Genomic DNA, 72,089 nt, shown 5'->3' with positions numbered 1-72,089 from the left:
AGAACATAAATGTGCGTTTTGTTCTTTAGAGTACTTGAAATTCTATTAAGTTTCCAGAATGATTTCAGTCTAATATGAGCAATTCGGGTCAAATAATACTGACACCCTTTAAATATGGCAGATTACTCAAGAGGCTGGATTTCCCTGAAATGAAGTTTAGCTTGTACTTTATGGGTTATGAGGTAACCTCCTTTAGATTTTAAATTTCTAATGCATTATATGCATTTGTAACGACACTTTATGTCGATGTACATTGTTTTGTATATGTAGTCAGATAGTTAAATTTTATACACTTGCACCATATTTGGGGTTTTCACATAAGCCTCTGAAATTTAGATTTCATGTTTATATTATTTGTATATCATAACATCTCTGGCTTATATCTAAATATTTTGTTATGGTGCTTTAGGATCCTGCTTCTGCACCAGAAAACTCACTTGATAGAACAGTGTGGACTTTTGGTCGAAAGGCTACGATTGAGTTAACACAGTGAGACTATACTTACAATGTTCAGCCTTTCATTTTGAGATCATTCAAAGTGCATGGTTTTCTATTAAAATTTGACAATCATAATCTTTTTGCAGCAACTGGGGTACTGAAAGTGACCCTGAATTCAAAGGATATCATAATGGAAACTCAGATCCTCGTGGCTTTGGTATGTAACTTCCTACCAATGCTTCTTTTCTTTGCTAGCATTGTAGTTTGCTTGTTGCTATATCAAATGAAGTAGACCTACTAATGCAAGAGTATGCATTGGGCAAGGATACAAGAAGTGCATCGTTTTCCACTAAAATAGAGGGAAAACAGAAAAGGAATAGATGTGAGTCTTCTTGTTAAATCTCGTTAGAGGTAATTAGACTGCATAACAGTTAACAGTGAAGAAAAGAATTTATAGAATAAGCCAATTAGTGATGATATTAATGATGTTAAGGATATCATTTTAGAATTTCAGTTTATCTGGCAATTAACATGGGTGGTTTTTCTTTTACTATTTACTATTTTTAAGCCTCGAAGCCACCTTTATCCATTTGAAATATTGATTATATTTGAAGACATCAATACGTAAAAGTATATGAAACTACTTTTTTTAGTCAACTTGTTGTGATCTGTCTAAGTCGTAATTTTTCAGACAATAATAGGTTATAATGTCAGTGTTGTATCAAGTTTGTGTCTGTGTTTCTTAATACTAAATTATAGAGAACAATAGATATCAAAATGCTCCATTCTAGGGTAATTATTGCTCCATTCTGTTGGCTTTCAGCATTTTCCCATAAATTTGCAGAGATCTATCAAGTGCAAATATTATATGTTGTATGATGAGCTTTACACACAAAATACGTGGCTACAACTTACAAGCTACATTTTACCATCTTTTATACCTGAATTTCATTTTTAAATTGAATTCTTCTGATTTATTCTCTCTTTTTTTTCAGGACACATTGGCATAACTGTTGATGACACAATTAAGGCATGTGAAAGATTTGAACGCCTAGGTGTGGAATTTGTTAAAAAACCAGATGATGGTAAGGCACCTCGTCTTAGAATCCTGTCAAAAGATCTAGTTAGAATCCGTATTGAATATGCTTCAATGGTTCTCTGCTTGCTGATTGTCAGCAGTGATTTGAAAATGAAATAATTGGCAAAATGAAATTTTTGTTATTGATTTAGTGAGAAAAGTTCATCAAAGTGACCCGAATATGGTTGTCCTTGGCTAAACAAAGAGCCCCAAAGAAAATCCCTTAGGTTAAAGCTAGATTAATCACTAACGAAAAAGAAAAAGAAAAAAGGAGATAAAAGGACCACCTAATTTGAGCCTAAAGTAAATCAGAAGTTCACTGGGGAGAAGTAGTTTGTGTGTCCTAAGCGTCTTGATTTCTTTTGTGTCTTAAGTAACTAATAATGAACCTTTTAATGTTTAAATAGTTAAGTCCTGAATATTTGTAACCTTCTCCATTTTTGAAATTAACATCTATTGATTTGAATACCTTGGGAGTAAAGTAACTACTTTTGATCATATAAAAGATGCATTGATGAATTCACTTTTTTGTCATTAGATGTTTTTGTGAGACAGTTCTTTTAATATTTTTTATTTACTCTCCAAATGAGATGCAGTAACTTTGACATGTTATAAGTTCTAACACTCTAAATGATAACCTGAAAAATAGTTAGTGGACTACTAATGAAGAATTCTATATTTCTTCTTCATTTCTGTACAAAAATACGACCTGAATTTAAAAGAGAGGGAAAAAATATACAAGGAAATAAACTAACGGTAATAGGGAATATAAGGAAATAATTATACAAAAGAAACACTGGTAAATACAGAGAAGAAATTCTTTTTCCTATATCCAACAATTTACACTTCTTTGAGATTGCTTCCATATTATTGCATGGTTAATACTATTTCTATTGAAACGGAAAATTGTGAAAATTGCTTATGTGTTTTTCTCTTCCAATTGATTGAAGGCAAGATGAAAGGAATTGCATTTATCAAGGATCCTGATGGCTACTGGATTGAAATCTTTGACCTCAAAACTATTGGAAAGCTTACTTCTGACTTTGCTTGAGACCATATGAGCCTATTTCTGGTAAGTTAAGGGCGGTTATTATTTCAAATCAGTGCTTCCATAGATTGACTGGACCAAATTGATTCTAGCTACTGTCACGTCACTTTGTTGAGCTTGTGGGTCCAAGCATCTCCAGACCAAATAGGTTATATAGTACTATGATGTTGGTTTTGTAATTAAATGCATGCATATGGATGTGCAAATAAATGAAATCAACATACAGGAGTGCGCTAGAGTGCTTTGCAGTTCTGTGATACCATCTGAATTGAAATAGGCTTACATACATCTAGATTTTGTCTGTGTAACTCTTGATTTTGTCTCTCTCTTCTATTCCATCTTCAAGTTGGGCATCACGAGGTTCTCGAGACAACTTGATGCCGATGAATTCAGTTGAACTCAACTGATGTTGTTTTGTTTATAATAGTCTCAAAGATTTTTTTTTTCTTAACACAATTGGATATATTTAGGACTGATGAGGGATGATTCAAGTGATTGAATCTTAATTCTTTTGGACATGCCGGTGCACAAATTCGTCTTCCCAGACACGATTTTTTATGGATCAAAACCTTGAATTAGTTACTGTGGAATGTATGAAAAATAAATATTTCATGAATGCATCTCATTTTTATGCAGGCTATCAGTACTTGAAACTGGAATGGAAACTCAGCCCATTAACAATCTCCATCTTCTACTTCATGGAAATATATTTCTTAGGTTAAATTACAAAATTGATCCCTACGATCGAATCTGATACATAATCTCTATGTTTGATAAAACTTTCCATCGAACCATAAGGACTAAATTCTGAGACCAAATTATAACTTTCTATAGACTATAGGGACCAAGTTTACAATTTAACCATAGTAGCATCTTGCCATCGTAGTTCTGTCTTTTCTAGGGGAGTTGTTCATATGAACAATTATTTCCCGTGTTTGTTGTCATGTTTAAGCTGTAAATTTCTTATGTGTTTTTTTTTTTTCCTTTTGAAGGAACCATTCTCTTCCTTATATAAGATCTATGGTCGAAGCATCTGATTTTTGGTTTTTGGTGAATCTTGTTCGGGCGAACGTTGTTCTCACTTTTGCCCTATTGGGAAGAATGAGATTTTTGTGAGACCCTTTGGCTCTATATTGTCCAAGAATTGGTATTTGTTATTGAAAAAAAGGTTCTCAGGCTTTTGGTACCATATAGATTTTGAATAAAGTGTTGGGTTCTATCACGTAGCCATTTACTTTTACTTTTTGACCTTCTTTTCCGGCATTGAATTTAATCGAAATTGCCCAAACAAGTATTGTTTGCAAAAATTCAGCTCTATGCATGAACTGATAGGAAAGACTTAAAATGAATCATTCTTTGAAGGTCTAGATAGAATGAAATGGCTACAAGACCTATAATGTTTATAAGTTTTAAAACATGAGATTAATATGTTACATATTAAAGTTTAAATACTATATTATTATAAATTTTAAAGTAAAAAGATTTTTTTTAAAAAAATATTATGTTTTAATTAAAAAACCTAAACCCTAAACACAACTTTTAATTATAAATGTATACGTTTTGTTATCTACTTTTACAAGTGTTTTTAAAATTTTTGCAAAATTTTGAATAGTATGTTTGGAATATCTTTTCTAGTGTTTTATTTATTTATTTTTTAAAAATTCGTTTTAGAAAAAAAAAAAATGAAGTATTTGATAATCACTAAAAATATATTTTGAGAAAATGAATTTATAAAATAAGCTGGTTTAAGATAAACACTTGAATCAATTTTTAGTAAAATGACTTTTAAGTGTTTAATAGTTAATCTTTTCCTAATTTGTATAATTCTTAAAATTACTATACGTGCCAAAGTCAACTACTTCACTTCTAGTATATTGTCGTGGCTAACACTGTCCTTTGTTAGTCAACTCCGCCACTACCATCGTCGGCTACCAACCCGACCATTGTCATCGGCCAACTCCCGGAAAAACTATTTAAAAAGAAAACTTATTTTGTAACCAAACCTTAAAAATCTAACTTTTTTTTTTTGACAAAAAAGGTTACATGAAAATTGAGAAGTATTTTTAAAAAGTTGAGAAGAAAAACAAATACGTCATGAATAAGCAATTCTAACCTAATTATGGTTTTTCGATTGAAGAATAATAAATATGAAATTGTTATCAAATTGTCTAATTTTTTTTTTAATACAATAATTGTAGTGATTGGGGATCAAGCTTCCCACCTCTAAGATGGAAGGTCATATCAATTATTATTAAACTAAGCTCTCTTTGGTCAAATGGTCTAAATTAGAATAATAAAATTAAGCAATAAATTCTATAGAGTCAGTTCTAACAATTTTATATAAAATTGTAGAAGGAGACTTTTCTTCTCTCTTTAATAATTCAAGGTGGAGGAATATGCATGCAAAAGGACAGAAGTTATTGTGGAATAAAAACTCCAATAATTGGACTGCTTTAGGATTGACAATTAAAGTTTATTTTCCCTTTTTCTTGTTTTCTTTTCTATTTTATACTATAAATAATAAAATGTTTTGACCTTTTCAAGTAACCCACAAAAAAAAAAAAAAATCTTATCCCAAAATACACACGTTCATTTTTCTTATTTAACCTTACTTACATATGAACTTCGAGGTTTATCTCTATTTGGTCTCTAAACTTTCAATTTTAGTTCTTAAGCAAATTTAAAATTTTTAAAAGTTAATAGACTTATTAAATACAAAATTAAATTTTATGTGTATAAACTATCGATTTTGTGTTTAATGGATTTATGAATTTTTTAAAAAACTAAAAGTTTGAAGACTAAATTTATAATTTGAAATAGGCAAAAACGTTATAAAATCATATTTTTTTTTTAAAAAAATGAGACCTATGAGAATTTCTTTATTTCTTAATTATTATCTCCTTTAATTAGTTTTAAATTTTCTCCTTGAACTTTTAAAGTTGAGTTTAGTTGGTTTCTGTAAATTGACAAGAAACTTGGAAAGTGGTATTTTAATAAGTTTTTGAACTTTTAGTGTTCTATATTTATATTTATTATTTTTATAGTTAGTATAAAATTCTAATTATGTAGGCTTCGTCTGAAAATCATTTGGTTTTGGTTTTTTGTCTTTAAAAATTAAGCTTATAGACACCGCTTCCCCTTCCAAATTTCTTCATTTGTTATCTATTTTAAAAAATCAAGTCAAATTTGAAAATTAAAAAAAGTAGCTTTGAAAAAGTTGTTTTTGTTTTTGGAATTTGACTAAGAATTCAACAATTTACTTAAGAAAGATGCAAATCATGGTAAGAAATGAGATAAAAATAGGCTTAATTTTCAAAAATAAAAAATAAAAGATGAAATAATTACCAAACGAGACCATAATTATTAAGATTTGAATCTAATAATTTGACACTTGTGCCATTAAACATTGAAGACTACTTTAAATTAGCTTGTCAAATAACCTTTTAGGGGAAAATACACGAGGTTTAGAGGTGATGTCAAAAGGACAATTTATAGTCATTTTCCAAATTTCAAGGACTAGAATCTAACTTTTAGAACCTTCAAGACTAAATGGACTAGTTACCAATTCATTTGAGTTGGGTTAGATTCTAATTATTGAAAACAATTTAAATAAATGACCTTAGTAACCTGACCTGACCCAACCCAACCCAAATGTTTCATGGTTGGAATTGGGTTGGGTTCATTATTTAATAAGGATTATTTGGATTGTAAGTTATTTGGACTCAAGAAACTTACAATCCAAATAATTGAGTTCGATCAAAAAAATGTTTCAATCTAACTTACGAATACACCAACCTAAACCTCAAAAACAAGATATATTTTGCCTTAATCATTTTTTTTATCGCACAATCTTTAGTTAACATAGTTTGTGTCCCATGTAAGTGTTAAATTAACATGTTTAAAATAAATACTTATAAGATACAAAATTGAAAGTTTATGGACCTAAAAAAAAACTATTTGAAGGAAAATTATTAGGTAAACACTAACTTTGAAATAAAAGAACACGACTTAGGATGTATTTTAAACTTTTTAAAGTACATAAATTAAACAACGATCAAAGTTTAGGAATGTATTTTAAACTTTTAAATTAAATGTTAAAAAATATCTTTGATTCCTAACCTTTTATAGAAGTAACTGTTTTGTAACATTCGAGTTTAGGAGAGATGAATGAATGAACCGAGATCATGAGGATATGAAAGTATGGTTAAGAAAGACTTAAAAGAATTTAAAACTACTATCTATAACAACAATTGCACCTTTCTTTTGATGACTCAATCATAAGAACTTCAAAGTTAAGCATTACTTTTAAATTTGTAACATTTTAGTCCCTAATGAAAATTTAATTTAATAAGTACTAAGTACTTAATACTTTGAAACTTGTAACAATGTGGTCTCTATTATGAAAAATCTCATCAAAATTACTTATTAACTTTTATTACGTAATGACTTTTTTTTTCTAAAAAAAAAAAATTCAGATTAAGTTACTGATCGACATGTGTAAAAACTTTCATTAAAGATTAATAAAAAAAATTAGTAATAAAGACAAAATCATTCCAAAATTGTATAGTACAAGGACTAGATTATTATATTTATTAAAGTTCAATAACTAAATTGTTATAAATTTGAAAATATAAGGATCAAATTGTTACCAATTGAAATTTAAGACTAAATTGTTACTTCCATGAAAATTTAAATATTAAAAGTGGAAGTGTAAGCTCTTTTGGACTATTAGAGATATCATATGGAAGTGTAAGTTCTTCCGAACTATTTCGTGTTCTAGGGAGGAGATTAATCGTTTCTCTTCTTGTTTATCTTTTCCTAAAAAAAAAAAAAATTAAAAAAAATGTTTTTAACCTAAATTTAAAATATGGAAAATTGAACTGTTAAATTTTGATTTTTTTAAGAGAAGTTAGTGGCCATTATTTAAAAAACAAAAATGTTATACAAGGATTTTTTTAAAAGAAAACAAATAAAAGGCTATTAAATTACTAAAATTTCTTTGTCCGTAGGTTCCACACCTTTTGACCTTTTACACCAAATATTCAAATGTTTAATAAAAAACTAATAAAGTTGAAATATTTGGCTATTATAATTGACTTTCATTTTCACAAATTAATTATTTTTCTGTAGTGGTAAGTAAAGGTGGATGAAATTTAAACCAAAAGTAAAGTAGAGAGGGATTATAAATGTAATTAATTAAATGCCTAAATTATATGAGATGGTTTTTTTTTATATTCAATGATAACAAAGGTCAAATGTCTTATTCACATGGGAAGCCTATTGAAGCATATCAAATTTTTTGTTAATTAATATTCATAAATTTTGTAGGCTTTGTTTTATTTCAAAAAATTATGATAATCATTATTATTATATATTATTTAGTTTTTGATGATTAAATTTATAAACACTACCGATAATTTATAGGAGAATTCTAAGTACATTTTTAAAAATTAAGCTAAATTTTAAAAATTAAAAAATAAACAATATTTTACCAAATAAGGTCATAAATTTTTCATTACGATTTTACTACCAAAGCATCAAGATTGTTAATTAATCATATCTCAACTAAATTTAGGCACGTACTATAACTAAGAAGTTGGAGCTCAAATATGATAAAACCACCACAAATAAATTATAATTCATCACTCCTCTCTAAGGGCCTTATAAAAATTATAGATATTTATCGACACAACAAGATTTAGGACCTCTCTCACAAAAAAGATCAATTTCGGATAAATTGGTGTCCGAAAAAGGATAGCATTAAATCAATTTATCATCACATCACTAACCAATAAATTTATTAATTTAATATATAATTAAACAAATTTTAGTTCATGAAATTCGATAGTTTCTATTATTTTAGGGGATCTTTTCAAATATATAAAAATGAATCAAAATATTTATAAATATAACAAAATGTAACTGCCTCTATGTGATAGACACTGATAGACTATTATCATCTATCATGATAGACACTAATAGACTCTAATAAAACGTCACAATCTATCAATTTATTAGAGTCTATCAGTTTTTATCATTTATAAATTGTGACAGTATACCATATTTAAAAATATTTTTAAGCGGATTTTTATTTTAGTCTCTTTTTTTATAAAAAAAAATAGTAAATATAATTTTTATTTTCACTAAATTCGTCATAATAATAGTAGTGGTCTATTGGATATGACACAGCCAAATAGTTTGATATTGCCTATGGGTGGATAGGTAAATATAAATTTTCTCTTTCTTACGTAGTATTCTTTTTATTTTATTTTATTTTTCGTCGGTTGGCTTAGATTCCAAATCAAGTAATTGATGTAACAAAAAGACATAAATGTTAATGATAAAAAGTTAGGAATATAATTATTTGAAAAAAAATTTATTTTGATGTCAAAAAAAAAAAAAAAAAAAAAAAAAAAAAGAAAGAAAGAAAGAAAGAAAAGAAAGAAAGAAAAAAGAAGAAACAAATATATTTTGTTAATCTATTAAGGTCATATGAATTCAAAATATAAATTTGATTTCAAGATTTAAAATATTATATTTTAAATCCTTAAATTTTCACTTAATACCCACTTTAACTATGTGATAATAATTTTAATTAATTAATTTAAAATAGTCATCTTGAAAAAAAATTTTATAGATAGAGAAAAATTTCAAACTATTTACAGAAATAACAAAAAAAAAATATTGATAGACTTCTATCAGCGTCAATCAATGATAAACTTTTATCAGTTTTTATCATCGATATATATGATAAACTTCTATCAACCTGTATCATATAAGATTAAAATTTTGTAATTTTGTGTAAATAGTATCCCTTATTTTTAAACTTTTGAAAATCTGCCTACTCATAATATGAAAACAATTATTTATTTTTAATAATGACGAAAATGTAATGAAAATTAATTCATTTATTTTAATTTAATAATAGATAATTAACACAAATCATTAAAGTTAAACATTAGGGAAAACTCAAGAATAAAAATCTAAAAATCTAAAAGTAATTGAAAATTCAACTGATAACATAAGACTAAAAATGTAAAATGTTGGAAAAGTAGTGTTTTTGGTAACTAAATTTATAATTTAAAAGGTTAAATTTAACATCTAAAATCTAGAAACCAAACAAACACTATACTCAAAATTAAATATGTATCATTTTGTATTAAAACTTTTATGAAAACGTGGAAGTGGACAAATATTTATGAAAATATCAATATATATATATATATTTATTGATATAATGTTGATTTCTATGGATATTAATGGAATTATCATAGAGATAATTAAAACATTAAAAAATTTATCGAAATTAATAAATAAACAATTTACACTTTTTTTTTTAAATACGTTAAAATGCTCCATACTTCATATTATATTGTTGAACATTAGTGGTACATTTTTTCTACTATGTTTTGTTTCATTAATTCTAAACATTAGAAGATATCGGTAGATGATTGAAAATTTAATTAATAGAAATAGATATTAACTAAATTTATAATTAATCCAAGAAGTTTAAAATTCAGAAAAAGGAAAAGTATAGGATTTATCATAATTTTAAATTCTACGTAATCTAAGTTTGGTTTATTTTGATCTCTTAATTTTTTTAAAAAATTCTTTAGCATGATAAAAAATTGTTATTTTTAGAATTTGACTATAAATTCAACTCTTTTATTTTATTTTTTTTTAAAAAGATACAGTAAGAAATTGACGAAAAAAAATATAAACTTAATTTTCAAAAATCCAAAACTAAAATTCAATGCCTCATTTGGAAACCATTTGGTTTTTAGAAATTAAATCTATGTCCTCTTAATTTCTTACATAATTTTGTATCTCTCTCAAGTAAAAAAAGATGAATTATTAACCAAATTTCAAAATTTAAAAAAGTTTTGAAAAATAACATTTTTTGTTTTCAAAACTTAACTAAGTAGATTAAAAAAGATAAAAAATTTAGATGGGTAAAGAATATTTATAAATTAATTTTTAAAAATTAAAATTTAAAAATAAAATAAATACCAAACGGAACTCAAATGAGTACCGAACCAAATCTTAAATAATTGATATGTGAAGTGGTACTTACTACTTAGTAGTCTGACAGAGACTTCAAAGGCATAATGTAATTTGGGAGTCTTTTTGGGAGTGCTTCCCAATGGGGATTTACCTATCACCTCCATAAAATTATAGATGGGCTAATTTGGTCTTTTTCTATCTCTCATTTTTCCCTCACTTTTTTTTTTTTTTATTAATCATCCACCATAATTAGAAAAACAATAATTGAATTCAAAGTTTAAGGTGTTTTTGAATAACCATTTGATTTTAATTTTTGGTTTTTTTGATAATTAAGGCTATATTCTATCCATTTCTTTGAATTGGTTGCCTATTTTTGAGTAAAAAAGTTAGAATGCTTAGCCTTTTTTTTAAAAAAAAAATTAACTTGATTTTTTAAAAATATTAGTAGAAATAGATAACAAAGCAAAAAATTGGTGGTACATATTATGTTTATAAATTTAAATTTTAAAAATTAAAAACAAAAAGTCAAATGGTTATTCAAGGAAGTTAAATATCTCTAAAAATTGTTTTTAATTTCCCTTTTCTTTCTCTATTTAGTCTATCACTTTTAAGAATGTTTATACTCTATAATTTGAGATTTTGAATTTATTTAATGTGAGACTATTATTGATCAAATATTGATGTGACATAAATATATATTAGATGAATTTTAGGTGAGTTTACATGAAATCTAGACACTTGATTAGACTATTGGGCATGCAGTGTCACTATTCTAATTATTGGGCTAAAAATAGAGACTAAATATAGAAAATCCTCAAAGTTTCATCTTAAATTTAAGATTAAAAAACACTTTTAAGTGTTTAGAGTTCAAGTAAAAATTTAATCTTTATGCTTAGTTTTTAGTTCATGTACTTTAAAGGGGTAATAGTTTTTATCCGAACGTTAAATTTTTTAGTTTTTAGTTCATGTACTTTAAAGGGGTAATAGTTTTTATCCGAACATTAAATTTTATTATATGTAACAACATGGTTTTTGTTGTTTATATATACATTGGCATGTACATATATGTAAGAAATTCTATTAGATATTTAATATTTATTTTAACTCGTCATTATGATTTTTAAAATGCAGGAAATAAATCGTTAAATACTAAAATTCAATAACTAAAATTTCGTTAGGTAACCATTTGGTTTTTTATATTTAGTTTTTAAAAATTAAGCACATAAACACCTCTTCTTCATCTAAATTTCTTGCTTTAATATCTACTTTTTACCCATATTATTAAAAGCCAAGTCTAAATTTTAAAGCTAAAAAAAATGTAGCTTTAAAAAACTTGTTTTGACTTTTGGAATTTGGTTAAGATGAGATAAAATAGACTTAATTACAAAAATAGAAAATGAAAAGTTACCAAATGAGGATCTAAATTGTTACAAACTTGAAAGTTAAGTAGAGATGGAAAAATGAAAGTGAATGAACTAAAATTGTTATTTTTTTTCATGAGTTAGAAATTAAAAATATTTTTTTAAATTGATATTATGGTTAAATAAAAGAAAATAGTAGAAAAAGTCCAATTTTTCTTGGGTATTTAAGAGAAAAAAAGAAATGGATTCTCTCGAGGCACGGCCTTCAATTTTATTTTTCTTATAGAGAAACAAACCTAAACTTAATGTATTTTTGGGAGTGATTTTAAAATCGTGAAAATCACTTTTGTCATTTTTAAAATCATTTTAAAGTATGTTTTGGGTCACTCAAAATTAATTTAATATTAAATTATTACCTTTTAAATGTAATTTTCATATCATCAAAATTAATGTGATTTTGAAAATGAAAAAAATGATTTTAACTATTTTAGAATAACTTTCAAACATACTCTTAGTAGGGTATGAAAATTTGAATCTCCGACCATAAGAAAAGCTACATGTCATCTTCTTAAAAAAAAAAATTTAACAATTCCATGACTGCAAATAATATTTGGACACTTGGGTGCATTTGGATAAAAAATATATCGATTTTTTATAGATCCGACACAAACAACAAATTAAAATATTTTAAAAAAGATGTAAGAAGAATTTGTCATGTAACAAATTATGATTGGACAATTTAATGAGATACACAAAAATAGGTATAGCTCGAGATGCAAGTAAGTATTTTTCATAATATTTTAACGTTAATATTTTTTTAAAAAATATGTTTTACACTACATAATATATCTTCAAATTACATGACCTAATATATGTTGTTTCACTTAATTCTTTATCTCTTACTTGTAATTTATATTTTTCATAAGTGTTATCGGTAAGAAAAGGGTCAACAATGATACGGAAATAAGGCTCTTATGTCTACTTTCTCCTAGTCAAAATGAGCATAGTTTAATTGTTATAGTGTTTATACTATCAACCTTGAAGTCGCATAGTTTATTTTATGAGATGTCAAGCACATTATTTTACTTTGAGTAGCTCTTTGTCTTACATATTATTTTATAGATTTTCTTCCTTTTAGAAGTTATTCTCTTGGCAGCTCACATATATGTGTTTTAAACAAGACTAGACGAGAATGCTATAGAAATAAGAGAGAGGATCTCACGTTTAAGGGAAGCCTAGTTAATCACTAAGGAATAGATTGTATGTGAATCACAATAGAAGGTATCTAACAAATATGTTTTTCATTATAATCGCTTAACTCTTTACTAATAAAGTTTCTTTTTATCGGACATACTGCCTCCCAGACAGATTATATTGCACCGAACTAGGTTATCAATTTCCGTGTCTTTCTATTTTTATTTGTTTTTTTTAATTTATTTATTGTCATTAATATCGTTACGACATTGTGTGTAAGTTGTGTTGTTCTATATTAGATTGATATCTATATACTCTTTAATAAGGATATGTATGTCTTATCCAAATTCTTTCACCAAATCTACGGTGGGGGTTATGGAAGAGTAAATGATATTATATTAGATTATATCATAGACTAAAATCAAACCATTGAAAAAACAAAGTATGCAAAAAAAAGGCCAAAAGTTGTCAAATAATTAAAAAAAAAAAAAATCATTTTGCCATTTTTTAAGTCCAACCTAGGGTAGCAAAAAAAAAAAAAAAAACACAAACCCTAATTGTGGAGCTTAATATTATTCCAGGCCAGGCTCTGCAGGTAGAAGTAGTAGAGGGAAGAGGCACATGAATTCAAAAGGTCAAAACCATCCCATCATTTCTTCAAAGTGTAGTGATTTTTGCAGGGCTTGAAATGTCTTTTCAATAGCTCCATAGCTCTACTACTCACCCCTATAACAACAGCATGGCCTTCACATAAATGTAAACCTCTCTCTCTTTCTCTATTTTTTTTTCTTTAAAAAAACATGAAATCTTATCCAAGTAAATTTATATCCATCTCGATATTTCTATCGGTATATCCTATTTTTCATGAGTTTAATATTGACATGAAATGTAAAATGATATTTCTATTGTATCGTAAAAAAATTCGTGAAATATAAAAAAAATAAGCAACAAAATGTTAAATATAATATAAATAATAGACATATCCATATTTGTATCGATATTTCCTCGTTTCCATTGATATTGACATGAATGTGAAATGATATTTCTATTATATCGTAAAAAATCTGTGAAATATAAAAAATAAACAACAAAATGTCATTAATGTAAACATAATTTATATTATAGACATCGTTAACTTGTTTAAATTTGATAAATCTATTTTTTTTATAATTTTTTAGAAATATCCATTAAAATCGATATTTCAATCGAAATTTTTGTAGAATTAAAATTTTTGGTTGACATCAACCTTTTAAATCTTGTTTGATATTACTAAAAAAAAAATAATAAAAAATTACTTTACTTTAAAAATGTAAATTTCCCTCATTGTTTTTGTTTTTATATACTTTATGAAACATATTTTTAACTTCCATATATGCCTGTTTTTTTTATTGCCCTGGTTTTAGGGATTTGACTCTTGCTCTTCATTTCTCCAACTTCACTTTGGCTTCTAGTTCAAAACATATACACCAACTTTCACATAAAGCCAAAAATTAAAATAAAAAAATAGAAAAAATAATCTTGTCAACATTAACTTTATTTATATTGGATTATTTTTAATTTTAGAATGATTATAAATATCAAATTTTGGCTTTATAAGATATGCTAATTAAATGAATTTCAAATCACAATGATATTTTCTTTCCTTTCAGCCATTGGACCATCATTCCTTTATGCTAAGACCTTCTAGTTTTCACAAAAAGACATATACTAGCCTTGAATTTTGGAGCAACTACAGTAAAAAAAAAAAAAAAAAAGTTTGTACCAACAATTTCACATCATTAATTACCTTCATTAACATAGTGCACACAATCAAAAGAAAATTTTACCCAAGTGCTGTCAAAACACGAGAGAAATTAATCCTCCCCCCTTTTACCCCCCTTTCTCATCAGTTAAAGTACATGAATTTTTCTAGTAATGTCTTGTTTTCATCCTCCATGAAAGCAGCTGGTTGATGATTATTCATAACATTATCAGAATAATAATAATAATAATAATTAGGGTTATTATTATTATTATTATTATTATTATTCTGAAACCCCATTATTCCTGAAGAGTTGATTTGAGTGTAGCTTCCATCAGAAGTACTTGAACTGCAACTGGCTTCACTTCCAAACCCTAATAAGCAGCTTTCTTTCATTTGTACTAATGGATAATTATGATTATACATCAAAGAATTACCACTCAATAAGTTGTTGTTGTTGGTTTCTTGTGTTTGGACAAGACAAGGGCTAATAATATTGTTGTTGTTGTTGTTTGTAATTTGGAAGTTTGACCAATTTGATGGGATATTTGATGAAATGAGATTTTCAAAGCTTTTCATTGTTATTGTTGAAGGAGGGGAGAGGTTGTTGTTGTAATAATTGATATCATTCAAGTTATCTGTGTAGTTCAGGGATGAGAGTGGTTGAGATGAAAATGATGAAAATATTTGTTCATGATTACGAGAATAAGATGGTGTGGTGGTGATGGTGGTGGTCATTTGGGCTTTCTTCTCCATTCCTATAAGCTTCCTCTTTAGCTTGCTATTCCAATGGTTCTTTATATCGTTGTCTGTTCTTCCTGGTAATTGTGTCGCAATTATCGACCACCTACAAATTCTCGAGCTAGATCCATAAGAAGAAGAAAGAGAAAACAAAACCCTAAAAAAGTTTCGTTAAAGCTTACTCAATCGTTCACAACAAGTTCGATCACATACATATTATGAATACGAACTCAAGAGGAAATGACGTAAATAAATGTTTGTATCTAAGTTTTTACTCTTATATCATGTTAAATACGGTTAATTTTACGCAATATTTAAGTAAACTTCGGGTAAATTTAATTGTTTATACATTTTTTTTTTAGAAATTACATATTCTTAACATAAGGATAATGAAGAAATGCATGCAAAGAAGCATAAATTAAATAAATAAATAAATAAAAGGAATAAGAATGGAGTTGGTTCTAAAAGGGGTTAAAAGGCCATGTAAGTTGACTAATAAAATATTAATTAAGATTATATAAATGAAAGTACCTGCTTCCAATTGTGGAAAAGAGAGTATAAATTATTCTATCTTCCTCATCAGTGAATCCTCCATGTTTAATGTTAGGCCTCAAATAGTTAAGCCATCTCAACCTGCAACTCTTCCCACATCTCTTCAAACCTTCCAAAAATATCCACACCAAATGAGGAAAAAAAAAACACCCATTTTACAAAGAGAATTTTTTTTTAAAAAAAAAAAAAAAAAAAAAAATCAAAACCTACCTTAGAGAAAGAACCATTCAAGCCAAAGTGAACATAACTCAACTAACTTATATATGAATATATTAGCGACCACGAGATCTATATTACAAATCACTGTATCCTTATTGAACTAAAAAAAACAACAATGAAGAAGAAAGAACAATTCAAAACCCTAAAAACCCATTTGAAAAAAAAAAAACCCTAAAAACGACTGACATAAGAATGTATTAGCGACGACCACGAGGTCTATAGTTCGAATCCTCCTATCACTATTGTACTAAAAAAAACAGCGACTATTGCGATGGGAAAGAACAATTCAAAACCCTAAAAAACCCATTTGAGGGAAGGAAAAAAAACCCAAAAATGGGCAAAAAATTGAGTAATTTTACCAGCTTTTTGAGGGAGAGAGATCCAATTCCCACCAGTGCCATTCTTTTCAATATAATCTTTGAGCTTAGCATCTTCTTCAGGAGACCAAGGACCTTTCTTCACATTACTCTTATCACAACAAGGAGACCTTCCCATTCTTTTTTCTTTTTTTTTTTTCCTTCTCTAGTAGTAATTTTTTTTTCCAAAGAAAACAATAATAAATGAGGGGAATGGGGAAAGTGAGTTATTATTATATAAGAGCATTAAGTTTTATTTCTTTTTGGAGGGGTTGGTATTATTTATAAAGAACTCAAAAGTGAAACAGTAAGTCAAAATGATAGACAAAATGTTGAAAACAGTTTTCTAACTCCTATGGGAAACAAGCTACTCTATAGTCTCTTCACAACTTTTTATCCTTTCTTTATTTTAAAATATATTAGTGTAGATATATATATATATATATATATATATATATATTAATTTGGCAGCCTTAAGTACAGCAAACCCTTACTTTCTCCATTCAGTCTTTTTTTTTTTTTTTCTTTCTCATTTTCAAAAGCATCCAAAGTCTTTCTTCTAAGCATTTAAAAAAATAAGAAGGGAAAGGAAAAGGATAGACATGTAAACAAATGTATAAGCAATGTAAACAGAATTTGACTACCATAACACTGCTACAAAAACTATATTAATTTATGTTTTTTCACAGTCAAGTATCGGTGGTACTTGACATTTTTAAAAACGTCAAGTAATCCAATATCAAGAATAAGAGAAATTTTTTTACCATCTAAAAGTGTCAAGTTATAATTCTCTTGATACGTTATAACTGTCAAGTATATGAGATCTTTTGACTTATTTTAAGTGTTAAGTATCTAAATTCTTGACATTTATTATAAATCAAGTTTTTCGTTACTTGATAGTTTTTACTTGTCAAATGTAATTTCTTTTCGACATCCAAAACTGGCAACTTAAGGAATACTTGACCGTTTTGCTTGTTAAGCTTATTTTTTTTTTAAAAAAAATTGTACTATTAGAAATTACCAGTATAATTTTTTGTTTTGAAGTCCAACAATGATATAGAGGATGATCATTTTATTAACCAAGTAAACAAACAACACATATATTGAAATCTTTAAACTTCTTCAATCATTTGAAACTTTCCACTAACCTAGCTAACAAAAGTGCATATATATCCTTGAACATAATTGTCGTCATATATATATATAATTACAACATCTAATGTTTACAAAATTCATAACAAAGTCCATACATCCAATATCATAACTAAAATCCCAAAAGAACAAACCCAAATATTTACAATTCCAAAAATTACACCAACTATATAGATCTAGGTACCCCATATGATCAACACACGCATTTCCAAAATTATCATATTAACATTCTATCCCTATATCCAATATCAACAATATTTGTTTAACCAATATCTTCAAAAAATTGAATGTCGACCATCCAAAAAATGCAGATCGTCACCATCACATGTGGGAATCCAAAAATTCAGCTAGCTCTACTCGCACCTTGTCTAACTCAAATTGACTGTACAAGTCCCTTGTATCAATCTAAAATAAAGCCCAAATATATTGAAGTCAATACTTATTTTGTCAAATATTATATATTTGAACTATTGAGAATAATGCAAATATGTATTAATTAACAACACACCGAATCAGTGACTACTTTGCCCCCTTTGGTGATAATATCTCTCATGTATCTTATCACATAGTATCCACATTTAGTGGTTCCAACTTGTAAAGGACACTGCAATAATACATAAACTAAAATAATTTATATTGCATACGCATTAGGAATAACATACATATATATAATTTCATTAATGAACAAATATGTTTATATTTACCTTTACAGTTTTCCATAATGTTTAGTTTCGACCTTTTTGAATATTTTTCTCGGATCGAAAGATCGCAATAGCCCTATTGCCAAGTAATACCCACAAAATAGTAAAATAAAGTAAACATTAAAATGACGAAAACATCATAGTATAAGAAGTTAACTTATGTGTCTGTTACGTATCTGATATCTACTTGAGATGATGTTCGTAATGAATCAAGATAATAGAAGATATCATCATATGCGTTAATATAACTAGTAGTGCCAAGTGACCACTAAATAAAATACAAGTTGTATATGTTTACTGTTAGTACAAGAACTTTCAATGAATTGACTAGTAAAACCTTACTTACCTTGGATTAAAAGGATAAAAAATGATTTAGTTTTGTTGTGAAATCATTAAAATACTAATTAAACACTAATTAATTTAAAGAACTAAATAAAAAATTAATTAAATCATTATGGTTTGATAAACCTAATAAATAGTATCCATAGTTTGATAAAATTTTCATAAATAATCATGATTTTCTTTTTTTATTTTTTTTTTAAAAAAAGAAAAACAAAACAACAAAAGAGCTTCATTGAATGGTTCATATCACATGGACTATTTATTAGGGTTCATCAAACCATAAAAACTAAATTCTAATTAATTATAAGTACTATAAAGACTAAATTTTAACTTTCTCTAGAATCTATACTATAGGCACCAAATTTACAATTTAATCATTTTTAAACTTGTGTATTTTACTCAGTTGTGTTCTTCTTTACATGCTCTTAAAATGCTTACAAATGACTAAAAGTGGTTTTTTTAAAACCAAATGAGTTTAAAAGTATGTTTAACATAACATTCTAATGATACTTGGTTGCAAATTAAAACCTTTCTTTAGAAAAATTGGATCGAATTAGCTTTTCAAAGAATAAATACCTGAAAACTTCCAATTCCAAAAAGAAACATAAAATAATTGAGAATCACTTAAAATCTTTTTATGGTAATTTGACTTTTTACCGAGTCACTTTTAATTTAGATGTTGAATCATCCAAACAAACTTTTCATTAAATTAGGACAAGTTTATTACTATGAACGTAGTTTAATTGGCATAGTGTCTGAGATTAGTTCAGGATAATTTAAGCCTTAAAACTACTATTAAACATAATTCCTTTTTACTTAAAACCATTTTATAAAAAGTTTGGTAGTATAAAATATTTTTGAAAAAGTATAGAGGTAAATCAAACTAACCTAATATAGTGTAAAACTTCTTTTGACTAATTAAAAAAGCTTGAAAGAAAATTTGAATTATCACAAGTGGTTTAAGAAATTCTAAGAATAGATTAAAAAAAATAAATATATATATATATTTTAGTTTTAAAATGAGCCAACATGATTATAAATATGGTAAAATATTAAAGTTTTTCTATTTTAATTATAGATAGCTAACTTATTTATAAATATAATCAACTTATTTAACAGTTTTGTTCCTATTAGAAAAATTAACACTTATTTTAATTAAATTGTTAAAGTGGACAGGATTTCTTGAATCTAGAATAAAGTTAATTAAATTATTATTTTTATAAAAATTAACTATAAGATCAAATTATTTTAAATGGTAAAATTTATGATTCAAAAGAAACTTAGAATACAGGAATTAAATATTTGTATAAAATTCTAGAAATAAAGGGTTATAAATAAATTTTTAATGTATCATTCATTATTTTATTTGTAAAAATATGATGAAAAACTTTATTGTCTCGTATTCTAAAATATTAATAAACTGTATTTTCGTCCACAAATTGTCGTACTTATTCATCAGTCTCTCTCAGGTGTTTAATTATTAACTCAAATATTATAGTTTAATCTTTAATTTTTGCATTAAAATTCATTTTTTTTTCTTTCTATTAGCTATTCTTTTGCCACTTAATATAAAATAATATTTGCTTCTAATCTAAACTAACACTTGACCCATACTAAATAATTTTGAACACTTAATTTTTACCATATTAAATATATTCTGATCAAGTAAAGACATTAACAGTTGTATTTAGGTTAGGTTTGTATTGTATTAAAGAACATATTTTTTTTTTTTAAAAAAAGAAAAAAACTGAAAATGATTCTATGCAGAAGAGAACAAATTAGAATAAAGTATAAAAAATCTAAAAATTAAAAGTTTAGGTCCTATTTTGTAGCAATTTTGTTTTTTATTTTTTATTTTTGAAAATTAAACCTATTTCCTCTTATCGCTTACATTGACTTACATATTTCTTAAATTTCATAAACAAAAATAAGTTTTTAAAAGTATGCCCTTTTAATTTTCAAAATATGGCTTAGTATTTTAAACTAGTGGTAAAAGTAAATAACAAATGAAAATATTTGAAGGTGCAAGTAGACTTTATAGGCTTAATATTCTAACATAAAAAAACAAAAAACCAAAAGCTCTGTTTACTAATCATTCGGGCACCATTTTGTTTTTAAATTAAGCCTATACATCTGCATTTCTTACCTTGATTTGCATTTTTCTTAGGTAGAATAGTTGAATTCTTAACCAAATTCTAAAAGAAAAAATAACTTTTTGAAAGCTATTTTTTTTTAGTTATCAAAATTTGGCTTTGTTTTTTAAACCATCGGTGAAAAGCAAATAACAAAGGAAAAATTTTGGAGGTGGAAGTACTATTTATAGGCTTAATTTTCAAAAACAAAATAGTTACCAAACAGAATCTTCGTTTTTTGTTTTTTGTTTTTGAAAGTTAAGCCTATTTTATCTTCATTTCTTATAATGATTTGTATTTTTCTTAAATACAATGATAGAATTCTTAGAAAAATTTCAAAACAAAAATAAAATTTTAAAATGTTTTGTTTTCAAATTTTGGCTTGATTTTTTGAACTATTGGTAAAATGTAGATAAAAAAAAATGAAAATGAAAATTGTGTCTATAGACTTAATTTTTTAAACACAAAAGTTAAAATCTAAATAGTTACCCACCAAGATCCAAATGTTACTAAATGGGACTTTAATTGAACCCAAGTTTCCATTTATAAACATTAGTAATTTTTGAAAAAAATGTTTTTTTTTTGGTTAATTCACAAACTTTATCTAAAATTTAAACAGTACTTCTATAACCCAATGAAGAGGGTGTGTTTGTAGGGGTGTTCAAAAAACCTGATGATCCGAAAAAATCGATCAATCCAATCCAACCCGTGCGGTTTGAGTTGGGTTGGGTTGGGTTCAAATAAATGAAAATTTTATGGATTGGGTTGGTTCATGGGTTCACTTAATATAACCCAAACCAACAGAATCAACCCGAGTTTATTATTAACTTTAAAAAAAATATATTTTTTATTACATATAACACATTATTTATACATATATTGATTTTAATTTTATTTAATTCAAATATTTTTTAATAATTTATTCTTCAACAACTCTTAAAAGTAGTTTCTTTGCATTTTAGAAAGGAAATTTTCACTATATAAATTGAAACCGAGTTGTTAATTTTAATTCAATATATGAAAATAATTATATAAGATTTTTACATATTTACATTGTGCTTCTTTTTAGAATTTTTTTTAAAAAACAAATGACCCAATTAACCCGAAGCAAACCAACCAAAATATTTCATGGTTGGGTTGGGTTGGGTTCAAATAAATGAAAATTTTATAGATTGGGTTGGTTCATGGGTTCACTTAATATAACCCAAACAATCAGAATCAACCCGAGTTTATTATTAACTTTAAAAAAAATATATATTTTTTATTACATATAACACATTATTTATCCATATATTGATTTTAATTTTATTTAATTCAAATATTTTTTAATAATTTATTCTTCAACAACTCTTAAATGTAGTTTCTTTGCATTTTAGAAAGGAAATTTTCACTATATAAATTAAAATTGAGTTGTTAATTTTAATTCAATATATGAAAATAATTGTATAAGATTTTTACATATTTACATTGTCCTTCTTTTTAGAATTTTTTTTAAAAAACAAATGACCCGATTAACCCGAACCAAACCAACCCAAATATTTCATGGTTGGGTTGGGTTCATTTTTTAATAAGGGTTGTTTGGGTTGAAGAAATTTACAACTTGAATAATTGAGTTGGATCTAAAAAGTTTTTCAATCCAATCCAACTCAACCCATGAATACCCTTACACCCTTATGTGTTTGGAATACGGCCTTCTCATTTGAGCACTTTTTTTTTCAATGGTATTTTCAATTAAAAAAAATTATATATTATATTTTTCATCATCAACCATTTTTTCTTCATTTTTTCCCATGAGGATCCCAACAAAAACTTTCTACATAGGTCGTGAACTATTTTAACATAATTCTCAACGAATCCATACAATCAATAAAAAAGTCGAGATAAAAAAAGAAAAAATTATTTTAAATGTCAAACGGTTGAAAATATTTATAGATATAGCAAAATGTCATAGTCTATCAACATCTATTCATGATAGATGATAGTATTTAATACTGATAGATAATGACATTTTGATATATGTATATATTTTTTTATTTTTTTATATTCGAAGAAAATCCATAAAAAATAGCATGCTTTAAAACATTGATTTCATATAAAAATAAAATTTTAAAACATTTCCAAACACACTAGAAATGATAACAAGCCAATAGAACAACTCTCTTTTTGGTTAAAGTGAATATATTTCAGTCGAATTTTGGTATGTACTACCTCTTTGAGATTGAAGATTCAAATCTTCCTACTGCATTTATTGTATATATATAAAAAAAAATTATTTTTCAAAAATAGATTCGTCATCAATCAAATATGCTTCAATATATGTAAATGAGTTTTTCCTTTGTTTTGGAGGTATTATACATGTCAACATGAACATAGTTGAATTGACAAAATATAAACTATCGACCAAGAGGTCAAAAGTTTGAATGCTCTATGTCACATACCGTTGAACTAAAAGAAAAAGTATTTACCACAACATATATTTATTGCTCTATTTTTCTTTTCTTTTCTTTTCTTTTTATTACTGTTTTTGAGAGAAATGAGATTTTAAAATCCTACGAGAGCATGAATATATTTTCTATTGGGTAATTACAATTGGTAGCATTTTTAGGAATAATAATCACATGTATAACATTATTTTAAAAAAATTGCAAATATAGATAGACTTCTATTGTTGATTGACTCTTACCCGTGATAGATCTATCATTGATAGACTCCTACCAATAACATGGTCTATCACTGTTAGACTATTTAAATTTGACCATATTTGCTATTTTTTACATTATGTTATATCTACTAATATTTTGGGTTTAATGTCTATATTTACAAGTGTTCCATTTTCTATTTTCATATGGTCTAAGGTACTAGAGTATTCTATCTTGCTCAATTAACAAGAAATAAATAAAAAAAATAAATAAATTAGGTTTGATGTCATATGACACATGAAAAATATAGGCAATTTTGTCACACATCCAAATACAACAACAGTGACCTAAAATATTACAATAAATAAATAAACAGATAGATAAATTCAAAACCCTATTTTCATAGGGAAACAACACAATAGATAGCATATTAGGGCTGTGCTGGTGCTCCCATCTATATTTGCAAATAATTACCAGATTTGCTTTCTTTAGTACCCTAAAGAAAAGAACTATATACAATTTTGGTAATTTTTTTGGTACATATATTCATCATTTAATTCACATATTTATGATGAATGAATATTCTTTGAGGGAAGGCCTTATGATTATGGCAGTTTCTATTTGTTACTTCATTGTTTCTGCCTTCACTTTACTGTTTACTATTTACTATTTTACTATTTTACTATTTTACTATTTTACTATTTACTATTTACTATCTACTATTTACATACACCACCTAGATCCTTTCTCCATCATTGACCTACATTTTTTTTTCCTTTAAGAAGAATTAATTGCAAAGGGACTATATTATGGCTTTTACTAGCTATGTTGTTTATACTATAGGTTAAATTATACAAATTATTCATATAAAAGTAGGTTTCAATTAGGTTTCTAGACTATTTTAAAAAGATTTCATCATTATGATTGAACTACTTTGAAATTTATTCCAAACATTATTATGGAGTTTTTTTTTTATGGGAACTAACGGGACGATTAACGTGAACAAAAAATTGGAAGTCGTATGGGAGGTCGTTAATGTAAGTTGAGGTGATAGATGATGTGTAAAAATTGAGTATGCAAATGCTAATATCAATATTTTTTGAAATGAAATAAATCGAAACCAAGATGAAAATATCTATAGATATGTTGATATATCTGTAAATCAAAGGGTTCGATATCGATATTAAATATTCAATGATATCTTTGATATCCTTTATAAATGCTCATAAAATATAAAAATAATATCATGAATTTAATCCAATATGAATAGAAATACTAATACAATATCTATAACTTAGTTTGAGTGTAAAAACAACTTAATTTTTAATCTAAACAAATTTTCTAAATTTTTTTTACTTACAGAAATATCTGTTGATATCGATATCTTGTTGATATATATCCATCAATTTCTTAGTAAAATTGAAATCTCAATATCGATATCGACATCGACATTTTAGTCTTTAAATCTTGATCTTCTATATAATTTCACGTAGCTTACTAATGAGTATGCATTAGTTTCTAGATCAATTTTTCTTTATTTTGATGGAAGAGAATTTTCAGAATGACATGATTATTAGTGATATTTTTTTAAAACAAATTTCAAAATTTAAAGATAGAAATAAAACTTTTCAAAATCTAACAACATATAATGGATTCCTATAATAAAGTATAGGGGTATATTCATTATATAACCTTAAAATACATTAATGTCATTCTCCTTAATTATAGTCATTGTTTTTTTCTTTTAAATTTAGGGTAACCTATCCTATTTAATTTAATTTAATTTAATTTAATCATTGTTTTTTTTTTCTCTTTTTTTAACTTGTCAGAGGTTAAATTTATTTTTTCTTCGTGCTTTATCTCATATTTGTTAGGGAAATGTTCATTTTTGATTTTTGATTTTGGTTTGATGAATAATCATTAATATTAAACCTTTAGTTTGATTAGATTCGATTCTAAACCTATTTAAGTTGCGAAATTATTAGCTTCATTAGTTAAGTTTTTTTAAACCTCAACATATTTTCACATTAATACGATATATATTTTCCACTTTTTGAACGTAAGCCTTCATAAATTTGTTATCAATTTCATCCAAAAGTTCGTATACCATTAGAAATAGTGTTCTCACTTATATAACCATTATCATGTTCTTTTAATATGGGATTGTAGTCGCATTCCTAATAATTTTGATCTCCTCAAACAAAAGTACCATTAAACCTTCCCTCAAATAATCATCTATTCATCTAATAACTCTTATATTCATACCAGCTGCTCTTTGGCCGAAGAACATACTACCTACAAGATAGAACTCAATCATGAATCACTCCATGACTATATCTTTTGAGATCCACTCCGCACATTTTTGTTCGGTACACAAAATTTGTATTAGCTAAGTCAAGGGTATATTTGACTTACCACTTTGTTAGCGAAGATAACAGCTCTTCAAATATTTCCATAATGGTGTTATAATATTGTCCACCACTTTGAACATAAGTCTCAATAAATTTAATTGAAGTAATTCATATATTTTTGCGATTGGGTCAATGGGTTTTTTATATGTATATGTGGCTAAATTTGGAGTAAATTTTGTTAATTTAGGCCCATTTGATAATTATTGGGTTTTTTATTATTATTTTTTTTTAAGATTAAACCTATTTCATTCACATCTTTTACAATAATTTGCATTTTTCTTAAGTACAATGATTGAATTCTTAGTCAAGTTCCAAAAAAAAAAAAAAAATAAAAAAAAAATTCAAACACTAACTATTATTATCCACCAACTATAATAACCAACTTAACCTTCAAACGCCACCTAAGAATATTACATTATATATGAAGATGAATGATTGACATAGTAAAAAAGGTAATAATAGTTTTATAAAGGACTAGTTGCATAAATGGAATTCAAGCCCAAAATAATAGAATATGTAGTATAAGAATAAAATAATTACATATATAGAACAAAAAATGGTAAAAGACTAAAAAGCCCATGCCTAGCCATCATTTTGCTTCTTTCTGATTTTCTCAAATTGAAATCTATCACTGATAGCAACTATCAATGATAGTCACTGATAGCTGGTATTAACTGCTATCACTGATAGCTGCTATCAATTGCTATCGCTAATAGTTGCTATCAGTGGTAGCATTCAATTTGAGAAATATTAATACAATCTTGAAATATTAGCTTTTAATTTTCTATCAGTTATCAGTGGCTATCATTGATAAACTTTCATCAATTGGAATCAACCTTGAAATATTAACAGTTCAGGCTATTAATGGCTATCAATGATAAACTTTTATAAGTAGTTATCAACATTGAAAGAAAATTAACAACTTTGAAAGATTGAGTTATACCAGTGATGGAAAACTAGTGGCTATCACTGATAGACTTTCATAAATGACTATCAACTTTAAAAGATTAACACAGTAACTATCACTAATAATCTTCTATCGTAGCTATCACTGATAGTAGCTATCAGTCACTATTAATGATAGACTTTCATCAATTAGAATCAACTTTGAAATATTAACGCTTAAGACTAGCAATGATAGACTTCTTTAACTAGTTATGAACTTTCAAAGAAACTCGATATATAGATTTCACCTAACTTTTATCATTGATATCACTAATATCACTCATGTTGTAGTTATCATTGATTGTTTCTTTCACTGATAACATCACTGATAAGATACTATCAATGATCTCATTGATATCATGCTATCTGTGATAGCTTTCTATCACTGACAACATGCTATCAGTGGTAGCTTCTATCATCGATAACGTACTATTAATGGTAGCTTCTATCACTTACATGCTATCAGTGTTAGCTTCTATTACCGATAATAGGCTATCAGTGGTAACTTCTATAAATGATAGCTACTAACACCTTATTTTCCCTTTCTTTGTCCTTTCCAAACATTCGTATGGTCCCTTTTCTTTTTGATTCCTATCAAGGGCATTTCTGTAAAATAAGTGAACAGCCAAATCAAACTTTTTTTCTTCGTTTGATTTTGTAATTAAATATTACAGTACGCAAATACACAAATATTTCAATTTGTGCTCTTTATTTTGGGTCATCTATGCCCTTTTTTCAAGTTTATTTCTCATAGACATCACACTCTTAAAGTTCTATAAAAAGAAAAAAACTATTGGTCTATCTGATATCGTTCGCATTTCACATTTTTTGAGAAATAAATTTGTTTAATAACTATTTTCATTTCTCATTTCAAACTTTTAAGAAATGTTCCTAAAAATGATATAAATTTGTAGACTAAAGAAAAATAGTTTCTTTCAAATCCATTTTTATTTACTATTTATATTTAATGTTTCGTTATAATAATCAAACTTGTTAATTGGCTTATTGGTGTCGAATCACTTATGAATTGGCTACTTTCAAGTCTTGGGTATGAAATTCAGCATCATAATTCTTATGGAAAAAAAGGAAGAAGCAAAACTCGGATAAAGGAAAGAAAATATTAAAAAAAAAAAGAAAGAGAAGACGAAAAAACTAGAGAAAGTAAAGAAAATAAAAAAAGAAAGAAAGAAAGGAAGCAAAAGTTGGAAAAAGGAAAGAAAAAAAAAAAGAAAAGAAGCAAAAATAAAAGAAAATAAAGAAAATAAAAAAAGAAAGAGAAAAAGAACGTGTGCAATAAGACAGGACAAAAGATGATAAAATTGGATATTAGAAAAAAATTCAAAAATTGACTAGTCTAACATTTCTATATTTTTAAATGTTTTAAAAACGTGATATATTTTTAGATTTTCCACCTTATCTTTTATCCATGGAATTGAAACCAAACTACATCATAGAACTAAATTGATAATTTTGTTTTATTCTTTTAAAATTTGATATTCAATCTTTTTACTAAAAGTTCGACGAAGCCATCATTAGGAATAATTTTTCTGATTTTTATAAATTTCTTTTAACTCTTAATTGTCTTGTCTATCGAGCTAAGTCCACATTAGCTTATTTTGAGTCCAAGATATATATACAATAGCTTGTTTTATTTAGTTTATATAAAAGTTAATATAATATCAAAAATACATTTCACCTTACCTATTTACTTTAGATCAATCTCATGAAGATTGAACCTTCAAAATTAAATTTATAATGTCTTAATCAACTGAACTATGTTTACATTGACAATATCCTAAATTTACCTAATTCCAATAGATTGGTAGACTAAGAGTTTAAGATAAACAAACTCATAAAAAAAATTGATTGGAATTCTTGTTTTATTCAATTGTATGAATCAAATTAATTCTTTTTTATTAAATGCATCACTATCGGTATCGAGAGATGATGAGTGTGTTAAGGAGGTACTAACCTAGTTGAAATGTGTCCTCGTGTATGGCCTTCTGATCCCACATCCTCTAATATCTTATTAAAATAATTGAATGAATCTAATTGTTTCAAAATTATAATTAAGAATCTATTTGAAAGGATTTTACCTAGTTGTAAAAAATGTTGAGGTTGGTGAGGGAAAGGTGGCAGCAAGTTACCAAGTTGCAGCTGTGTTCTTGACTATTTATATATCTTTGCATTATTTATAAAATGCCAACCACTGCCATGCGTTACATTTAAATATGTTGTTATACATTATCTTATAATTCTTCCATATACCACTTCGGCTGAAACTTGATATGAACTAAGATTATGAAGGGTTGTTGACATGTATGGCTTCTTTTAAGATCCAAATATTCAAATCACCATATTCCCACATTTATTGTATTGAAAAAGAAATATTCATTTTTTATACTATTTTCATGTATTTATTTAAGTCAAAAGAGGATATTAATCTGGTTCTACCAGATAAATTTTTACGTTTCATTGTTGTGAGGTGAAAGATCAAACTATCGACTATTGAGAATCGTATGTTGCCCTAAATGACTAAAATGGATGAATTCAAACATAAATTTTTCCTTGAATATTGTGGGGTGGGGTGGAAGAACCGAACCTTAAAATTGATAGTACAAATTTTGCGCTAATTGAGATAGGCTCATTTTTTTTCGATTGGATAAAGTTGGACTAAAAACAACATAAAAAGGAATAATGTAAAGAAAAAAAATTGTCACCATATACATAAATTCATATCAAAATAAAACTCAAAGCAACTATATATATTTGCAAATTTTGGAAAATTGCAATGGATAGCATTTTTAAGGTTAATGATTAAGTGTATAGCAATATTTTTAAAAAAATGCAAATATAGTAAAATTTATCCTTGATAGACTCTATCATGGATAGAGACTCTATTATTGATAGACTCCTATTAGTGATATGATCTATCATTGATAGACTCCTCTTAGCAATATAGTCTATATTGATAGACTCTGAGAGTTGGATTCTAAATTTTGCTGTATTTGCAAATTCTTTTCCATTATTGCATATTTGCTAATACTTTGGGCCTGATGCTATAATTACAATTGTCCCTTGAATTTTTTAATGCTTTTGTTGCAGCGTGAATGAAAATCCTAAGCTTCTCATCTCCACCGCTATCATCTCCATTCATAGAAACGTCAATATAAGCTTTAGCTCAATAATAATTGACTAGTACTCAATCTCTTAAGCTAAAAAGCATGAATACTTTAATTTTGTTAGCATGTGAGTATCCAATACATGTCAAACAATTGAACACTCCGATACTTGTTGGACACGGGTCAAACACTTGTTAGTGCAATATATTAGACAAGACATAGAACACTTATTGAGTAGACTAAAAAGACTCATATATGACAATAATAACAACTTTTTGAGTATGAAATATGTTAAGCTAAGTTTTTTAAGCATATAAATACATCCATTCAAAACACATATATGACATATGTGACAATGGATAGTCTTGTTATTGTTTGCTCTATGCGTTGTTTTTGTTTGTTTTATGTGCTATGTTTATCATATTGTTTCCTTGGATTTTTTAACAATAGCCTCTTTACATTATATCATGAAGAGTAATGTTTCATTTATTAAAAAAAATTCATCAATCTATTTACTTTAAATTTTCTTTTGATGTAAAAATGATATATAGTTCTAAAACTGTATATTTTAATAAATGTGTCCTCATCATGTTGTGTCCTAGATTTTTAAAATATGACATTTTGCTGTATCCGTATCATGTTGTATGTATATCTCGTTTCCATATATGTGCTTCTTAACTCTTAAGGTTAGAGATTCAAATCCCCCTATACTCCTCATTAGTTAGTACTAAATAACTTCAACAACTCAGATATATTTTTACTTTTACTTCTAATTTGATGAGTAGGTCAACAAACAAAGACCAGAACTACCACCAGAAAATCTACTTCATGCAAATTTCAGAGAAAGTGAAGTGTGGTCTGTAGTTTTATTAACATATTCAGAATATAGAACAATACAATAAATTTTAAGAACATAAAATCAAAGCAATAATAATATTTAACACAATACACAATCATACAGACAATCAATTAGTGATGAGTGTGTGAATAAGGCTTTTTAAACAAAGGGAGAGAGATGAGGAAGAATCTCATTTTGGAGAAAGTTTTTCATGTATGTCATCTAAGCCAAGTTTGCCCTGCATCCAACTCTGAAGCATTTGAAGTGAAGCCTTTGGCTGATCCATTGGCACCATATGACCAGCATTATGAACCTGTAGTACAAAACCATCACACATTCTCAAATGATATGATACTAAAAACTCCTCTGCTCTAAGCTACAACTAATTGTTTCTTTTATTTTTCCTTCCTTTGAAAGTAATAAACCTAGTACATGTTAACCCTTTCGAGTTCCACCTCGTAATTTTTTTGTACAACTGCGAGAGTGGGAGATTGAACCTCCAACTTTTAGGGAGAAAGGTCATACCAATTAAAGTTAAACTCACTTCGACTCTTCAGCCTTGTAAATCAAATGAAATATTAGAGTTCATGTGAAAGGAGAAAAAAGGAAAAAAAAAAAATATTGAACTTGCTCATCTAAAAGCTTTAAGTTTCTAAGATCAGTTCTAGTCAAACTAATCGAGGGCAGAGTCAGAAATTTTTAAGGGCGGAGGCAAAATCTTACCCTTTTTAATTTTTATATATTGAGTCCTTTGATTCTAACAACTTGGAGAATTTAGAGGAAAACTCTAAAATCTTTGATCTTGTTTATAATTATTTGATTTTTTAAAATTGTGCTTGTTATCTCACAAATTCTTTAACAAAAAACTAAGTCGGAATCGAACGAGATTTTAATGTTTTTACTTTTATGAATATTAAGAAACTAAGAGGGGAGAATTGTTACATTGGTGACAATGTTCAAATGTTTGCTATTTTATAGTTGGGAGAGAGAGTGACCTTTAGGAAAGAGAGAGGTCCATGGCTTTTGAGAAGCCCAGCTTCTTTGCCATCTACTAGGAATGGAACAATTTTGGATGCTGCAAATGCTTTCTGACCAGACCAATTCATTTCATGAACCCACCTCGAATTCCCTTCAAATTTCAAAACAAAAGTAGAGAAAATCTTTAGAAACGTCTTCTCAGAAAGTAATGGGACTTCAAAAGGAGGATTTTGAACTACGAACATCGAAAACTTACCAAGCCAATTGCATATCAGATCATATTCGCCTGCATACACCAGCACCTTAATCCCGTCATCAATGAGAGCTGGAATGCCAACCTCAAGATTTCTCATCCAATCCATAAGCATAGCACTGTACACCTTACTACTGCATGACACAAAGTCCATATTCCCAACTCCGAGTGCGCTTCTTACTGATTTTTCGTTGAGGAATTTCTCCATGTTTGAGAAGTCATAACAGAGATTTCCAATGCATTCCTTTCTAACATCATAGTACTGCATAACAAAGACATGGTACAAATTTTCATCAGGATGCAAAATGCAAGACTCCTCCACCTCCTAGTATTTAAAATTAATGGCATCATATCAGAGTTTTATGAACTAAATACAACATGGTACTTCAATTATAAGATTTGATTATTTGGTTTGTTCTTCATTACGTTTTTGTCTCCGACGATGCCCATGATTCTGTTGAATATCTGGTTGCAGATGACGTAAGAAGATACACAAGCACTTCCCCCATCAGCACCTGATGGTGGATTCATTATGAACAAAGAGAAGTTACTTGGCCATAGCTATTGACATCATGTATTTGAAAGAAAATTTTGTGAATATTTAGAAACTTACCACAAGTTTTGATTGCCTTCTCACAGCCTGGGACCAACTTGTTTATGCTGTCGAAGTCAGATTTTCCAATCAATCCCATTTCCAAGGCATAATCAGTGTATGCTTTATACTGAATTTCAGGATTGGTAAGACCGTTGCCGATCGCAAAACCCTGATAAAATATTCGGTTTTCGATAAAAAGAATTGAAGAATAAAATCATGTTCAATCCAGGAAAATATGTAGTATAGGTACCTTTAGATTGATATGAATTCCCTGCTTTTCTTTATTTCCTTGGTGAACTCTGGATGCAAATGCAGGAATGTAGTGCCCGGCATATGATTCGCCAGTGATGTAAAAGTCATTTGCAGCAAATTCTTTATGCTCACTAAAAAATGCCTGAGAATATTGATAATTAACAACCAAAAGGAAAAGGGAAGAGATTGTAAGACACCTAATTATGGGAATAGTAGGATTATTAGGAAATATTAGGATGGTTATTAGATGGGGCATATTAGTAATTAGATAGTGAGTTGGTTAAGGCTTTTAGTTATAAATAGAGGGATTAGATTGAGAGGAAGGGTGTGAAGAATATTGTGAGATTTCCTTTAGGGAATTTAGGGAGAGTCTAACCCTCTCGAAAGGCTAATAGTTACCTTGTTTACTTGTTCTTATGATAATATGATATATTATAGTTTCTTCATTGATATTGCAATATATATTTCTATCTTTGGTATTCTTTGTGTTCTTGAGTACTCTTGTTAGGTGGTATCTTAACAGAGATATGTTAAGGAAGAGATCCGTTTGTCCTGTAGGATCTCTTGCCATTAATGAAACTGAAGGGACACTGTCCTACCTGCAAGAAGTCATACAAGTCATTGCTAACACCTTCTTCATCATGACGGATGTCATCATCGTCAGAAGTGTAACTGAAACCAGTTCCAGTGGGCTGGTCGACGTAAATAAGATTTGAGGCCTGCATACAAGGATCCAAATGACCAAAATCAGACAATGAAGTAAAAGAGAGTGATTTCGAACAAGGATATATGGTGAAGCAGGAAATGACCTTATCCCAGCCATAGTCATTCCAAACAAGAGACAAGTTGTTTGCAATTTGGAAAGGACCGTTTTCATAGAACATAGCAAGCTCACTGCTGCACCCTGGCCCTCCTGTTAACCATATCACAACAGGGTCCTTTTTGCTGTTTCTTGATTCAAAGAATAAGTAGAACATCCTGTAATATGAGTTGTATGAATAAATTAGAAAATGAATCAATCCTGTGAACAATAATACATTCACAATTCTGGTTATGAAGGATTCTTGGTCAAGATTACAGTAGGCATGAACAGAATGTGAGATTAGTCAAACTAATCTTGTCTATATGCTGAATAACTTCTTTTTATCCCTAGAAAAGCCATGGTTTTCTTTTCCTTTTCTTTGTTGAAACTTTTCATTTTGCACATTCCATAATCAGTTTTAGAATGAAGAATCAATATAAAAAGTACAACGACATCTTATAATATGTAGCAGGTGCAATCATAAACCTCTGAAAAATGCTTAATTACCTTGCCGATTTAGTATGTGGAAGGGGATAATACCCAGCATGGTGACCAAGTTCTTGAACTGATGGGCCTTGACTTTTTCTTCTTCCAATGAAAGGAAACTGAAAGCTTTTCTCTACAATCCCTGAAGATGAAAATGAAGGGTCTTCTGCTGCTGCAATGTTAATGGAGTCCTTGGGAAACAAGTTAAGGTCTCTAATGAGCTTTTCTGCTTGAAGAATTGGATAGTTAATGGTTGAAGATAAGTTTGGTTGCTCTTGGTCTAGAGAAATTGCAGATGCCAATGGTAGAGCAAGGAGCAAAGCGAAAGAAAGAAAGAGAGAAAAAGAAGCTGCCATTTTTTGTGTACAAGAAGGATATCTCCTTCCAACTATGGTTGAGGGTATATATAAGATTCTGTCTAAAGCAGATGAACTACCTATTTTACTTGGCTGATAAGGCTAACACAAACTTGGAGTAAAGAATGTCCAAAGCTAGAGGAGAGAGAGCCTACTGTAGGTTGGTGGGGATTTGAGGGAGGGAGTTGTAGAAAGAAAAGCAAAGTAAAGTTCAGTCAATAAGCAGATACATAAAAAAAAAAGAAAGAGAAAAAATAAGAAAAGTAAGGAAAGAAAAGAAAAGGAAAGAAAAATGAGTTCTGCTATTTGTCTCTTATTAGCTCTGAAATATAACCAGAGTTGATGTATTATGTATGAGAGGGAATCATTAAACAATTACTATTCATATCTTCACGGGGTGAATAAGTACACAGCTGCCAAGCCAAAGGGAATCAAACAGGACAAAAATTCTAACTTTGCATCTAAAATTATCAAAATGGTAAAAATAAACATAAGAATTAGTGGCCTTTTTCTAACCATCATCATCTTAAAGCAAAAAGAATGCAAGAAGCAAGACTTAACGTGCCTTAAAGGATTGGCCAACGTGCGTCTTTATCTCTCTCTTCACCTTTTTCTTTTGAAAAAGAATATAATCTAATACGTCTAAGGAACTCCACTTGCTACTTGATTGGAATAACATTCCCCTAGTACTATCATTGCTCTTCTAAAGATCCAATGATGATCTATTTCATGGGTTCATTACAATAATTAAAGCCTTCAAACCTACTTTTTCAACTTTTTAACTGCCTGCAGGATCTGAATATGGACAATTTTGTCTGGTAAACGCATACACAACTGTTCCCACTTGTTTCTGTTACTTTATGGCACTCCATTGTACTTTTTGATTAAAAAAAACATGGATCACAATGTAGGTAAGAAACATATAGCATTTACACACATACGATGATAGGACAATGCATCATTTTCATTCTGTTAAGAAGATTGGATACAATATACATCAAACGGTTAGTCACCGTCTCGGTCGCCACCTACATCTCCACTCTCTTCCTATCTATTTGACAAATATGTTCTCAGTTTAAGAATCTTGATCACACAAACATGAAGAGAAAGTTTGGTATGTTTGCTTATTTTCTCTCACATTAAATACCAGGAGTACAGTTGACGCTCAAATCGAGTTACAGCCATTTTGACAATTTATGTGAAATATCGAAATTATGATCTAACTTTTGCAAGTCGAGCCCTTATCTCTTCTAGTTCTTCCTCGTCATCAACACCCTCAGCTATTGCTTCTTCCTGAAAAAGAAATAAATGTCACAATATTTTATTCTTTCACAGGATCAATTTTCGTGGGTACTCAAAATTATGCAATATATACCTCTTCCCGGACTTCCTGAACATGAGCCGGTTGCTTCATCCTTTCCTTCCTGACAGCTTCTGGAAGCTGTGCGGCAGTCTCACCGGCAATGGCAGTCAAAACTTTGTCAACTTCCTCTTCAATCTCCTCTTCAATATCCTCAGAATCTAGTGCTGAATCCACCGCATCGTTTACAAATTCCTCGATCACCCCAGCCTATAGATATAGGATACAAAAAAAGCAGCTACATTAATGATAGTATTGTAACACTTTATACAAAAAACATATAAATTCAGTAGCGTTTGGCAAGTTAAACAGAGAACAGAGACTTGACAATAGGACTATAAGCAAGTACCCTTAATAAACGTTCACAAACAGAAGAAGAGCATGAGGATTTAACGAAGGATTGTACACAATGTCGTGGTGATGTTTAAACAACAAAACATTCTTTTGTAATTATAGCCTCATAATTTTCTTTGATTAGAAGGCTCTCCTATAGTCTCTTTGGGAGGGGGGGTCTCTCTTCCGCAACCCTTGTGTTTTTTTCCTTTGGTGCTAAACAAAGTTGTCGATGTTTCTAAAAACAAAAGGTAGCATAATTGTAGAATTACTTCCTCATCCTCCCAAATGAAAATAAAAGATAAAACAAGTTACGAGGGACCAGGATGAACATATTGTAACTTGATTAAAAAAAAAAAAAGAACCTTACCTACATGCAAAAAAGGACCTAATTAATAATAATGTTCAATCACGTCTATGTCAACTCTAAGCCTCTAAATTCATAACCTCGACCAAAGAGAAAGTTAGAAATTGTTCCTATTCTTAAAAAAAGATACCTTGGTCATCTCCTTGCTAAACTCTTGCATTGTAGTTGCCATTTCTGGGGCCTTCATCAGATTATTAACAAGCTTCATAACTTCAGCACTCTTGGAAAGATGCCCCACCGTTCTAGCAATGGCTGCAAAATTGGTAGGCTTTCAACAAATGTATCCAGAATCCAAGAAAATATAAATAACAATGGTGACTGATCAATGATCATATTATGTTGCACTTCGATATAAAAAGTTATGTCATAAATTGAATGCTAAGTAAGAATCCCATCCTCTTCACCTTCCCTCCCTATACTTTTCAATTTAACACCACTTCGAACTTTTCTATCTGTACTCAATTGATAACATGAGAAAAATATATCTCTACATATATACATATATATGTATGTATTATGTATATCTTCAGCAAACTATTATTTACAATAAACTTAAATTATACTATAGAGCTTGTCATATACCCATAATCATCAAATTATATCCCCGTACACAACAAAGTAAGAAAAACTAAGCTAATATTAGGTTGTTGAAGCCAATAAGACAGCAACGAGACCTAAAAGTTTCATCAAGTTTTAGAATATGCAAAACATCATACCAACACTTTCGCCAAGGTGCATGGATATCGAATTGAGTTGTGCCTTGTTTTCGTGAAGACGGTTCACAGTTTTTTTAGACCTCACAATTTCTTTGGCCAGTGCCTGAAACACAAATAGAGGGCAATATTAAACAAGAGATAGGACATAATTCCAGGCAGAAACAATTAAGGATGAGATCAAGTGTACTGAATTATAGATAATGTTTCCCCTAGTCCACCGAGAATATAGATCATATCACACAAATACTGTAATACATTCTAGTGTCCATATCCAAATGAACCCTTATGCTAATGGGTAGCACGTAAACAGGAAGCCTCAAACTGAACCCAGCCATCTTGGGTGCCTAAGTTCTCAGTGGAACAAAAATAAATTCAGCAACGTAAAATGATGATATCATCCATGTGTTGATTGAAGAGTTCCTCCTCCATCCGTCTTTTCCCCAATTTTTATGATTTGCTGGGTGAGGGTTGAAGAAGGAGCCTGGTGAGGTTTGGCCCTCGTTAATATCATGGTTTGATTTCGAGGATATTTTTGTAATTAATCTTTAGACGTTATTTTGTATAGCTAATGTTTGCTTTTTGTATGCCCTTATAATTTTTGCATTGCTGATAATTAACAGAGTCTCCATCCCCCTCACTCCGAAATGGATTAGGCAAAGTTTCCCCAGATCATAATTCGTTTCTTCATTATGAACCCCTAATCAGAAAATTAAACAGAGAAAATCTCAAGTTCATAACATACCTTTGCAGAGACCATATCATTCCTCTTGGCAGCATCCCTAATGGCTTTCTGCACATTTTTCTCTTCTCTCTGTATATCTGGCCCAAACCAATCAAAGAAGAACAAATCAAATCAAATCAAATCAAATCAAAAAAATTAAAGAATCCCTAGAGGTAGAAGAATAGATCGCATGATCAGAATTTTAACCCAGTAATGAACAGATACATAAAAGAAAACACAAAGGAGATTGAAATTGAAAATAACAAAATACGATCCGTTACCTCGAATTTGGCGTTCGACGTTGCGGCACTCTTGTCGGAGCCTACGCTGCCAATCCCTTAGCTGTTGCTGCGGATTTGGTTTGGGCTTCAAGATGCTCATCATTTTCTCCATCTCTCACCTTTTGACTACCAGGAATTTTGAGAATCAAAGAATTCCGAACTTGCTCAAGATCAATGGAATCAAAGTGAAATGAGCAGCCTCAAGAAGCTTAGGATCAACGTGCAGAGAGGGGATGTCCAGCGGCGGCGACTGTCGACGACGGTTAGCTGGACGTCGACGGCTGGGTTGCTGCACACGCAGAAGATGACGAGAGGGGCAAAGTTAGGGGGGGAGAGAGATTATCGAGTGTGAGAAGGAGATGGCGTGAAGGGGCCGGCGACTGGGTTCTAAAACTCGGAATTTTTTGTTTTGTTCGGGGGAATTTGGAAATAAATTTGAATTTCACACCATAAAATTTGGATTGTGCCTAAATTTTAGTTGAAATAACACCACGGATCATAATAGAAATTAATATAATCGTAATGAAATTTATGGATCAATTGTATTAGGTATGACTCATTAATGTAATTAGATTACTTTTGATTGCGTTTATTTAAAATTATGAATTTTGTCATATTTATTGCTATCGTTCTCATTATCGTTACCTTTAAGGGTCAAACTGTAACAGTAACCGTAAATGTATCAAAATTCATAATTTTTCTCCGAAATAGTAATAATAATGATAACCGTAAAAGTAACTACAACGATACAATTTAATTTTTCAGACACGATTGGATTGAGCACGTTCCATTTATCAATGAGTTTTTTTTTTTAATTACAGATTTGGAAGTGGGTCTGGTGTGTTAGTACATACAAAACACAAGTAAATAATACCAAATATAATCAAATGGGGTCCACTTGATTTATTACCGTTGGATGGGGGTAAACGTGACCTAAATGTGAAGTCTTATTCATAATTTAATTTAAAGATTCAAACTTGGATAAATTGAATTTGAGATAAAGTTTCGGTAATGCCTCAAATTTTAATTCAAGATAATAATTTATATTTGAATATTGAAGAAATTTAGTATGAGATAAGAACCCATTTAAATTGGATAAAATTTTGAATATACCCAAATTTAAATTCGAAATAAATTTAAGGTCTCAATTTAATTTGACTTGGAAATAAAAATCTAGCCAATTTAGAATAAGACTTAGAATATGCTCCAAAATTAAATTGATTTAAATGGATTTTGATATCTCTAGCATTTGATTTCAAGCTAATCCATTCAAATTGGTCAAGAATCTTAAGAAGTGTTTGGGGTGAAAATACAATTTGGTATGAGTTGAGATATGAACTAAACTCATTGTTTGAGGGGACCAATTTTATATGTCACTAATACTTTATACCCATGTTCACCTATAGTGCACCAAACTCTCATCACAATCGATATCCCCATTGCCCAACTCTGGGCGCAATCGCCAGTTGTAGCCAACTCCAACCACGTCTGACCACCTTTTATGGCAAACTCTAGCGACCTCCGACGACAGCCACTTCCACCAACTTCAACGATCATTATTTTAAATTATAACTACTACAAATTTATGCTTTGTTGATGCACGAGTTGTTGTTGTTGTTGTTTTTTTTTTTTTTTTTTTGTTGACGCTCGTGACAAACCTTAATTTAGAGCTTAAAAATAACTATTAATTTAAAAATACATACATGAATGTTATAAAACATCATCAAATAATTATATTTATGTTGATGCACAACATCAATAAAAACACATTTGTTGATACAAAAGTATGTAAGTTTCATTAAAATCGTGAATCAAACAAAACTGTACCTGAAGAATGGGATACAGATTGACCAGCACAAAAGTCATCTCTATCAATCTACGTTCATTGATGAGACGGCGACATAGAAAAGAAAGTCTACCGATTGTCACCCCCCCCCTTTTTTTTCACTTAAAAGTCAAAAAGAGAGACAAACTTGGGAAGTTTAATAGGTCCCTTCTTCTGGTCCAAAAGAGCGTGATAGCTAGAGGTCGATCAACACAAAACCATACTCTATCGGAGCAAAACGATGTGGAGATGCCCCACTTGTTCAAGAGTTTTCACAATCCCTGGAGAGATAGTTCACTAATAGACCAATGGATAAGTAATTCGACTCATTCACATCCAGATCATGAATGTTTCGAATCCATATTATATAAGGAGACATTGCTTTTACTAATTCGAATTGAAGGGTGATATAAAATTGGTCTATTTTCGACATCATATCCATAGTTAGCGCATTCATCATAGTTAGAAGCTACAGCTCCGTATCAAGAAAATAGGTTGGAAGGCCTGGATGCCTAATCTATGCAGAGTAGGGGCTTTATTTAGCAATACGAGATGCCCTTGCATAACTTCCTGAAGTATTCCCCATACAGTGGGTTCTTTTTCCTGAATTTTACTCTTAGCAACTCCTATGTTCAAAGCAAAATATTGTCGAATTAGATCATGAATTTAAAATGTCTGGAAAAGCTCTATTGCGATTTCGCGAGGCAATCCACATCGATGTAATGAAAGGGAGGGACCTACAATAATCATAGAACGTCCTGAATAATCGATTCGTTTGCCAAGCAGAGTCTCCCGAAATCTTCCCTCCTTGCCTTCAATTACATTGGAAAACAACTTGTAAACCTTATTATGGTCATCCCTCATTGGTTGTCCGCGGATTCCATTATCAAGAATAGTATCCACGATTTTTTGTACCAATTTCTCCTGACAAATTACTAATTCTCCTGGCCTAGATCTACTTGTTGTTAATAGATCAATAAGAGTATTGTTATGATAGATAACTCTTCTATAGAGTTCATTGATATTCGAGCTCATTAGTTTACCTCCATCTATCTGAATGATCGATCTCAGCTCGGGAGGAAGAACAAGTAATAGACATAAAACCATCCATTCGGGTTATATATTTGTTCGAATAAAATGCTTAGCTAATTCTATACATCTAACCAAAAAATCCTTTCTTCTTCCAACTTTTCGATCTTCCCATTCATTACCCGCAGATTATTCTTTGCCTAATTCTTTCCATTCTACCAACGAATAATCTATAATAAGTCGCAAATCTAGATTAGCTAATTGTTCTCATATAGCACATCCTCTGTTTGTTTTAGTTCATTGTATTTTGTAATAGTTTAGTATAGTAATTTGACATTAATAAAAACACTATTAGCATATAACAAATCAAACAAACTTATATACAAACACTTTTGAGAAAAAGTTGTCAAACACATGAATATATTTATTTTAGACAGTTTTCATGAAAAGTGTTTAAATGAAAATGACATTTTGAAAAATATTTTTATTTCAAGTTAATCCGAATAGAAGCTTATATCATGAAAAAAAAGATAAATATGAACTGGAGTTCAGGAGGTAGAAGGAATTTGTTGAACATATCTATCAGATAAAGGATTTGGATGGATATTTATATAATTTTTTTTATTTTTTTATTTATTTTTTATTTTTTTGTGTGTAAGTGGACTTGGCCATTTGTTGACCTATATTATATATAAATTTTTTTGTATCGTATGATTGGGTTGGAGAATATGACCTTTGTTATATATTTTTTGTGCTAACCATGTAATATGATCATTAATACGGTCATTGTAATACAATTACATTTTGAGGAAATTTTAGTTACAATATAAATCAAAGTGTTTGTTCCAATGAATCCAATATAATTTTGTACAACTTAACTAGAAATATCACATGTACAAATTTGTAAAATGATTGCTTAAATTTAAAGAAAAAATGAAATGCATGATTCAAAAGTAAACCCTAGACCCCATTTCCCAAAAACTCTCAAAATATATATATAATATATATATATATATATATATATAATCAAAGTGTTTGTTCCAATGAATCCAATATAATTTTGTATCGTATGATTGGGTTGGAGAATATGACCTTTGTTATATATTTTTGTGTAACCATGTAATATGATCATTATATGGTCATTGTAATACAATTACATTTTGAGGAAATTTTATTACAATATAAATCAAAGTGTTTGTTCCAATGAATCCAATATAATTTTGTACAACTTAACTAGAAATATCACATGTACAAATTTGTAAAATGATTGCTTAAATTTAAAGAAAAAAATGAAATGCATGATCAAAAGTAAACCCTAGACCCCATTTCCCAAAACTCTCAAAATATATATATATATATATATTGAATAAAAAAAGTTTCCAGAAAAATAATTACTATAAAAATAGATTATCTATGTCAGAAAAAAACTGCAATAGATACTTTTGACATATGAACTCAATTTAGTACTCTAAACACCTTAAATACAAACATATGTACTCCACAAACATATACTAAAATATGAACTCAACTTAGCACCAAACAATCCCTTAAAATTCAAATTTAAAAGATAAGATAGTTTGAGTCAAATCTTATCAAAATTGTCTAAAAAGATAAGATTTTAATAGGAAATAAAAGTTAAATTAGCATTTTGATCCAATATCAACTTCTATTAATAGGGTTCAACTTAAACATCCTCTCCATTGTCTTTTTCCTCTGCTACTTTCTTTCCTTCCTTAATTTTTTTTCCTCCATTTTTATTCTTTTTTCCATCTTCTTTCTTTTTTTATTTTTTTATTCTTTTTTTTTTCATGTTTTTCCTTCATTTTTTTCCTTTTGTCTTTCCAACTTTTTCCCCTTTTGCTTTTGTTATTTTTCTGTAGCTATAAATGAAACGCATCAGTGTTTGACCACCTCGTTCTAAAGACACATATAGGGATGGCAGTGGAAGGTTTAAACAACCTTAGTCTTCTATCGCCTCCTCGACACATTAGCGATGACATCGGAAGGTCTGAATAACCTCAGTGTTGTAACACCTCCTTGACGCATACATCGATGTCATTGAAAGGTCCTAACAACCTCAGTGTTCTATCACCTTCTCGACAAGCACTTAGCCAACTTGCCCAGTAGTGTTGTGACAAGTGCCCTAGGACATTAATCAAAATACTTAATTAGACTAAGTGCTTAATGAATTGAGTACGGATGAGTTCCATAAATATCTCATGCTCGTATTACGATTAAGGGGAAAACTAAAATGATTAGCTACTAAGTAGTACTTAAGTAGTCTAACCGATTTTATTCTTGAACTAACCAATCATGCAATGTTACAAAAAGCCCACCATAAATAACTTATCAATTTATATAGAAACATACTTTGATTCGTGGTACAAAGAAATAACACACAACTAAATGCCACGATTATAAGTCAATTAATAGCAAAGCAATTAAAGTATGCTAGGGTGATCAATTCAAACATAATCCAAGGCATAGAAATTCAAATACATTCAAGAATTACAAACATTCATAAGTTTAAAATATAGATTACAAGTTCTCACAACATTATACCGTGAGTTTCTTCTTCAACCTAAGCTAGAGAGTACCTACTTTATCCATTAAACATCAACATCGAGATTCTCATGGCCAAGTTAAACCTCCACAACATGAATATAGAAAAGAATAGAGAAAAGGGTGAAAGGAGGTTGAGGCTCAGATGGTTAGATGTTAAGATACATGACCTAAATGAAATTTTGCCTTATATAGACCTATCACATTGTTACGTTGCTAGGTCAAATTTCGCGTGGAATGTTTTTTTCCCATAAATGGCATTGCCACAACACTAGTCCCAATTGAGGCCACTGCCTTCAATGACACTGCCTAATGCCACATCGATGTGTCCTTGAGGTTAAAACTGTCTTTTTGACTTTTTAGTTGACTTAGATGCTTCGTTTAAGCTGTAAATGGTTCGTTTTAGCTCAATTTTCATCTCAACGCTCAAATCTACCTCTTTGGTACTTTGAGCCTACAAAATCATTGATTAAACACATTAAACTACCTAACAAATCCAAGTTAAGCTGAGTAAGATAGCTGATGCATTTTGATATGCGATGAGATGGATGCTAAATGATGGTTTATAACACATTGTCTTATCTAGCTAACCCCAAGTATAAGCTCAACTAGAGTCCTGGTGAGTCTAGGGTCGAACTCAGGGATTGCACTATATGTATGCGCTGACAACTATTGTCTTGATCTTAATGCAACTTATTTACTAAATAGGTGATGAGTTTTAATGCCATTCTAATGCTAAAGATGATTTTAATGATGAATGCGATGGAAATCACAACTTTAAGTGAAATAGTCTGTGCGAAAAGTATGAAATTTGAATGAATAAGAGCAAGGTTAAGAAGAATATTTTCTAACATTTCTAAGTAAATGCATAAATCATGTGTTCAAACAGATCACTCAAAATTATAACTTACACTTTTTAGTATACAGAGTCACAATATCCTATCTTTAGGATGTATGCGATGAATGTTTATTGCAAAAGATATTTCCTTATTTCTAAAGAAGCTCTCTTCTTGTTTTATGAAATCTTAATCTTCAGCCCTTTTAAACCTAAATTTAATCTACTCAGAATAATCTTTCGACTTATTCAAGTACTTCAATAAGCATGCATAAAACAAGTAGAACACATGGTTTAAGTTCTACTTAGTTCATGTTAGCTAAATGCTTCTCAACCCATAGAGAACTTAGTTGCTCATGATAAAAATAGAAGAGATGGATAAAAGATAAACTAAATATGCATTCATATTGGGAAAAGATGTCCTTCAACGTTTACACAATACAAATACAACTAAGAAAGATATGAAATAGAGATAGGGAATCAAGTCGTGGTATGTAATTCCTTGTTCCCTCCGACTCTGTCAATGATTGCTTCATTAAGAGTGTGTTGAAAATAAATTTCCTTTTCTACTTCCAGAGGGAAATCCTAATTTGTTCACTTAAGGTTCACGAGTGGTTCAAAAAAGGAGTAAAGAATTTAGCAGAGTTTTCTTCCAATTTCTTAGTTTTGTCTTGCATGGTAATCTCGTGGTATACTTATAGGCATCCAGGGACAACTTTTCTTCTCTCACTAATGATTATGCTGATAAGGTGCATTAAATTCTATACCCTGATGCGTCGCCTACTTTGCATTAGAAATTCATTGGCTCTGCCGTGAAGCTTTCTTATCAGCTACTAACTTGGTCTTTGATTTGACTTCCATCGCCCATTTGTTATGTTATTCCCCATCGCATGAAGCCATCGACTTAGTTAATTATGTGATCCCCATATTGACGTTAAGAGCTCCCCGCGATCGCATAAGTAGACTTTCTACACCAAACAAAGTACGATTTTTATAACTTTTTGTAAACAAGTAAGCTTGTGTGTGTGTGATCGCATGATGTAATTATTTCTATGAATTCCTTATCAAGTTGTCACATTTTCAAAGCTTTTTCCTAATTTTTTTTAGATAAAAGAGGCAAATAACTTGTAGAAAACTTGTATTTCTACAAGTTATCAATAACACACTTTGGAAGCTATCATGGATGGTGAAAACCATGTGGCTAATGGCAACGAAAGCATGAATGGAAAGTGATGAAAACCTGCACACCGTAGGAAGGAGGTAGAGTGCTATGATTAGGAAAATGCAACTTGAAGTAGTGTCGAGAGGATGCAGTTGGTGAGGAGGAAGGTTTTGTGTTAGTTATAATGTGCCCTAAAAATTAAGGTCAGCAATGGGCATTCACTAGGGAACTCGTAGGGTAGGCACTTTTACATTTCTCGTACTTTTATATTCTTGCATTTTTTTATTACACTTTTTCCACTTTACTTCTATATTCTACACCAAACCCCCTCCCCCCCCCCCTCCCCCACCCAAAAAAAAAAAAAAAAAAATACTTTAATAAGAAATTTAGCTCGTTGAAATTTACCTAAGGCTTCTGTGCAGATTGACCCCAATTATGCTATTAATACTGCTAAGTTTTGGTGGTCCTAAATTGGTATTATAAATTTTATTTAGTGGTTACAAATTGACCTTTATATACAATATATTGGAGATTTAGTTTGTTGGCTTTAAAATGTTATTTAAGGCAGTGGTTCTATAGATGTTTCAAATAAAGTCTTAAGATCTAGTTGTGACAGTATAATATTTTTCTTATTTAGAAATATTCTGCTGCGATATTTAATGATATATTTCTTTTTTGAGGTGCGACTTTTTATTTCAAATGAGGACTTGTTTCCTTTATTGGATTCGATTTTTTAAAGAGATTTTTGCAGACCATTTAGGGTTATCGTATCTGTTTCATTGAGCAAGACGATTTTTGTACTTCGGCCAAACTATTCTACATCGTGTTCTTGCTCATTTGCTCACTATTCCGCTGTGCAAGTTCTTCACCCATTGAGTGCAACACATCGAATATTTTCAAGGTCTTAGAGGGAGCCTAAGCCATAAATTCCAGAGAAGAGATTCTCAATCTTACGGGGAGCCTAAGACTCAGCTTTGAAGGAGGAGTTCTCCATCTTAAGGAGATCTTAAGATTCATCAGTAAAGAGAGTTCGTTGACGTGAGCAAAGATATTGTCGTGAGAGGAGTCTCACACAATGTTAGGTGTTAAAGTGTCAGAAGCTAATATTAACATACTTAGGGGGAGCCTAAGTTTAGTTAAGAGGGAGTCTCACATCTAGGGGGAACTTAGGCGACGTGTGAGTTAAGTTTCACGTGAGCCACTGTAATAGTTGGTGTATTACAAATAAGTACTACGTTGTAAACTTCTTAACTCTTTAATATTAGTGGACTATCTTCCTGGGCACTCTGTCCCCTAAGACGTAGATTTTTATCACCGAACTAGGTTACCAACTGTTGTGTGCCTTTACTTGTTTACTTGTCGTTGATATTTTTATTTTTACAGTTGTTGATAGTGCTTTCTGTTTAACATCCACATATCGAGTGACGAGTCATCCTATCATTTTTTAAATTGATATCATAGCAAGTCACCTTTATCTCAGGTGCTTCGATCATGGATGGAATCAAGGAAGGAGGCTTTACCACTCGTCTAACTGTTCTTAATGGAACAAACTATTCGTACTGGAAAGCTCGAATGATTTCCTTTTTGAAGTCGATTGATAGAAAAACTTGGAAGACTTTTGTATTTGGATGGACTCATCCTACCATCAAAATTGATGATGGAAAGGAAATCTTGAAGCCAAAGGCTCAGTGGTCTAAAGATGAAGATGAAGCTGCTTTGGGAAATTCATGTGCCTTAAATGTGCCATATTCAATGGTGTAGATCGTAACATATTCAAATCAGTTAATACTTGTGTCTCACCTAAGGAGGCATGGGATATCTTATTCATTGCTCATAAGGGAATGTATAAAGAAAAGATATCCAGGCTGTAGTTGTTGACATCGAAGTTTGAGCATCTTAGAATGTACGATGAAGAATCCATTGCTAAATTCAATGTATGTTTTCTAGATATTGCAAATGAGTCGTTTGCTCTAGAAAAGAATATTTTAGAAGAAAAACTTGTTGAAAAGTGCTAAAATCTCTACCCAAGAGATTTGCATGAAAGTCACTGCCATTGAGAAAGCTGAAGACATAACAAAGCTGAGAGTAGATGAATTATTTGGTTCTTTACTCACGTCTGAAATGTCCCTTGAGGGGAAAATCGAAAAGAAGAATAAGGGAATTGCTCTTCAATCGTTGTTAAATAAGAGTTGAATGATGATGATAAAGAATCAGAAGACTCTCTTGCTAAATTGATTTCATTATTTTCAAAACAGTTTAACCGTGTGCTCAAACATTTTGGTAAGAGGTCTGGCTCTTATAGTAACAACAAGTCTAAAGACTTTACTCCCCCCCAATAAATTCAGATATCAAAATAATAAGAAGTAAACTAACAAGTCAGGTAATTTACTTTCTCACAAGGAAACGAACATTAAATGTAGAGAATGTGATAGATTTGGTCATATTTAGGCTGAATGTCCCACTTTTCTGAAGAGTCAAAGCAAAGGCCATGTATTAACTTTGTCTGATGCTGAATTTGAAGATAGAAGTGACTCAGAGGATGATGTCAAAGCACTTGTTAGTAACATCTCTTTTGACACCTCATCATGTTATATTTCCGAATATGACGTGTATACAAAAAAATAATCATGATACTGTAGGACTTGAGTCTACAGATCCATCTTATCAGGCTTTTTTTCTTAAATGGCAAGATGATCAGAAAGCCCTTGATGTGTAGAAAGTAAGAACTGAGACTTTGATAGCTGACAATCACAAACTTATGTCTACTATTGCAGATTTGAAGCATGAACTCTCTCAAGTTAAAGCTGAAAAGAATTCAGTATGCCTGAATGTCAGAATGTTAAACACTGGTATTGAGTCTCTGGAGAAAATTTTGACAGGAGGAAAAACTGCTGGTGATAACTCTAGGCTTGCCTTTTCTAAAAGAGGAAGTCTACATTATAATCAGTCAAAACTAAAAGTAAAGATTGAGTTTGTTAGAGCTGAAGATCCAGAGTCTTATGGCTTTATAGGTACATCTTGTTGGGATTGGTGACTAAATCTCTCTTGTATTCTCACAGTTTGTAAACTTTTCATAAACAAATTGTTATTATTAAAATAATTGTTATTTTAGAGCATACACTCAATCCAATAAATAAAGATCCTAGGTTATTTTATGTAATTTAAACATGTATGTAGAGACATACAGGTAGATAATGTGTAAATAATAACCTAAATGGTTTGTAGTAGATGGATAAGACTGGGTACCTTATCATGATGACACTACGGTTATAGCCATCTTTATAGATGTTACAAGTGTTGTAAAGTGCTATAAATGATCTGATTCTGATCATTCATGTGGAGATATGTGAGTGGGGATATCTCAAAAAGTTTGTATAGGACAGGACCACGAAATGACTATTCTCATTATATAATGTCGTTAATAGTAGAGATTTACATTTCACCAGGATGACTATAGGTGACATGACCTGAAATCTGAGTGAGTTGTGAAATCCTACATATGAAGGCGGTCTTTTAATTTGCATGGGTGAGAGTGGCCAGATCGCCGACCCAATATGCCTACCATTTTGAGAATTCATCTGATTGGGGAGCTGAGAACACAACTACACAAAGACGGAATTTACTCATTCCCTGATATCGGGGTAAGTAGATAATTGCTCCCTTAATGGCTGATTTCGAGGCTTGAACAACGTGGCCAGTCCATTTCTTGACCTGAGAGGGATTTGGTCATAGTTGGACTATGAATTATTGTTCATTAGAGAGATCAGTGGTATTTAAGAAGTTAGATGTAACTATACGGGTAAAATGATAATTTTGGCCCTACTGTATTTATGAGCAATTTGTGAAGGGTCATCGCACTGTTGACTAATTATATCAAATGGAATATAAATATATCTGTAGTGCGAAGAGTGCAGTTATTAGTCTTTATTGGAGTGACCGACAGTTAATGGATATTGATAACTTGTAGAAATACAAGTTATTGTGGCTCTTAAGTTGGAACAATTAAGGCTTTTAATGATAAAATCTCATCATTTTTAGAAGAAACGCATGGAAGCATTATCAAACTCATGCAAAAGAATGTTTATTACTAAAGTACTGTGACACTAACGCATTATATTGCAGGATTTCAATAAGAGGCTAACGCATGATTAAGAAGTATCGCAGGCAAAGTCTAACGCATGGGCCATGCGTCGGAGGGATTCAACGCAAGGAAGATTCATTGATTCAGGTTGTTTGTGTCAAATCACCACTTGCAAGCAAGAGCACCTGCAACAGGCGACGTCTGAAAAGCATCTAAGTGTTAGGCGGCTGACTAGGGCATGAATTTTAATGTTGTCCATCATCAAGCTGGAGAAGACCAACGCCTATAAATAGAAGAAATCCCTCCAGAGTTCGAAGTTAAAAAAAAAAAATTCCAAGTTCTCACTCTCAGTTTTAGTCTCAGTGTTAGCTTAGTCTTAGTTTTAGATCTTTAGATTTGTGTTGTGGTGCTGAAAAGAGCAAGTGGGAAGAGAACCACTATCATCGCCTATCAAAGAGCGGAGAAAGCCGAGCTCGAGAGAGATATTTCATCCAACTCTTACACAAGTGGTTGTACACAACTAGAATTGAGCCAAAGAGGACAAGAGATTGTACTCTGCGGCTTGACTCAGTTCATTTCATCTTATTTATCGCTTTTATCCTTTCATCTGATTAAGTATTGCTTTTGTAAATACAATCTGCTTCTTTATAAATTCACATATTTGATTTATCACACTTTGCCATTGTTTATTTCTTGTTTATGTTGGATGCATCTATACTTCATGCAAAATTCTTAAGCCAACTAAAATTGGTAAAAGCATCTTTAGCTTAGACTATTCGAGAGAATAAATAAGCCAACATCAAGTTAGAATGCCTAGCACATTTAGAGATAGATTCACTGGTGTTTTATTGCATTCTGTGTTTGACGCATACATCCTAGAGATAGGTTTTGTATGTTATTCGCATTGAGAAGTGTTGAATAGAGTCTAACGCATAAACAAAGATAAACAAATCATCTCATTCATCACATTTTAGTTCGTGTACATCCATCTTAGATTGATGCATACCACTTGTATTAAAATCCATTTCCACACGACCCATCATTCTCTACTCAACCCTTTTGTATCTTCTTGCACACACACAGCACCTTAGTGTAAATAACACATTTCTCCATACATTTAAGATATCCCTACAACAGCTACAACGCAAGGTTTACATTAGCTTAATCTGAATCCCTGAGTTCGACCCTGGACTTATCAGGAACCTAAATTGGATTTATACTTGGATCTAATTTAGGAAAACTTGAACGTCAATAGAGGAGTGTCATGCGTTCTGTTGCACATCTCTAACGCATCAACGCGTTACGAATACATTAACGCATCAACACATCATTCATACTTACTTTTCCAAATTATTTTATACAATACACTCATAGCTCGAATCACGATAGCAACGAACAAATATTGAATAATTTAATTAAAGAAGTTTAATTAATTATTCAAGTACCATTGGAGCTTCAATCTATAGATCCATAAGGTCATCTCTATAGCTCAACAGGGTTTATTGAGAATTAATTTTTGACTAATTTGAATTGTTCAAATTAATTGAGGGAATTAATTATATATGATATAATTAATTAAATTAATTATATGTAATATAATTAATATAATGTATTTGATACATTATAATATAAAGTTCATTTTGAGGGAATTAAAATTTGAATATGATTCAAATACTAATTATATGGACGAGATTCATATAATTTAAATTTAATATAAATGTGATTTATACTATATACCATGAATGATTGAGAGAAAATTAAAATTAAGGTTATATTGTATTTGATACAATATAAAACTGTGGGTTATGTGTTTATTTGATATATATATATAGTTATATATACATTAATAAGTTGGTTATTATATATAAATTATTATATTAAATTTATTTTTAATTTAAAATTTCAAAATTAAAGAGAGAAGTTATAACTCCCTCCCCTTAATTATCTCTTAATGAAACGTGTGTGAGATGTTGGTTCAGTTGACAGAATCTCCATCTTCTTCAAGATTTTAGTTTTTACAGGAAAGAGTGTCTCTCTGCGATTCACTATAATTTCCCAAGAACACACAGAGAAGAAAATGGTTTTCTTCTTCCTCTCTCAAAATCCTCTCCCTCTTCCCAAAATCTTAATAGAGCCTACCACTCCTACTTATTCTCATCTCCTAAGGAGAATACAGGAGGTTCTCTTGTGGTGATGGCCATTTGGGTTGCTACGAGTTTTTGGAGATCGAAGTGTTTGTGATTAGATTGAGGGGATTATGTGAAGACCTTTTGGCTTCAAGGGTAAGTTTTAATTCTTCCCTTTTTCCTCCCTCGATTAGCATACTGTAAAATCTGTACAATGCATATTTTGTACGTTCTGTAATTTTAATTCTGTGAAAAACTGAAAATTGGACCAATCTTGCTTCCACTACGGACCTCACGATTTCTTTCACATCTACCAGCAATCTTATATTAAAAGATAACCACTTGACTAGACCAAGATGATTTGTCACTATTATGGAAAGGTGGGGCACAAACATCCTTTTTTTTTATTTTTTTTATTTTTTTATTTATCAATTACTATAGATTATGTACAAACCCACCTATTCTAGAAGTACTACTTACTTCTCACATAATCATTATAAGAAACAGACAAGAGTCAAACAGGTGTGGAGAGAGAAAAATGTTCAGAAAAAATGTAATGTGGTTTTGACTTCGCTCAGATCCTCTTCTAAAAGCGACTGGTATTTTGATAGCGGAAGCTCTCGGCACATGACTGGTGAAAAGAACTATTTGTCAGATCTCAAATCTGTCAGTTCCGGAAAGGTCACATTTGGTGATGGTACTTATGGAAAAATCATTGGGAAAGGTGAATTATCTAGGTCTTCCCCCATTGAAAAATGTAATGTTGGTTGAAGGACATACTGCCAATTTTGTTAACATTAGGCAGCTATGCGACCAAGGATTGAATGTGAGCTTTATCAAAGACAAATATGTTGTCACAGATGATGTCAAAACTCTCATTATGGCAGGTTTGCGTTCTTCTGATAATTGTTATTTGTGGAGTTCTGATCATACTTCTCAGGCTTGTCATCTCTCTAGAAAAGTTGAAGTAAGCCTATGGCATAAACGACTTGGGCATGTAAGCATGAAGACTATTCAGAAGGCTCTTGCAACCAATGTTATATCTGGTCTCCCTTATTTATCAACTTCTCTTGGAATTATAGGTGAAGACTGTCAATTCAGTAAACAAATTCATACTTCTCACAAATAGTCAGGCCACTTAAGCTCTTCATATGTTCTGGAACTTCTTCATATGGATCTGATAGAACTTATGCAATCTGAGAGTCTGTGAGGCAAACAGTATGTTCTAGTTGTTGTTTATGACTTCTGCAGATACACTTGGGTGTGTTTTCTTCGTGAAAAATCATATATTTTTTCCGTTTTTCATGCTCTTTGTCTTCAATTATAACGTGAAAAATATCTGAATGTGATATGTATTCAAAGTGATCATTGTAGGAAGTTTGAAAACTCTTAATTTATCGAGTTCTATCAGTCTGCTAGAATTCACCATGAATTTTCCGCTCCATTACACCATAATAGAAATGAATTGTGGAAAGGAAAAATAGAACTCTTCAGGAGATGGCTCGTGCAATGATACATGCAAAGAATCTAGCATTTTACTGGGTAGAAACACTAAACACGATTTGTCATATACATAAAAGAGTTGTCCTACCACCAGGAACCTCGAGCACTATTTATGAAATATTAGAGGTAGAAAACCAAATGCGAAATACTTTCATATCTTTGGAAGTGTTTGTTACATTCTTATTTATAGATACTAGAAAAAAAATGGGATTCCAAGTCTGATGAAGGAATATTTCTTGGATACTCCATAAATAGTTGAGCTTATCGTTTTTACAACAAACGAACTCATACTATAATGGAATTTATTAATGTTGTAATTGATGATGATGTTGCATCCCTTGGTTCTCCTTCTGTTGAAGAAGAAGATCTCAACATCACTCAAGTTGTTAATATTAATGTGCCTAACATCTCATCTAACATGCCTGTAGACATGAATTCATAAATTTTAGTGAAGATTACCCAAAATACCTCAGAGAAGGAAGAAGCTAGTAACAAGAAACCTTCCAGCAGGGTTCATAAAATCAACCTTCTAGTAACATTATTGAGGACCTTGAAGAATGAGTGACGACCAGAAGGAAGGATAAAATCAATTACTTTGACATGATCAGCAATATTTGCTTCACTTTTCATGTTGAACCAAAAAAATATCAAAGAAGTTCTTAAAGGTGAATGTTGGATCAATGCCATACAAGAGAAGCTTGAGAAATTCATGAAGAATGCCTTCTGGACTCTTATCTCCAGGTCTGAATCTGTAAACGTTATTGGTACAACGTGGATTTTCAAGAATAAGATTAATGAGAATGGAAATGTGACTAGAAATAAAGCTAGATTAGTGGTGGCTCAAGGATATACTCAAGTTGAAGGTATGGATTTTGATGAAACCTTCGCTCATGTTGCAAGATTAGAAGCCATCAGACTCTTACTCGACATTGCTTGTCTTTTGAAGTTCAAATTATATCAGATGGATGTGAAAAGTGCCTTCCTGAATGGATTTCTAAATGAGGAAATGTATATTTCTCAACCCAAAGGATTTATGGATCCTTCTCACCTTGAGCATGTGTATAAACTCAACAAAGCCCTTTATTAAATAGGCTGCCAGAGCTTGGTACGAGCATTTAACTCAATTTCTTGTCAACAATGGGTACAGATGAGGAGGAGTTGATACAACTCTATTTGTGAAGAGATCTCTAGAAAATTTTGTGATTGTTCAAATTTATGTTGATGACAATGTTTTTAGAGGAATGTCTCAGGAGATGGTCGAGCTTTTTGTAAAATAGATGTAGTGAATTTGAAATGAATATGGTAGAAGAACTGACTTATTTTATGGGATTTCAAATAAAGCAACTAAATGAGTGAATCTTTATCTCTCAAAGAAAATATGCCAAGAATTTAGTGAAGAAATATGGCCTTGAAAATGCTCGTGCTAAAAGAACTTCTGCTCCAACTCATGTAAAAATATCAAAAGACTTTGGGGAAACTAATGTTGATGAGAGTCTCTATAGAAGTATCATTGGGAGTTTTCTTTACTTGGTTGTCCGTTGACCTGACATTTCCTTTGCCGTTGGTGTTTGTGCTTGATATCAATCCTATCCTAAAAACAATCATTACTTAGTGTAAAGAGAATCATCAAATACATAAATGGCACTAACAAAGATGGTTTATTGTATACCCTTGATACTAGTAGCTCTTTTGTTGGCTACTGTGATGCTGATTAGGCAGGTAGCTCAGAGGATAAAAAGAGTACATCCAAAGGTTGCTTGTGGTTCAACAAGAAACAAAATTGTGTTTTCTTGTCTACGACAGAAGCAGAATATATTGCAGCAAGGAGTAGTTGTACTCAATTACTTTGGATGAAGTATATGTTGATGGAGTATGATGTCTCACAAGATATCATGATTCTTTTCTATGACAATATGAGTGTGATTAATATATCCAAAAATCCAGTTCAATACAGACGTACTAAGAATATAGACATCAGACATCATTTCATACATGACCTTGTTGAAGGTAAACAGATTGTGTTAAAGCACATTGACACAAAAAATCAAATAGCTGACATTTTTACAAGGCTCTTGATGTTGACCATTTTGAGGCCCTAAGTGCAGCCTTGGGCTTTGTGTTTTAAGGCATAACAATTAAAGTCATGCCTCGTTCAGTATAAAATTTTGACCCATCGAATGTGGAAGCTCATAAAGCAGATCACACAATTAACTACCTTAATTATGGTTGTTGAGAACTCATGGAAGTCTAACCGGGTTTTATTTTCATAATATTGTTTGAATTTAAATTGCAGGAGATTTAATCGTGACAGGTTTTCTTGTTGCATCGTGGGTTTCTTTCTCCTTCAACTGTTTCTTTTCAAAACTTATGTTCTTAATTATCTTACTCAGTCTTCTATAATGGTGAATACTCGTCAAGGGACTTACATTTCTAACAACAAAATGGTGAGATACAAAGAAAATGCGAAGTGCAAGATGCATGTTGTATATGATGTTCCACCAACCTCTACAAACAAATACGGTGTTCATGTATGGGGTTTTCCTATGGAAAAAAAAGAAATTGGAATTCCACCTCCCTCAATAAAAAGAAGATGATGAGGAGCCAGTCGGCCATATGAAACTAAAGAGAAAGAAAAGATAAGTCATCGTCTTTAACGATGGGTGATTTAATTGGGGCTAATGTTGAAATCTTTCCAAACAAATCCTCTTCTAGTGATGAGTCCCATCACATGCATGAATACGTTGCCTTGCCTAGAAACCCTAAGGAATTGTTGAACTTCCTACCAAAGCTCATGTAGATGCTAGGATTTTCAAGGGTAGTTTAGTTGCTGATGATAATCTTGAATTTGGTTATGGTTTTGCTGATGTGTTTGTTCATACTTCTGCCACTGATTTGGGTTCTAATGTACTATTTTGGGTTGTTATGAATTTGAAAAAAATGTATGCTCCTACTTCAACTGTAATGTCGGTACTTGATAATGTTGAGACTACTGTTGAGTCAGAAGGAGCTAATGGTGTGCATGCTTCTAATGAAAATATTTTAAAGTTTGTTGTTGAGAATATCGTTTTTGCTTCTTCTATTCTCGGTGTTATTGATTCACAAAGTGCTCCCATGGTTCCGGCTATGACTGGTACTGGGCCTAGTAGTAAGGCTCAAACTGTTGAAGAAAATGTCAAGACTTCGTATGAGTCTTCCACTTTACTGGATCAAAATCTTGACAATGCTAGTTTGTTGACCTATGAAACTCTTGAGAATGTGTAAAATGTTGTTGAATATGAAGTTGCCACTGAATCTAGTGATTCGAGTCATGACGATTTTTGTACTTCGACCAAATTATTTTACATCGTGTTATGCTCACTTGCTCACTATTCTGTTGTGCAAGTTCTTCATCTGTTGAGTCCAACACATTAAAGATTTTCAAGGTCTTAAGGGGAGCCTAAGCCATAGCTGCCAAAGAAGAGATTCTCAGTCTTAGAGGGAGCCTAAGACTCAGCATTGGAGGAGGAGTTCTCTGTCTCAGGGAGATCCTAAGATTCTTCAGTGAAGGGAGTTCATTGACGTGAGGAAAGAAATTGTCGTGAAAGGAATCTCACACACTATCGGGTGTTGAAGTGTCAAACACTAATATGAACATACTTAGGAGGAGCCTAAGTTCAGTTAAGAGAGAGTCTCATATCTAGGTGGAGCCTAGGTGACGTGTGAGTCAAGCTTTACTTGAGCCACTGCAGTAGTTGGTGTATTATAGATAAGTACTACGTTGTAAACTACTTAACTCTTTAATAATAGTGGAGTATGAATTAAATTTACCTAGAGCTCGAGATGTTACATCTTTAAATTGGTGGGACCTAAAACTTTGTTTTTCTTATTCTCTTGCGCCTTTTTTTCTTTCAATTCAATATAAATAAAATTTCATATACATTTAGCACTGATATAGGCATGCATCAATTTCATGCATGGATATGCATCAATTACATAAGCAGGGAAATTTGGGATAATAAATGTCTGTACTTTGATGTACGGAATAATTAACATCTGAAAGTTCAATATCTATATATGTAAGATAATTAATGTCTGAGAAATTAAATGTATATATTTATTTTTCAAATTTTATTATGGAAATTAAATTTATATATACACAAACTAACCAATATTTATAGAATCAGCTAGGAAGTTTGCCCAAAATCTTATCTGACTCGAGGTTTTTCTTTTCTTCAAATCAAATAAAATTAAATTTATACAATTTCTTTTTTATTTAAAAAAATCAATTCTTAATTTATACAAATAAAAAGTATTAAAGTTCATCATCCTTAAAAGATGTAAATTTGAACTATGGATTTTCTACATTATTTTTTTTATTTTTTATTTATATTTTATCAAAATATGCATTCAACTTCTATTAACATAATTTAAAGAGAAATTGTATTAAATAGAAAGACTACTAAAAATCAACTATGACAAAATATCGCAGTCTATCAGTATCTATTATTGATAGGCATTGACATTTTGCTATATTTGTAAATATTTAATTCATTTCCTATATTTGAAAACAACTCTAATTTAAAATCAATATTTAAGTCTCATTCAATATTTTTCATTTGGTTATCAATAGAAATTTGCAATTGTTTTCTTTTTTTCTTTTTAGGATGGAGGTAAAATAAACATATAAAAGCAATAGAAAATCTAAAGACCAATTTTGAACTCTCTCTCCAAAATAATCTAGATATATTTAATTATTAGGCTTAACTAAAAATATTTCAATTAATTAGATAAGTAAAATAAAAATAATTGTTCCTAGCGTCCAGTCACGTTTTCTATAATGATCTCTTAAATTTTTAAGTCATAAATTTTGGTGTAGGTGGTTGTTAATTTAGGCGAATAACCACTCGTTTTTGTTCGCACGAGATTTAAAGAGAAATTTAATTCGTGGAACTTGAACTTTGTATTTGTTATAATTTTGTGGAAAGTGAGTACAATCTCTAATACATAATATTTTGATGCTTTTAAAATAAATTATAATCTTTAAGTTGGTTAGTCTTCTTGAACGATTGACCTTTGGGTTTGTTGATCTTCTTGGATAATCGAATTTTGATCTTGATGATCTTCTTGGATGATCGGCCTTTGGGCTTGATGATCTTCTTGGATGATCGGCCTTTGGACTTGTTGATCTTCTTGGACGATCGACCATTGGGCTTGTTGATCTTCTTGGAGATCGGCCTACGGGCTTGTTGATCTTCTTGGATGATCAGCCTTTGAGCTTGTTGATCTTCTTGGATGATCGGCCTTCGGGCTTGTTGATCTTCTTGGATGTTCGGCCTTCGGGCTTGTTGATCTTCTTGGACGATCGGCCTTCAAGCTTGTTGATCTTCTTGGAGGATTAGTGTTCACACGAGGCTTCCGGAGAAACTTGTTTCGTGGAGTTGAACTTAAGTTGGTGTTGACGTTGGTGTTAATTTGATGCAATGTGGTTCGATCTTTAGTGCTTGATCCTCTGATTCTCTCGGTTGGGTGGATGTGCTTGACTTGAAGAAGAAAAACACTGAACGTTCTTGTAGTAGAAGTCTTGGAAGAGTGTTTGTGTCTTCAAGGGTCTTTTGTCTTCTAGGAGTGCAGCTTCAGTAGTTTTGGGAGTCTTCTGCTTATTGATGAATTCTCTCTAGGCTCTCTGAATGTAGAATTGCTTGTATATTCAAACGAATTCTTGCATCTTCAAAGGACTTCAGTCTTCAGAATGCTTGTATCTTCGAAGGACTTCAGTTTTTAGGTGTGGTCAGCTTCAGGAGTCAAGGAGTCTTCTGATTGTAGAGAATTCCCTATAAGTTCTCTGGAGTATAGAATTGTTGACCCATGAATGAGGAAAGACTCTTTATTTATAGAGTTTTCAGGTGGGCTGGGTTTAGACTTGGTTGGTCCATGGACCTGGCCCATTGGGCCCATTAATTGGATTTGGGCCTTATTTGACATTTGGGTCAAGCCTATTTTTGGGCTCAATTAGACTTTTAACCCAAATAATAATATCAAATTGGGTCAAATTAATCTTATCTGATTCAACGGTCATGATAAAACCACGTGGCGTCATCAAAATTTGTCTTCAACTTCAATCTGGCACACATGTCACCTCCTAGTTTGTTCCAAATTTGATGATTTGGAATTTCATCATTAATCTAATGAATGACGTGTTAGTTTGTGATTGGTCCAAAATTTCTCGTTCAACAAATGCCCCTTTGGAGATTTATGCACATATATGGGTGGATGAATCTCGAAAAATATAAAGTTTGAATCAAAATCCAAATATATCTGTCAATTGATGTGTTAGTCAAACTATAAGTTTAACTCGAATTTGGGATAAGATTTGGAATATGACCAAATTTTAATTTGAGATTTTACTCCATTTTGATTTGGATTTGAGATAAAATTTGGGACATGCCCGAATTTTAATAAAGAATCAATTGAGATTTCTTTTCTTATCCACAATTTATTTTGATTGAAGATAAAAACAAGTTTGGACAACTTGAATTTGGTATAAAATTTGGAATATGGCCAAATTTTAATTTAGGATGAATTTTAGATCTTTCCCACAATTTGATTTGAAAATGGGGATAAGAACCTAAATTTGGATTGAGTTTGATATAAAATTTGGAAGATGCCCAAATTTGAATTTTAGATTTTATCCTTAATTTAATTTGACTTGTGGATAAAAACGTGCAAATTTGGATGATTTAGATTTGGGATAAATTTTGGAATATGTCCAAATTTTAATTTGAGATTTTATATACAGTTTAATCTCAAATTGAACAATTTGATTTTGAATAAAATTTAAAATATGGCCAAATTTTAATTTAAAAAAAAATTTTGAGTTTTATCTCCAATTTAATTTGGTTAGGAGATAAAAACTTTGGAATTTGAATTTAGTATGAAATTTGGATTATGGCCAAATTTTTAATTTAAGAAAAAAAATCAAAATTTATCCCCAATTTAATTTGGTTTTGAATAAAATTTAGAATATGTCAAAATCTTGAAGATAAATTTGAGGACAAAATCTAATAAAATTAAATTAAATAGGAAATTTGTTTAATTTCATTTAATAGTAGGATAGAATCAAGTTAGAAAATCTAAAAAAATTTAATATTTTAAATCAAATCTTTATTTGATTTGGATTTCCTAATTTGTTACCGAACCTAGTAACCTCTATAAATAGGACCCTAAACCCTCTATTATCCTCATCCCCTCCTATTCTTCTNTTTGATTTGGATTTCCTAATTTGTTACCGAACCTAGTAACCTCTATAAATAGGACCCTAAACCCTCTATTATCCTCATCCCCTCCTATTCTTCTACACGTTCCTTTCTCTCTTTTTTTTTTTTTTAAACTTTTCTTTCTTTCTTTTTTTTTTTCACCATTTCTTCTTTTTTTTTTTTCCCTTTCAATTTTACTTCCTTTTTTTCTCTTTCTTTCTTTTCTTTTTCTTTCCTTTTTTTTTTCTTTATTTTGATCTTTTCTGTTTCATTTTTTTTAACTTCATTTTTTTCTCTCAAGCGAAGCCGCACTTGAATTTTGGAGATGAAGCGAAGCCACTTCAGGCTTGTGGAGATGAGGCGAAGCCATGCCAAACTTGTGGAGATGAGCAAAGCCACGCCAGACTTCTGAAGATGAAGCGAAGCCACGCTAAACTTTGAGGGATGAAGCGAGCCACGCCAGACTTTGGAGATGAAGCAAGCCATGCCAGACTTTGGAGATGAAGCAAGCCCCACCAGACTTTAGAGATGAAACGAAGCCACGTCATGATTTTGTAGACAAAGACATTGAAGATTGGGCCGAGTCATATACACCGACCATGAACTTGAAGATGGAGCGGAGCCATGCACATTGACCTTGAACTTGAAGATGGAGCGGAGCCACGCACACTGACCTTGAATTTGAAGATGGAGCGGAGCCATGCACACCGATCTTAAACTTGAAGATCGAGCGGAGCCATGCACATCGATCTTAAACTTGACGAAACATCGGTGAATGCTGCATTTGAATTCGATGAATTTTTGGCAGTAGGCTTGACTTTGCCACTTTGAGTATGAAGATGACAATGCAAAACCTCCAAACTTGAGCATGAAGATAGAGCATCGATGAAACCTTTGAACTTGAAGATGGAGAAGCATCGATGAAGCCTCTAAACTTGAAGATGGAAGAGCATCAACGAAGCCTTCAAATTTGTAGATGGGCATTGAAGAAGCCTCTTAACTTGAAGATGGAGGGAAATCGACCAAGCTTCTAAACTTAAAAATGGAGGAACATCAATGAAACCTCTGAACTTAAAGATGGAGGGGCATGCAATCTATCCCTTGGACTTGGAGACGGAGAAGCAACAGTGCAACCATCGAATTTGGAGATGTAGAGGCATACCTCCGAAGTCAGAGTTATAGAAGCAATAGTGCAACCCTCGAACTTGGAGAAAGTGAAGCAGTAGCGCGACTATCAAATCCAGAGATGGAGAAGCAAGGGTGCAACCATGAAAGTAGCATTCTGATCCTCGAACTTGGAGATGAAGAAACTGCAGTGCCAACATCTTTATAGAGGAGGCAAAACTGCAACAATTGTTTTTTTTTGAAGGAGCGAAGCTGCAGGGAATAATATTTTTTAGGGGAAGTAGGGAAATCGCACAAAACTTTAACTTCGAAGAGGAAGAAACGAAAGATCCAAATTTGACTTCAAAAAGGAAGTGGTGAAACCTCCGAACTTGACTTCAAAGAAGAAGCGAAGCGCCATTCCAAGTGTGTGCTTTTAATTTACTGTGTTAGCTCTTTACGAGGGATGAACATCTTTAATCCATTGTGTTGCCCCCAATAGGGATGAACATTTTCAATCTAGAGTGTCATTCTTTAACGGGGATGATCAACATCAGTCATGTAGTATCATACTTTGGTGGTTGTGGTACCCTTTCTAATGAACTAAACGTAAATTTCATTAAGTTGCCTTTGTACCCTTAAAAAAAGGGATCAAATCATGACGTAGTTTAAGTTTTTTTTTTTTAACTGGACTGAACTTGAAGTTTCTTTCAAACTGCCTACATACCCTTCATAATGATAGGGATCAAGTCATAATATAGTTCAAAAAGAATTTTTTCCTTTTTATATGTGACTGAACTTAAATTTATAATGACAGGGATCAAATCGTAATGTAGTTCATATAAAGATTTTTTTTTTGGGCCGTTAACATTTTAAACTCATGTGAGCTAGGAGCATCATGTAGTTTAGGCTTTTGTGATGAGGACTTCTTCATTTAAACTTCTGAATCTCTTATTTCATCATTGTTTTGATCACCCTCTTCATTTACTGACGAGTTTTGGCTTCACTATCAAGGAACCTTCTGTACTTATGTCAACAGAAAATTTCCTCTTCATGTGTGAAGGGACACGATTGTGAATCTTTTCATTGTTGTTTTCTTCATGGAATGACGTTGCCTTTAAGATTTTCATCCTTCCTTTATGTTGATTGTTTGTTGTCTTAAGACGATCAAAAGCAGATGCTGAAGGTCAATCTTTCTTTGATGTGGATATACTGAGCCTTTTGAAGGCTGAAGTTCGAGTGGAAGTAGTAGTTGGACATTAGTCTTCTTCTCCTACTGTGGCCATACTCAATCTTTAAAAGATTGAAGATCGAGCACTTGAAGGCTTAATACGATCGAAGATAGAAGTTCTTTGCTTCATTTCTTCTGAGTCATTGACTTCTTCGACAGTTATATGATTGTTGTCGACTTCCACAATGCCGATAGTGTGACATGCAATAACTTATGATACTTTTTATGGATGATTATTGGGAAACCTTATTGGGAGAAATTTTGTCGAAGTTGCCGGCCGTCGGAATTGAGGAAAGTTCTTGTCTTCTTTCTTAGTAGGCTTAGGCTTCCGTGTCATCTTTTTGCCTTTCTTTTTATGAGTCTTGTTCCTTCTTCTAGAGCTTCGATAGGAACGTGACTCTTTTTGGGTGGAGTTTGGTTGTCTTCTTTTTCGACGAGTCACAACTATCCACCCTTCGTTTTCATCTCCAACGAGCTCATGTTTCTTTTTGGAATTTGTTGTTTGAATCTCTTGCTAGAACCAAACAACTATAGGCTCAAAGGCTCTAAACTGAATCAGGATTTGTCTTTGAGCATGGGACACAAACAATGTTGGAATACTTGAAGTTGCTGCTACTATAGCGTGATTTGTCTGAGCTATTTCATCCAAATCTAACTAAATCTTCTTTTCACGAGCCAACTTTAGAATTCGTTCCTTCAACACGAAACACCTTTCAACTGGGTGACTAACGACCCGATGATACTTGCAGTAGTTAGAATCATTTACTTTTCCTACTTGTTCCGGCCGCTTGCATTCTGACAGCTGAATAAGTTGCTTCTCTAGCAGTTGTTCCAACATATCTGCCACATCAGAGTTAGGGAATGGATAAACCTTTTCTTTTCTTTCTTTAAAAGTTGGACGACGCTTCTCGCACTCATTGTGCCTTCTTTCAAATTTTTTTTTGTTTTCCTTTGGAGGAAAATTTCTGCGAGGTCACATGAACAACCATAGATTCTTTTGTGGCACTATCCACGATCTTTTCAGTGCTCTTGGATTAATTCTTGTATTTTCTCTTTTCTGGGACTAGGAAATCTTTAGTTCCCCTATTGGTGATGCTCAACTCCATATCATGAGCGCGTGTTTCCAACTCCTCAAATGTACGAGGTTTTATCCCTTGTAGGATGTACAGAAGCTCCCAATGCATACCTTGAGTGCACATCTCCACTGCAAATAATTCAGTGAGTCTATCTTTGTAATCCAAACTCAATGCTCTCCATCGGTTGATGTAATCGATGACTGTCTCTCCCTTCCACTATTTGGTGTTCATCAGCTCCATCATGCTAACAGTGCGCTTGTACTGCAAAAGCGGTTCAGGAACTCCCTTTCTAGCTGTTCCCAACTGTCAATCACTTCTGGCTCCAAATCAATATACCAATCGAAAGCATTTCCTTTCAAGGTACGGATGAACTGCTTGACTAGCTGGTTCCTTTGGTTCCTGTATTTTTGCCAATTTCAATGAAGTGTGCAACAAGTTGTTTTGGATTGTCCTTTCCATTAAACTATTGGAACTTTGGAGGTTGATACCCAGCTAGCATTCTTAGGTTGTCGATTCTCTTGGTGTACAACTTGGAATACATAAAGGAGGACTGTGATGGTCTTCCATATTGAGTTTGTAATCATATCCTATAGCTGTTGAATTGACAGGGTGGCAACAGAAGTAGATTGTTGTGGCTGGTCTTCCTGCAAGACAGTCTTTCCTTTGTCATTGGCTTTTGTAGTTGGAGATTGACTCGACTCAACGGTTTCTCGAGCCTGTATTTGATCTCTTAAAGTAGCGATTTTATGATCTCGCTCTTCAACAACCTTCGTTAGGAAATTTATCTTCCTTCCCATCTTTGCCATGGCTGACTCAGTTGGTACGTCAGTCACCATGACAAATACTACATCAAAGTACGATTCTTTATCTGATGAATCAGTAGCAGAAACCTAGCTGTCAAACAAGGGATTTTCTCTAATAACGATCCCACCTTTAGTAGATTCCATTAGTTTTTCTGTGATAACAGAGCTTATGTAAGTATCGCTTGCGACAGTAGCTTTGGATTCAACTTTCTTTGGTGCCATTTGTAGATTTGTTGACTTGGATGACGAGAGAGAGGGATGAGAAGTAGAGACGTCCCACTGGGCGCGCCAATTTGTTCGCACGAGATTTAAAGAGAAATTTATTTCATGAAACTTGAACTTTGTATTTGTATTAATTTTGTGGAAAGTGAGTACAATCTCTAATACATAATATTTTGATGCTTTCAAAATAAATTATAATCTTTAAGCTGGTTGATCGTCTTGAACGATCGGCCTTTGGGCTTGTTGATCTTTTTAGATGAACGACATTTGGGGTTGTTGATCTTTTTGGATGATCAGCCTTTGGGCTTGTTTATCTTCTTGGAGATCGACCTTCGGGCTTGTTGATCTTCTTGGACGATCGGCCTTTGGGCTTGTTGATCTTCTTGGAAGATCGGCCTTCAGGCTTGTTGATCTTCTTGGAGATTAGTGTTCACACGAGGCTTCTGGAGAAACTTGTTTTGTGGAGTTGAACTTAAGTTGGTATTGATGTTGGTGTTAATTTGATGCGATGTGGTTTTATCTCTAGTGCTTGATCCTCTGATTCTCTCTTGGTTGGGTGGATGTGCTTAACTTGAAGAAGAAAAACACCGAACGTTCTTGAATTAAAAGTCTTGGAAGAGTGTCTGTGTCTTTAAGGGTCTTCTGTCTTCTAGAAGTGCAGCTTCAGTAGTCTTAGGAGTCTTCTGCTTGTTGATTAATTCTCTCTCAGCTCTCTAAATATAGAATTGTTTGTATCTTCAAAGGATTTCAGTCTTCAGAAGGCTTGTATCTTCAAAGGACTCCAGTCTTCAGAATGCTTGTATCTGCGAAGGACTTCAGTTTTCAGGTGTGGTCAGCTTCAGGAGTCAAGGAGTCTTCTGATTGTAGAGAATTCCCTATAAGGTCTCTGGAGTATAGAATGGTTGACCCCACAAATGAGGAAAGACTCTCTATTTCCAGAGTTCTCAGGTGGGCTTCATGGGTTTAGGCTTGGTTGGTCCATGGACCTGGCCCATTAGGCCCAATTAATTGGATTTGGGTCTTATTTGACATTTGGGTCAAATTAAGCCTATTTTTGGGATCAATTGGACTTTTAACCCAAATAATAATATCAAATTGGGTCAAATTAATCTTATCTAATTCAACGGTCATGATAAAACCATGTGGCGTCATCAAAATTTGTCTTCAACTTCAATCTGGGACACATGTCACCTCCTAGTTGGTTCCAAATTTGATGATTTGGAATTTCATCCTTAATCTAATGAATGACGTGTCAGTTTGTGATTGGTCCAAAATTTCTCGTTCAACCGTTTTCTTTGTTATTTTTTTTGGCCCTTTAACTGTCTATATGATAGCGCTTAGAATGTGTATCATATTTCGATTAACACGAGATTGTTCCTGTATTTTATATGTTTATTTGATGAATTTATAGGTTTTGAGCAGTTAAGAGGTACAACAGGGCATTAGTGATGAAATTGAGCTAAAACGAGCCAATACTGAGCTTAATTGCATCAACTAGGAAAAAGAAGGCCAAAATGACCAAAACGCCCATAGAAGCGCAGTGCACAGTGCAACGACACTAGTGCTCGATGATTTTTCCAAAAGCACCGAATTTGCGGCACTCTGAAGGTCCTACATGCGAGAGTTTTTGTTAGCACCGCTACGTTGTCTCAATTTATAAAAAGGAAAATCTGCCATCAAGGGTTGATGAATCTCGAATTTCAGCCGAACTCCACATGATTTTCCTTTGTTTTCTCCATCTTTTTTGTCTGTTCACGTGCCTAAAAAATTCCTGGATGTCTATTATGACAATTATGGGCTAAGGTAACTTGTTCTAGCTTGGGTTTTAGGATTTTTCTCTAGTTTCATGTACTTGTGAGCTTTCGAACCGAACATTAATGTATTTGCTTGATTCAATTATGTTCTTATAAGATTATGATTATATTATTGAATGCTTGTGGATTTTATGATTGATTCTTTTGATTAACAGTTGAAACGTGACATATAATCTTATGTTGAACACTAAAAAATGATAGGTTAGGTTAACTTGTGAATCATATTGTTTTAAACAATTTAGAATTGAATCATATGAATGTTTAATCATAGCTTTTTTTTGTTGAATATTCCACCTAACATTTCCTTAGATCTTAATGCAACTAAGACAAATTTGGATTTTCATGTTTTTCATCGATTCAATTTGGACTAGTTAGTTGATTAGGACAAACTAATTGACTTTTTCAATTAGTTCGGTTAGATGTGAGCAAACACTTAATTTAGATAATCAAAAATTGATGTGAAGGAACTCGTATGAGGAGAACCTTGAGCGGAATCGGATCGTCCAAATTCTATTAACTATCCAATACTTAATTTACAGCAACATACAAATAGATATGCATTTACGTTAAACTACAACATGCTTTTACAAGTAAAGAGTTCAAGAATTATCACCTTTGAAGAACCTTTCTTCGTGAATCCTCCCTCGTACAGAAACAACAACTTCTTAAAGACCTTCTTGATTTTCTCGAACCAAAATCTGGACACAACCACAAAAGAGTCCTTGGTATTCTGGAGGTGAGAACCTAGGAGTGGTGGACTCTGACTATTTTGGTTAGGAGGGATAAGATTTTATGGAGGAAGTAGATTAAGGATTCTCTCAAGAACACAAGATCACATAACAATTCTGTAAACTCTCAATCATTTAATCTACAAAAGCAAATCTTAGAAGAAGAAGAAAAAACCATTTTTCTTTTATTTCTCTTGCATAAAATTAATTGTTGGGTTTTATGTCCTAAAAACTCGCAGTTTATAAAATGATAAACATTTTCTATTATCAATATACTTGTTATTGATCTCATAAATTATATGAAATCTAAATTCAATAAACTAAGACCCATAACTATTGTATGAGTACTTGAACTTTATGTGGAGACATAAGAGTGGATCAGGTTCGAGTAAATAGTCAAAATGATCTATGGTACATGAATGAGTTGTAACTTATCTGGTAACACCATGATGCGGCCTACTCTGTAGTGTTACAAAGAGTTGTAAAAGGTACTACATACGTTGACCTAATTCGTACATTTATCACATGAGGAATGGGCTTTCTATGCAATGAGTTTGCATAAGATTAGGAACAAGAAAATAAGTCACTTTTACTTATAAGTTGTTTACTGTTAAAGACTGACTATTTCACCTAGATGATCTAGGTAACTCGATCTTAATCCGAGCTAACTATGAACTCCTGTTTATTTGGGATTGCCCTTAGATTTGCATAGTTGAGGGTTGGCTCAACAGCGCCGGCCTCAATCAGACTCCCATCAGGTAAGACCGAATAGATAACTGGAGACATAGGGTGTAAGACAGAATTCACGCCTACCTAATTTAGGGATAGGAGAAAGTTGTTCTCTCAAGCACTAAATTCAGGTCTTAAACAAGGGGTTCTCACTCTCTCACTTGGCTGAGAGAGTTTGGTTTGGTGATTAGATCACAAACCAGTTGTTCATTAGAGGATCAGTAGAACTTGAGGAATAAGACGTAATCTCGGGGCAAAAACATATATTTGACCCAACTGTTATTACAACAACCTGTGACTTGCTGATTATGGTTAAATCATGTGGACATAATATATCTATAGTGAGGGGAGTGCAACTATGGGCTTTAGTGGAATGACCCATTAGTTAACGAATGGAGATTAATTTGGTCTAATGAGTTTAGCCAATTAATCTCGGATCGTTGGAGCCCATGATCTGTAGGTCTGCGAGATCCCCCTACTAGCTTGTAATGGACAGCTCTAGAATAGCATGATAAAGTAATTTGAAACTTCAAATTAGAATTCAAGGGAATTAATAAATTATACAGATATAATTATGTTTACATTTTTAGAATTAAATGAATAGGAGAATTTATATATTTAAATATGATTTAAATATATAAAGATGGATATGTGTTAAAATTAATTTAATATTTGATATTAAATTAATTAAGTTTTATTTAATAATTAATTTATGAAATTAATTAATTTTTCATTTTTAAAATCAAATAGATTTTTAAAATCAAATTTTGATTTTTAGATAAAATTGGAAAATTGAAAAACAAAAACACAAAATCGAAAAATGGATTTTTCCATTATCCATCTTTGAACTAGATCACACATATTGCAATATTTTTGCCTTTGTCTTCTCCAAGCATGAGCTGCAACTCATACAACTCTTCTCTTTGCATGTTGATCTGCAATATAATAAAGAGATTGGAGTGAAAATCGGACATACAATCAAAAGAGTTTTGAGAGAAAAACTGGTTTGAAGAATTGTTCTTCAACAAGGTTGCTGCAGTGAGCTTTTCTCCTTCATCCCTTGATTCAAGCTTGTTTTGAGTCCCACAACTCAATCTAGAGCATCAAGAGAATAGTGGGGAAGATCTGAGGTGGTCTACAATAAGATATGGAGAAGATTCCAGCTGGAGAAGGACCTTTGAAGAAGTTCTACAAGAGGTATGTCTTGAAACCCATTTTTTCTGCAGAAGCATGATTTATATTATGCCAAAATTAGTGAATTTGAGTGCTTAGATGATCCTTGTGCTTCCGCTGCTGTTGATACAATCCTACATTAATAACCACCCACTAAAGTATGTGAAGAGAAAAGATGGAGAAATTATTCAAATAATAATAATAAAATAATATAAATAAATATTATAACTAACTTATCATATTATATTTATATTAAATTATATATTATATCAAATATAACATAAAACCTATAGTTTTAATATTGTATCACATACAATATAAACTATATTTTCTTCTCTATTTTATGATATTTAATATAAATCATATTTATATTAAATTTAACAACTATGAATCCAATTCATAGAACATATATTTGAATCTCATTCAAATATTTATTTCCTCCAATTAAACTATAATGTATCAAATGTATTATGACAATTATATCAAATATAATTGAAATAATTTAATTATATCATATATAATTAAATATCTCTATTAATTTGAACAATTCAAATTAATCCAAAAAACTGATTCGCAACTAAATCTTTTTGAGCTACCAAGGGGATCTTATGGACATATAGCTTGAAACTCCAACGGTACATGAATAATTAATTAAACTTTTTAGTTATATTATCACCATTCGTTAACTGCCGGGCACTCCACTAAAGATCGACAGTTGCACTCTTCGCACTACAGATATATTTTTATGTCTATTGGATATAACCAATCAACAACACGACGACCCTTCACAAATTGATCGTAAATATAGTTAGGCCAAATTACCGTTTTGTCTCTGTAGTTGCATTTAACTCCTTAAGTACCACTGATTCCTTTAATGAACAATAGATCATAGTCCTACTATGACTAAACCCCTCTCAGGCCAGGAGAAGGTGTGGCGCCACATTGTTCAAGATCTAGAATCAGCCCTTAAGGGAACAATTTATCTACTTACCTCTACTTCGGAGAATGAGTGAAGTTCATCTTATGTAGCTGTATTTCCATCTCTCGAATCAGACAAATCCCCAAAATAGCAGGCTTGTTGAGTCGACGATCTGACTACTCTCACCCATACAAATCAAAGGACCGCTCTCATAGGCAGGAGTTCACAACTCACTCAAAATTCAGGTCATGTTACCTATGGTTAACCTGGTGAAATGTAAGTCTCTATTATGAATGATGTTATATAATGAGACTAAACATTTCGTGGTCCGGTCTTATACAAACTCCTTTGTATAGAATATCCCCGCTCGCATATCTAATACATAAATGATCAAGATCAGATCATTTATAGCACTTTAAACAATTGTAACACCTACAAAGTGGACTATACTCGTAGTGTCACTAGGATAAGGTACACAGTCTTATCCATCTACTATAGACCATTTAGGTTATCACTTAAACATGATCCACCGGTATATCTCCACATACATGTTTAAGTTATAAAGATAGTCTTTCATGTTAGTTTATTGGTTTGTGGTTAATGCAACTAAAATGTCACATATTTTATAGACAAAGTGAATAAAATATCATATATTTTATTAATCACATAAAGAGTTTGTTCATACAATGTTTACAAACTATAGAACCCTACGAGATTTAGGGCATCAACCCTAACATGATGATCAAGTACATTGAATAGACAAACTTCGTAATAACCTAAGCTAGGCTTTCTTCACATTTTTGTCTCAACTTTACTTGCTTTAAATTTATGCAATTTAATTTCTCTTATAACCAATCAACTTAAAACTGCCGTCTCAGTTACTTCGAAATTTAGACTACTTAATATAGAAATTCAAAGGTTCTTTGTGTTCGATCTGTTACTACCATTACTACATATTTAGTGGAAACGATTTACATTATTTGGTTTGGAGAAGTTAGAGAGCAAAGAGCTAGAGTTGAACAAATCCATGCAGAAGGCACTGAAGAAGAAGAGCATTCACAACAAGAAGAGGAAGAGATAGTGGCTCAACCTGAGAAGAGCTTACATTAATGGACCTTACTACCTTTAATGTTGACCAACACCCCCTTTGCATCATATATCTCGAGACTACATGTAACTTCAAGCTTAAGTCTAGATTGATTCACTTACTATCTATTTTCTATGGCTTGGCAAGAGATGACTTGCACAAGCATTTAAAGGAGTTTCATATCATGTGCAATGACATGAGACCGTACGACATAACAGAGGAGCATATGAATTTGAGAGCCTTCCTGTTCTCCCTCAAGGACAATGCCAAGGATTGGCTTTACTACCTTTCAACTGGATTAGTGACCACATGGGCTGAAATGAAGAAGTAGTCC

At 31.1% G+C, this 72,089-nt stretch overlaps 4 protein-coding genes across 7 annotated transcripts in view; 1 reads left to right on the top strand and 3 right to left on the bottom strand.

The window, feature by feature from the left end:
- LOC120082442 (lactoylglutathione lyase) overlaps positions 1-3,770 on the top strand; it is a 4,956-nt gene extending 1,186 nt beyond the window's left edge. For 2 of the 4 annotated variants that reach the window (XM_039037616.1, XM_039037613.1), the window contains exons 4-8: positions 122-182; positions 410-489; positions 585-655; positions 1,434-1,523; positions 2,467-2,962. In XM_039037616.1, the coding sequence (XP_038893544.1) occupies positions 122-182; positions 410-489; positions 585-655; positions 1,434-1,523; positions 2,467-2,567 (403 nt within the window). In that variant the 3' untranslated portion in view covers positions 2,568-2,962. Of the gene's footprint in view, positions 1-121; positions 183-409; positions 490-584; positions 656-1,433; positions 1,524-2,466; positions 2,963-3,200; positions 3,503-3,556 lie in introns of those variants that run through there. The other 2 variants (XM_039037614.1, XM_039037615.1) reach the window with 2 other exon arrangements.
- Positions 3,771-15,008: 11,238 nt separating this feature from the next.
- Positions 15,009-16,871, bottom strand: LOC120083904 (transcription factor RAX2-like). Its single transcript, XM_039039813.1, has 3 exons — positions 16,736-16,871; positions 16,137-16,266; positions 15,009-15,711 (listed from the first exon to the last, which is right to left on the bottom strand). The coding sequence occupies exons 1-3, from the start codon at positions 16,869-16,871 to the stop codon at positions 15,009-15,011; spliced, it is 969 nt and encodes a 322-aa protein (XP_038895741.1).
- A 14,148-nt stretch (positions 16,872-31,019) lies between these two features.
- LOC120083281 (serine carboxypeptidase-like) lies at positions 31,020-34,736 on the bottom strand. The gene is made up of 9 exons (XM_039038956.1): positions 34,402-34,736; positions 33,902-34,070; positions 33,692-33,811; positions 33,091-33,234; positions 32,859-33,009; positions 32,672-32,760; positions 32,249-32,507; positions 32,010-32,143; positions 31,020-31,327 (listed from the first exon to the last, which is right to left on the bottom strand). Exons 1-9 carry the CDS (start codon positions 34,734-34,736, stop codon positions 31,205-31,207), a joined length of 1,524 nt encoding a protein of 507 aa, XP_038894884.1. The 3' UTR covers positions 31,020-31,204.
- A 943-nt stretch (positions 34,737-35,679) lies between these two features.
- Positions 35,680-38,926, bottom strand: LOC120083282 (vacuolar protein sorting-associated protein 24 homolog 1). The gene is made up of 6 exons (XM_039038957.1): positions 38,515-38,926; positions 38,255-38,331; positions 37,513-37,615; positions 36,927-37,048; positions 36,112-36,306; positions 35,680-36,029 (listed from the first exon to the last, which is right to left on the bottom strand). The coding sequence occupies exons 1-6, from the start codon at positions 38,624-38,626 to the stop codon at positions 35,949-35,951; spliced, it is 690 nt and encodes a 229-aa protein (XP_038894885.1). The 5' UTR covers positions 38,627-38,926; the 3' UTR covers positions 35,680-35,948.
- Between the last annotated feature and the right edge of the window lie 33,163 nt (positions 38,927-72,089).

The sequence above is a fragment of the Benincasa hispida genome, chromosome 8 (genome assembly GCF_009727055.1).
Source record: "Benincasa hispida cultivar B227 chromosome 8, ASM972705v1, whole genome shotgun sequence".
NCBI classification, from domain to species: Eukaryota; Viridiplantae; Streptophyta; class Magnoliopsida; order Cucurbitales; family Cucurbitaceae; genus Benincasa; species Benincasa hispida.
Note: the sequence above shows the minus strand (reverse complement) of the source record. Positions and strands in the feature narration are given on the sequence as shown.

Bases quoted from the DNA above. Each gene is read 5' to 3' on its own strand.
- LOC120083904 (XM_039039813.1), bottom strand. From the start codon at position 16,871: ATGGGAAGGTCTCCTTGTTGTGATAAGAGTAATGTGAAGAAAGGTCCT. The intron at 16,267-16,735 runs GTAAAATTACTC...TATTTTTGGAAG, and splicing joins CTCTCTCCCTCAAAAAGCTG to GTTTGAAGAGATGTGGGAAG. The intron at 15,712-16,136 runs GTACTTTCATTT...GAGAATTTGTAG, and splicing joins TTTTCCACAATTGGAAGCAG to GTGGTCGATAATTGCGACAC.
- LOC120083281 (XM_039038956.1), bottom strand. From the start codon at position 34,736: ATGGCAGCTTCTTTTTCTCTCTTTCTTTCTTTCGCTTTGCTCCTTGCT. The intron at 33,812-33,901 runs GTCATTTCCTGC...CCTTGTATGCAG, and splicing joins ATGACTATGGCTGGGATAAG to GCCTCAAATCTTATTTACGT. The intron at 32,508-32,671 runs GTAATGAAGAAC...TTTGTTATGCAG, and splicing joins GCATCGTCGGAGACAAAAAC to TACTATGATGTTAGAAAGGA.
- LOC120083282 (XM_039038957.1), bottom strand. From the start codon at position 38,626: ATGGAGAAAATGATGAGCATCTTGAAGCCCAAACCAAATCCGCAGCAA. The intron at 37,616-38,254 runs GTATGTTATGAA...TTTGTGTTTCAG, and splicing joins ATGATATGGTCTCTGCAAAG to GCACTGGCCAAAGAAATTGT. The intron at 37,049-37,512 runs GTATGATGTTTT...CCAATTTTGCAG, and splicing joins GCACCTTGGCGAAAGTGTTG to CCATTGCTAGAACGGTGGGG.